This window comes from Beta vulgaris, chromosome 4 (genome assembly GCF_026745355.1).
Source record: "Beta vulgaris subsp. vulgaris cultivar EL10 chromosome 4, EL10.2, whole genome shotgun sequence".
Lineage (NCBI taxonomy): Eukaryota > Viridiplantae > Streptophyta > Magnoliopsida > Caryophyllales > Amaranthaceae > Beta > Beta vulgaris.
The window spans coordinates 57,414,037-57,483,673 of record NC_079205.1 but is presented as its reverse complement, the minus strand read 5'-3'; the positions used below and the strand labels follow the sequence as shown (position 1 = coordinate 57,483,673).

Genomic DNA, 69,637 nt, shown 5'->3' with positions numbered 1-69,637 from the left:
TCTTTATTGCAAATAAAACCCACAAGCTAACTCACTACGACTAATAAAACAATATCAATGTATGATCACACCTCGAAAATTAATGTTGGGCAAATTTCAAATGTCCATCCTAGGACAAATACTTCAATGAGCAATAACCATATCAATTGTCGTTCAATATTGTCAGAATCACAGAGTTTTAGTGTAGCAATAAGATTGACCATAAAAAGTCAAAAATAAAAAAACATCAGCAAAATTAAGCATTAATAATACCAAACAACATAAGATTCTACTATAAGTAACTCAAGTATCAAAGTACCATGAAATAACATTTGATGCTTATTGTTAATTCTTTGGAAAGTTTATATCAAAACTATATGCAGAAATAACAATTTATAAATTTTACTAATAAATTAAAAAAATTAATCATCAAAGTTGTACGTTGAAAAACATAAAAGTTTGACTTTTACACCTATAAAATAAATAAGAAAGTATTATTAAACACCTATACGCTCCTCAAAAACGGAGTACAAGTAAATGATTTCAGTGGTGATCTAGGAAGGTTTTAAACACCAACTTGATAGATAGCTCATAGCAGAAAATGAGGGGTAACAAGTAAAACCTCTATTTTTCATATACTTACAAAGTGTTACATATTCTACTACAAAGTAAACATTATACAATATTAAAAAAAGGTTGCTACAACTTACCAATATAATAGTAAAACCTCCAAAATAGAAGGTATGACACAACATGAATAGGTGAACACAAGAATACAGACAGGCCCTCGAGCTGATTTATGTTCACTTTTCTTCTTAAACCAATCTTATACAAAAGAATTACACGTTTGTTTTTTTGGATCTACCCAAGTACCACAACGAGTGCGCCAATATCTTCATTTTTAAGGGTGAAAGGAGGTTTTAAGATCAATAATTCTATGCATATCAATTATCATTAATGATGTTACAATCTTCTAATTCCTTTTTGCCTATTTTTCTACATAGAAAGGGATTGAGCGGGCATGTACGTAGCGCAAACAAAAAACCGGCTGGCTGATACCAAAGCACTGGCTGATCTGCATGAGTTAAGAAGCCAGGCTACAGGAGTTGCCAAAACCGCCTTAACAACGATCAGCTGAATTCCCTGCGAGTCATACCCTGTTTCTCCAAATGCAGTCAGCCCATTCCAGGGCTAGGGCTGTCATCTCAACTTTGTCTCCAGGCATGCCATGAGTTCACGTTTCACATCATAAGTTACACCTTGAGAGACCGACTCTTTCATTTTGCAGAAAGCCAAACGAAATCTGCTCCACAGATGCAAGACAAGAATCTCAAATTTAAAACCACACCGCTCAAGGTTCTCTTACTACTTCCTCCTTCCATTCGATGTTTCCGTATGGAGTTTGGAAGAAAAAAAGAAAAAGTGGGTAAATGATAATAAAAGTGGGCTGGTGGGTTAATGGAGTAAGTGAGACCCATTAGGTGGGCCGTTTGTGGTTAAAAGGAAAAATTTGTAGGCCACAAAAAGGAACTATTCTGTTTGGAAACAGCAAATTGGTACAAACTAGAAAGAGGAGTGGGAAGTGGTACATCAAAATGAAACGGGGGGAGAACTTATTAGTGAGGTAGAAATACTCAATTTGCCATTGAAAACATTTTAAAGCTATGTTGGGCACAATTGCTCGTGAAATTTTTATCATACCTCTGACACGCCTCAAAATCTTCTGGATTTCTGCTGTGAAGTGTACCCAGGCAACATTCCAGGATCCTTTCTCCTCAGCTGCTCCAAAATGATAAATATATATTAGAACACATGTGATGTGAGCATTATGCAGCACTAACCCAACTGGTTAACGAGACCAGGGGAGAACTGCTTCCAAAAGAGAATGATATCGTTAATACGAAGGGGTATGCAAGACTTTCCTTTCTGTGCTAGTAACATTAGTAGTGCAAAGTAATATAATAACATGATAGTGATAAAAACACCGAAACAATAATACTGCCCGTAGAGCTGTACCTGCTGCTGTGGATGGGCTTGAGCCGACACACCACGTTGCATGGGGATGCCGCCAGGATTCAGTCCACCACCCATTCCAGCCTGAGAAGAGATGTTATAGGGTGGCATGCCTTGGGGCTGCACTCTTTGCATACCAACCATAGGCATTTGTCGAGGTACATTTCTATTTGGCACAATATGAGAACCTTGCATATTACCAGCAACTGCATTTGCAGGAGGACCCTGAAAGAAAAAACCCAACAGCAAATTACTTGCCTTATTAGTAAAACAGCCACCATTAATTTATCAGGACAAGTCGGGCAAAGAGATGGAGTGCATCTAAGCATGCTAAAACGGGGTCCTTAATCAGCAGAAGGCACCCAAAGAGCTCCTTTCTTTGCATATAACAGGATTTTCATCCTAGCAGGAAACATGACAAGGCCTCAAGATTTTAGATAGGTTCAATGGTCCTCCAAAAGTCATGTTCTCAAGTCTTGGGACTGCTTCGAGTCTCACAGGAGAAGGAAAATACAAGCAAACGGATTAGTAGCATTACGCCAAAACCCCTCCCCCCCCCCCCCCCCAGTCACCCCTACGGATAAATAAATAATGGAAACAATATTCTCTCCATCTGGTGTTCTGCACATTCGCCAATGACAAGTGGGTCTAAGTTTAGATTAAATTATACCCTACCATACAGATCGAAACTTCTTCAAAATTTTAAAGAAAGTGATCCTTCATTTAACACAATGAGAAATCAAAGTAATCAAATCTTGCTCTCCAACATATAAACTATAAATCTCATAATTACTAATATTCTCCGTCTATTATCCGCGTCTTTATACGCCATGGGCTCGTATATCCATGTCATTCAAAGTTGTTAGCCATCAATTCCTGCCTTTCCTTCTCTACAAAAAATACTTCCTCATACCTCACCTCCCTTTTCCCAAAAGAAAGTAAAGTCTTAAAGTGACATTCCCTTACAAAGTAGGGCATATAATTTGGCATGAAGAAACTTCAAGGAAGGGGGGAAATGAATAGGAACAGCCGTAGAAACCCATCTTAAACCACTTATGATCCAAAAAGACAAATCTAGAAATGTACATCACTGTGTATGTTCACCAGTCCAGCTTCAAGCACATTAGTATTTGTACCTGTGGAGGAGGTTGAATGCTTGTTGTTCCTTCAAAATGAGTATTACTGTCCACTGGTCGTGCAGGATAATTGACAGCTTTATCTTCAGGTCGAGAAGGTATAAATGCACTGAAAAGGTCTTAAAATGGTTAAAATCATGTAAACTGTTGCAAAATGTCAAAATGTCAAAATGTCAAAATGCCCAGGCCAACATCAGCATACAACTTCAGCTCAGTAAGTAGGATCAAAGTGCAGGGAACTTACTTGCGACCTGGCAAAGGCTCCATCTTGAAGTACCTGATGGGCAAGGTGGAAATAAAAATTAAAACCCAAAAGAAAACCCTGTCCTGAATGATGGGACTTCATTGATTTTCTTAACACATTAAACAACAATTAGTAACTACTAAAAGTAAAATATTGTTACTAGTAAACTGGAACTGGCAGTTAGCAGTTAGCACTGTCAGCTTATGTAAAATCCACGAATAAATAGATTCAACTACAGACCAGAAAAAGTTGAAAGATAGACCAATCATGCTGATTGCTGCGGCAGAAGGAAGCAAATGGTATGACGGATCAAGAAAGAGATAGTCCCAAAAGTGCAAGCCAGTCATGATATTTCTGGAACATGCCAGTAGACTAGCAGCAAAGAATCTGGACACAAGTAGCCATGACACATGCTCCTCAATATTGTGTCAACTACAGATTGTTGTAATCTCATCATTATCCCCACTTCTATCATACTTGTAATGTAGGTCAACATGACATTGTAATCCATCAGATTGTGCATATCTGACCCAACTTGATATCCCTTTTCAAAGATATGAAAAACCTAAACTGGAAAATCATAGTTTCAAGCTTGCCTTTAGGTTAGAAGTTCAGTGAAGTATCCGAAGTTTTTGGAGTTGTTACAGTTAAGTGATGCAAGTAAAAACCGAAATTTCAAAAACTACTCTTCGTGAAATATGAGTCAAACTCCAATTGACATACTATCCGTAATCAAATGACTCTGGCAGGGACCTGATTAGACTCATAGAGCATACACGAGCGAAATTGACCCAAGCCAAGTCTTTGCATACTCCTTCCCCCCCCCCCCCCCTCTTGCTTGCCGTTGTTTTAGATCACAGCCCCCTCGGATATGTTTAATGGATCTAAATTTCCACAGTGTCACTCTCCTCGCTTCCTTGCCCTTTCTCTATATCCCAGCCCCCTAGGTTTTATTTATTCAGTCTTCAGATTCACAGTGCAGCCAACCATTGCTTCCTGAGACTAATCTAAAACTGCCATTACTTCCCTAGAAAACCCAGCAAAACCCAAGATTTCCAATGAAAAGGGCCATCTGCTTGAAGAGTCACTTTAAGAATTTTAAGAAATCCTGAACCGCAATTTCCTTATTAGCAAACCCCCCCCCCCCTCCCCTCTTCCTAAAACAACCAATATTCAGGTTTATTATTGTGGTATGTCTTACAGAGTGTAGAACCAAGCAATTGAGTAATTCACTATTTCAGCATGCACAGACACAGATGAGAAGGGGAAGAGGAACAAATAGAACAGAGAAAGAAGAATGGCAAAGGGGAGAAGAGAAGAAGTGCAGGCAAAGGCAAACATGTCCTGATAACTGGTGGCTGATAAATTGGTACCATTGAGGATGGACCTCCCAGACCCCAGCTATCCTGCCTAGTGGGCCAAAGAAAGGAAGGGAAAAAGAGAAAGGAAAGGCACATGAGCAGCAAAGAAGTCTTTTATTATCAGGTTAGGGGTACAGCACATTCTCTCTCCTCGAAAATGGAGAAGCCTTGAATTTTTGGGTGTTGCCCATCAATTCAGGATGCTGTAGATATGGGAGAGGTGCCCGAATGGAAATTTTTGCAGTGCACAACACATGAACTGTTTGAAGCATTATAAGTCGATAACTAAATACAAACAAGATAGCATGACTACATTCTAGTCTTGATTAAAATAAAAGAGACAAGCAAAAATTTATCTGGAAAGATTTGAAGTCCTACTCATGTTCAAGCGCTTGTGCAGCTGTTAGTCGCTTACGAGGATCATATCTGCACAAATTTCAAGGTTGAAAAGAATTTCAAAATCAATAGCGCAAAAAATTAAGACCATACCATGAAAATGAAAAGAAAAAAAAATCCAGCAACATACTTCCTTCGTTTTTTAAAATACATGCAACATTTCCCCTTTTTGGATGTCCCAAAATACATGCAACATTTCACTTTATGGCAAGCTTCTATCATTTTCTTTCTCCTTAATCACACGGGTCCTGTCCCCCCCCCCCCTTCTCTCCTAGGTAATTTGTGCCAATTGAGAAATTTTACATGTATTTGAAAAAGGAGGAAGCATAATTATTCTCAGAATTATGATGATTCCCTAAAAATCAAGAATATTAAAAATACAATTAAAATAAAATTTGAAACCCCTCCCCCCAGACAAATTTAAAAAAATAGAAACTAAAATACTGAGCTATATGGTATGTAAATACTCTATCTTCTTTCAATTGGGGAACTTGACTTTTGCACTGTTTATATACTAGCCTTGCCAGCACTTTTTTTTAATAGTATACAAAAACAAATTTAGTATTTAAGATGTTGGATGCATCTCAATGTACAATTTCAAAATGGAGTATCAACTTATTATTTCGAACTGTAAATGGTCAAAGGTGAGCACAGAGGTTCAGACACATGAGCAGAGTAAACGACCGCTCAGGGCGCCCAATTTTAAAGGGCCCCACCTATATTTTATTTTCTTACTTTTTTGATTCTTTGAGTTTAGATGGAAAATACATTTGTTAATCCAAAATTTTTGCTTCTAATCTCTGTACTTTTTTTATATATTTTATATCATTGGTATATCTTTACTATATAGTATTTCATTAAATCTAAGTTGTCTCCTTGCTAAAAATGAAAATAACATTGAAGTGTTTAAGAAAGTTATTTCATATTTCAACCATTTTAAATAAAGAAATTTAATTAGTTATTAATATAAGAGATTAGAGATCCGTTTTATATCCATATAGGTCCCATGTTTAATGAATGGCACAGGGCCCCTAAATTGTCTAAGACGTGCCTGAAGGTGAGCATTGAAGAACATGAAAAAAGTGCTATTTTGCTCAGGAAACCCAACAGCCAAAAGAATTTGCAGTAGCAGTGCTTACTCGAGCATTTTAGAGAGTAGATCATATGCAGGAGTTTTGGGAGAAAGATGGACAACACTATAGAGCCCAGGATTATCACTGCAGCAAACATTAGATTAAAAAGGGTTAACATGTAACAATTTAGCAGATAGTAAACAAGTATGTGGGTTAAATCATGTGATCACCAAAAACACAATGACACCTAAAACAGGAAAAGATTAAATGAACTGTTTTCGTCCGGCCTGTTCGCTATTGCCACTTGCTGCTAAAAACAGAAACAAGTTACAAACATCTTAGAAGGCAGAGAAGAAAGTGCAAGTCCACTCACTACTTATGCCCTTGAATATGTTGGGAATCTTGTTGCCAATGCGGGAGGTTTACAAGTATAGGCCACTTTTCCGGTGTAGGATGACCTGAAGTAGAAGGATTTGTTTACTATAGAGATCCCAGGAAGGAAAATAGCAGCTCATTCTAGCTCACTTACCTAAGACTTTAAATATTTTGTCGAGTTGATCCAGCTGTGAAAATTGACATCAATATTTCAAAGCAGCATCAATAGAGTACACCATTATGATAACAGCGCAGAAAAATTATATAAAAACCATTAGGAAAACCACAGTGAAACCCTTCGAGTACCTGAAAGTGATTTGGTGTGCCTTTCACTTCTGCACCTTGAAACAATGGTTTCAAAGTCAGAAGCTCCGCAAATATACATCCAACAGCCCACATATCTAATGCATACAAAAACATTGATCATCAGCTCCTTATCAGTGAAAAGGAGAAGGCAGAATTAAAAAAAGAATTAGCGGAAACTGAAATCTAACGTGATTTGCGATGCCAATTAAACAGTGGGGAAAAATAAGTTAATTCTCTTAATTGAGGTTAAGACAGGATTCAAAGGATACCAACAGCACTAGTGTAGTGTTTCGCCCCAAGCAGCAGCTCAGGAGCTCGATACCAAATTGTCACCACAACCTACAAGCAGGGCTCAAATTGTGAAAACTTATTCACAGCTTAAACCGCTTAAAATGACTATGAAGTAACCAACAGAACACAAAACCATATCAACAAAAAAAAAAAACACTTGAAGGATTCCAAGTGAAATTTCTATAAAATGCCATTTATGATGCACCAAGACAACTTTACCTATCTATTTTAATAAAAGTTGCAAACAGAACGTAGCATCTCTTAAATTCCACTCATCAAATAAACAGACAATTGGACACTTCTTGTCTAACTGGCAATACATCTTCCAAATTTACTACACAAAAATATCATAAAACAAAAAAAATCATTCTCATTTAGTCAGGATCGCACATTTGTTGTTGGCGACCCATAATTCCAACTCACAAGTCCCAGGTTGCCCAGACATCCACTATTCCGGTTTACAAAACCATTACTAAAAGGGATCAGTCATCCACATCGAATGTGGTCTAGTAATTACTTCCTCCATCCTTTATTAGTCACTACATGTGGTTTCAGCACGCATATTAAAGCAATAGAAAGAGTAGATACATCATACATGTGCGAGACATGTGGGGGACATGTGAGACAAATGGTCCACAATACCCAAGTTCAAAAGTAGCTATTGGAGAGAGAAAAGTTACTCAAAATCAGTATGTAGTGAATTAATAATACTCCATAAAAGGGAAATGTAGTGATAAATAAAGAGCGGAAGAAGTAATTATTAACTAGGACTGAAGTGTTGTACCAATGTGTAAAGAGTAAATTGAGTTATTCAAATATTATTATGGAATTATTAACACAATGACACATTTCCTCTTTCTTATATATATGTAGTGACCCTTTTTTTCTGGTAAGAAGCAAGTTAGTTTTGCTCTGAATACCGAGTGACTAAAAGTGAATTGACAATCAGATCAATAACCAATCGGAGGTCGCTCACTGATCAGCTGATTCCACCAGCCCCCAATTCTAAAATTAGATCTTTACTCTTTAGTATGTTGTCAAGCAAACCTTGTAATAAATACCATACAATCACCTGGGACTCTGGGAGTGTCACTAGTTTCATCTAGGATATTCCCTTACCTACAATATTAGAATGAAAATCTGTTACCAATTGTCACCTGCTACACCAACAAATCACCAACATCCTATCACCTAAGAAGTAAATGAATGACGAATCATGTGACTATTACACCTTGTCCCCCTCTCTCTCTCTCTCCCTCTCTCTTTCTCCCCCTCTCCCTCCCTCCCTCCCTCCCTCCCTCCCTCCTACCATACTATCACCTGGGACTCTGGGAGTGTCACTAGTTTCACCTAGGATATTCCCTTATCTAAAATATTAAATGAAAATCAGTTACCAAACATCACCTGCTACACCAACATCCTATCACCTAAGAAGTGCATGAATGACGAATCATGTGACTATTACACCTTGTCCCTCCCCCGCTCTCCCCCCTCTCTCCCCCCTCCCTCCCTCTCTCACTCTCACTCTCTCAATCACACACACAAATAAACATATAAATATATTTTAAGTAGATTCAGTCCAATTGCTTAGGAAATACCATAAATAGGCACTTAGGCTCTGTTCCTTTGGACTCAATAAATAGAAATTCATTTCAGATCAAATCATTTCAGACCATTTCAGTTTAGTTCAGCGAGACTTATTCATTTCAGTTAAATTCAATTCAGACTACAACCTATTTTTATTATTATTATTATTATTATTATTATTATTATTATTATTATTATTTATATTATTATTATTATTATTAAAACTATTATTATTATTCTATTACTATTATTCTATTACTATTATTATTACTACTATTATTATCAATATTATTATTATATTCTTATCATTATATTATTATTATTGTTATTAAGATTTTTGGCAATATCACTTTAAAGCTTTTTGGAGGGTACTTTTCAACCCATTGAATATATAATAAGGGGGACATATAACGAGAGAGAAGGAGGAATTATAAATATACCTGGAGAAAGAAATCGGTAGAAGTCACTGCTTGATTCCCAAACAACTTGTAAATATATATATATATATATATATATATATATATATATATATAGAGAGAGAGAGAGAGAGAGTTGAGTTCATATGAGAATGCATACTTATATGAGAAATGAGAATGAATTTTATACGCTATAACTCTTATGAATAAGTGACGTAACTCTAATGAAAAAGTGATTTAACGCCAAAAACAAAATATTTGAAAAAAAAAATTCAAAAAAAAAATTTTTTAATTTTGAATTCAAAAGTTTTTAGAGGGATATAACTCTAATGAATAAGTGTTGTAACTTTAAACCAATCGTGTGGTTGAGATTCATTCTCTCATTTCTCATGTAAGGAGCATTTGCATGTGATCTTGCCCCTCTCTCTCTCTCTCTCTATATATATATATACACACACATATATACATATATATAGCGTTATTTTTGGGAGACAAACAAAACCTAAAATATCATGGGAAAAAGAAGCAATAGCACTGTGAGATTTTCAAGCAATATTATAGCATATTCTGGTAAAATCCCAAATTCATCAATAAAAAGTGGGATTTTTTTCGAAAATATTATTCAAATTTCAACGTTTCTTGATTGAAGAAGTCTTCCCTGATTGTAGCAATATTTTTAAAGAAAATATATGTCAAATATAGTTTTGTAAATATAGGAGTCGTCAAATATATGTAAATATAGTTTTGTATTTTGTAAATTAGGCAAGTCAATATTTTGTTGCTTTGAATTAGGAGTCATGCATGCTACTGTTACTATTCTACAGTATTAGGCGTGAAACATGCTATTGTTTTGGCAAATAGCAATCTTGGAGGAATATATTATATTAATAATATTATTACTTCATATCATTATTATTCTACTTGTTATTATTAATATTACTCAATTCATAAGAATATTGTTATTACGCATATTATTAGTATTAATATTATTAATATTATCATTATCATTAATATTATTAATTATTATCATTATCAATGATGATAAAAATATTACTCTACTTGTAATTATTAATAATACTCAATTCAGTTCACTTCAGTTCAGACTTATTCATTTCATTTCAGTTCAGACTTATTCATTTCAGTTCAGTTGAGTTCATACTAATTCGGTCCAAAAGAACAGAGCCTTAATCAACTATGAAGAACCTATAGGAGCATGAAGATAAGAAAGGTTAAAAAGGATTATGTGAACAAAGTAAAGCAAGTCGGAAACCACTAGCCCATTACCCCATTGTCAGCCAATGCCTTTAAAGGAGCTTGGTATACTCTTGCTAATCCAAAATCAGCAATTTTCACAACACCCTGCTCCTCACCGTCGCCCATAACCTTCAAAACAATTCCAAAAGATATTGATATAAACGCATGAGAAGTACAGGACCTCATTAATTCAGCGATAGCACCACATGAACAGAATGCATAACTATACCAAGATGTTCGATGGTTTAAGATCTCTATGTATAATCCAATTACTGCAGCCAAGAAAACAACAAAAGTGAGCAGTTGGTAGAAACAGAATATTCATATATAATTTCACCTTTCCAACTGCTGATCATACCTGTGTAGATAATTTAGCCCATTTAGCAGCTGCCATAGCAGTGATTTAACTGTGTACTGATTGATAGGCTGATTCACTTTATCTCTGTGATACCTAATGATCTCCTGTCAAGCCCAACATGAAAGAAAATATAGACAAAGTAATATGGTCAATCCTACTCGTAAACAATAGAACAGATACTCTGATACATATATATCCAATGAAACTGGAAAGTGACGGTACAAGGTGAGTTCACGCTTAAAAATATATATATATAAAAAGAGATCTTTATTTCAAAATTAAGTTGACATACACCAGATCGGATCACCTAAGATTAAGCTCTCATTGCCTTTAAAGTAGGTTTCCTTATCTACTTTTCATAGACGATTGCCCACCAACTCACCTCTTTTTCTATCCTTAAGACTTGTGCTAAAAGTGAATAGGGGGGGGGGGGGTTAATATTGAGACAAAGAGCTAAGAAAACAAAAATCATCAGAGTTTTCAACTGATACAAGGGATGGGATACTCACATATAGATCATGCTCAGCATAATCAAAGGCCAAATATAATGACATGTCTGCAGGATTGATGTGTACATTCACGAGCTTAACCACGTTCTCATGGGAAATCTCTCGTAGCAACTGCATTTAAGAGAATGAGATCAAACTAACAAGAGATGCAGTAATCTTACACACACAAGATTCCCTACAATGTTCCAACACTTTTAACAAAGATCCTGTTAGGATCAAAGTAGTCCACAATAATCTTACGTAATACAAAAGAAAGAAAAAGAAAAGGCAGATTAAGCTAAGCAAGAATTAGTTCAGACTAGGAAGCAGTCCATTTGCTACTCAGCTTACTCAAGAAGACAGCGAAACAAAATCATAAAACACTATAGCTTGATGCTGTAAACCCCAGGATACTACTCATTCAACATATGACAGAAATAAGTTGTAGGACTCAAGTCACCAATGTATTAGAGGCAAAGAAACATATAGTGAAGATATGACCTAGCCCTCCCTACTTCTTGACATAACTCTGGAAAGCCAACTTCCCCATAAGAAAAAGTTCAGCTGCTGAAATTCTTCTACTGATAGATAAGACTACCCAGCACCCACCATGGTAACATCACAAGTGCCAAGAAAAACGTGAAAATACGTAAACGCATGTAAAGCAGCAGCAATAATCTAGTTTTGATAGATTAGCAGGGCCTAAAGGGTTCCAAATGTAATAATTTCCACCACAGCGTACAGAGGTAAAACGACTGTTTCAAAAGGAGAAGACATAAGAGCCAAAAATCATCAATGATCATGAAACTAAAGATGTTAAACCCCACTACCCTTCTCCAAAAGTTGGTGGCAATGAAAGCATATACTAATAGACACTCTTCTCCAACACCAAGAACCTCGAAATGGAGCAAAAAAACTATACCATTTAACCAAACGTTCAGATAAACATCAACTTTCTCCCTATAATTATACAAAACATGTTCCTATTTAAAAACAAATCACCATGTCCCATTGATGATAGACACAGGAAAACCATACACCCGGTACCGATATCAGCCACTAAAACTTCCTAACAATGAATTCTGCTACAATATGAGAAATTTTACACATTCACATTGAACCCTCAAAAACAAATACTCTTCCTTCCAACTTCCAAGTTGCAACTACCCCCCAAAAAAAACTTCCAAACTAAAAAAAGAAAAATCCAATTATCCAATTCAGCATTAGAAACCCTAATCTTAAATTCATTTCTGAAACTACCCTAATTCTGAATTCCTTTGCTGAAAATACCCTAATTCTAAATTTTCTTTTCTGAAACTACCCTAATTCTGAATTATCAACTATCAGAACACCCAAGAAAAACAATCTTTTATTGGGCAACACAAAAAACCCAACTAATCATATAAATCCATCAACAATCCACCAAATTAAACAACGTTGACAACAAACAAAACCCAAAAACAAAAAAGAAAGAGAGAGAAAAAAACTATTCAAACCATGATTTCACGAATTGCAGTAGGGGAAACACCATCACCATCTTTAGATTGCTTAAACTTCTTGATAGCGATAGATTTACCACGATGAATAGAAGGAGGTTTAACGCGAGCTAAGAAAACGAGACCATAAGTTCCTTCACCAATTTTGCCGATTAGATCGTACTGTTGAAGCCATTCTGGTTTGTTGCTGGTGTTGTTGGTGTGTTGATGATGATGTTGTTGTTGTTGATGATGATGGTGTTGTTGTTGTTGTTGTTGTTGGAGATGATGGTTGCCCAACATCCCTCCACCTCTGTTGCTCATTTGTGATGTTGTGGGTGTGCTACCATTCCCCAAATTTCAATCTTTTTCTCTCTATAATTGTTCTATTTGCGTCTATTTTTCCCTCTTCTTTTTTAGTCCACGTTACTCTCCACCTTCCTCTCTACTCTAGTCTATTTTTTCTGGTCACGTCTAGTATGGGGCACGGGCATATCACTTATTTACTCGATGTTTCGTAAAGAGAGATTTTAAATAGTTTTTCGAGATAAAAAAACTATTTTTAAGAAAATTTAAGTGGAAGAGCTCTTTGATATTAGAGGTTTGAGAATGAAAGAGAAAATTGCATTTATAACCTAAAATTTTCTAAAATTACTACCCTTGCCTATGTATCCCTAAACCTAATATATTTAGTCAATGTCCTTATTGGTCATTTTACACAATCAATTAACAATCATTATCAGTTATTTACTAAAGACATTTATACAAACAACTAATACAAACAACTAGCCAACTCAGTTAATAGTTAATACAATTAACTAACAGTTATCCGGTAATTGTCAAACAGGGCCTTATTCTATTTTCTCTATGCGATGTGTATTTTACATTTTTACTTGGGAACTTTTTCAGTGGCTATATTGAAATTGTAGTCACTAATTATTTAGCTCTTAATTTTGAGTGACTCGTGTCGTCCATTGATTTTGTTGACCTCTAAAACATTTAAAAAAATTGTCGAAAACTAGGTGGACTATTAATGGTGAATTTATTAATGTATAATTGTTAGTTTTAGGTTATAAAAGTTAATCAAATGAATGGTGTAGATTTTGGATTAAAAATGAAATGTCTAGATTAGGCAATTTATCATGCTTACAATTTTGTTGTAGCCATTGTAAAATTGTCAATTTTTAATATATGTTTTTTATATTTTTTACTAATATGTTAAGATGTTTTGTAATAAGCATACGGAAATAAGAAAAAACGGTTATATTGGTTGTTCTTAACTCAAGCGAACCTTAAAAAACACTAACATCTCCAATTCTCTCTCGCATCTCCCTTTTCTCCCTTTTTCCCCTCTTCATCTGTGAGGGGCTATCATGGATATTTTCATCCATGGTAAGCTCTTTTCCTATCTTATTTTCAGTTTCTAATTTATTTTCTTATTTTATTGAATAAATTAGTCCATCTTTATGAGAGTTTCCATGCCATGATGTGGGGTCTTCATCATGAAAGTTGTGAGTCTTCTTTGTTTGTCTTTAGGTATGAAAAACTTGTTCTCATTGGTTGAAGTTCAATACTATAGGTATGAAGGTATCAATAACTTGGATTTGTCAACATGGTTAAATCAATAATGTTTTTCACCAAATTATGTCAAAATGACATACCTCATCATTAATAGTTGCTTGATTAAGTAGATACAAAGGAATTGCGTTGTATTACTCGATTTGGTTTATTTTCGAGACGGGTTTTGGTTTTATCTTTTTCTAATACCTATTATAGATGTCATCTGACCTTAAATTAATGAAATATATCTTTCAAAAATAAAACGAAGTATGGGTTTGGGAACTATGTGATGATATGACTAGTCATATGAACGAATGCATCAAAAATCGGAAGCAAAAACAAATAAAATAAATTCCCTCTAGGCTGTTCTTTCATAGGGCCACTCATCTCGAGCCCTAATAAGTCTCAACCCCTCCTCCCCAACAATATTGAAACAAATAAAATGAATTTCCTCTCGGCGGTTTTCACACAGGGTCACTTAGATCTAATAAGTCTCAACCCCTCCTTCCCAACAATATTGAAATTTTGCTCACAGTAAGATTTGAACCTTGATCTCCTACCGACGACCCGACATGTTCATGTTGATAATATGAACAATTTTCCATACACCCAAATGTTAAATTAACTAGTGAAAGTGTATGAGTTGACGTGGAAGCAAAATTAGCCAGCAAGGGGAACACCCGACACTCCAAACTCCACTCTTTTGAACCAGAATAACCATTTCTTCACTTCCTCGTCGAAGAGATAAGCTTGGTAGTAGCTGGGTAACATTGTACGATGTCGCACCTCGCATTGTCTGCTACAGCCACACTCCCTTATCTAAGCAGTGAGTGTTCATCCTATTTTCTCCCTCTTTTTTACTCTTTTTCTTATATATTGTACTCCAATTTCAAGTAATACTTTTTATCCGAATTCAACTAATTATTTGATTTGATATCATTCAGAATTTGATTCTTTTTTAAAGAGCTTTCCTTCTTTTTTTTTTTTTGGGTGGGAGAAATCACTCTCTTATGTGGGTGAATTGTAAAATTGTTTGAGTTGAAAAGGTGGGTAAAAAAAAAAAAATGGAGATTTAGAGTTGCATATTGCTGTAAAAAGGATAATGGGTATCATTTATCACTTTTAGGGCATCTTTAAAATCAAAGTCCAAATTTGTTTTGTTTCTATGTGAGATTTTTGATGAAAGATTGCATATGTAATGACACCATATATATGGAGAGTTATTTTTTGTGGGCATTTGGATGGGGAAATGGGGTTTGATTTCCTTCCATTTGGTCCAATTAGAGTAAGCAATGCTTAATTTGATGAGTAGAATATATGAAGAGTTTCGGAATCGTTGAGAGGTTTGCATTTACCTTGAAGGCATGGTGCCCCCATTGCATTGGCTTCGTTGCTGAAGGATGTGGATCAAGTATGTTTGGCTTGCCGAGTTGGGGTGAAGATAGACTGGTGTGGTGTTAGATAGAGTATAAATAATCGTGATGCTATAACATTGGAAGTGAAAAGGAGGGTAGGTGAGGTGTTTTCTTTGGGGGGGTTTGGGGGGAGAGATCATAAGTTATGCTGGAAACAATTTACAATTTACATAGCTTTCTTCACGAGTTACAACATTGAAGTTTCAGGCTACATGTTTGATTTATTAGAAGCATGACCTGGTGTATATTAGTCAAACTTGGTACCGTCAAAAATCTTTCTTCTTAGTTCTGACTTCTGAATTGTGACGTCTTTCTGTGGTGCCATCTATACTCTATAGCATTTTTCTTGTAGTAGTGCCTCTCAAAGTTGTGCTATTCTCCCTTATTTTGTGGATAAGTTGATCACTGTATTCGATGACATGATTTGATTGTGTGAGACTTGAAAAGGATATTGGTTGTTTGACATTAGTGTGCTTGATCTACCTAGAACCCCATTTCATATTTTGTTCTTTTCAATTTTTGTTCTTTATAAGTGGCTTATTTTCTTGATGTTCCAGGAACTGTAAAGCGACTGAATAATGTTTTTCCTAATTTTATGGGACACTGTGCAATCAAGTCTTCACTACATGGAAATTTCCAAAGGAAAGGGTTCTCTATCGTTGCTTCAGTTAATGCAGGACTGGATGGGGGTGTTGCTGAATTATCTGAGAAGGAGCAAGATTTAAAACATTATATGTGGCCGGACAAAAAGGTTTCAATTGATATGATATGCTCGTTTGTTCTAAACAGTCAAATCTATGTGTTCCTGATATAGTGTCGTCCGTCTTGCTAATTCTTTTTTCACTTTGTCTGTTATTCTGAATGCGGGGATCTGGTTGATGAAATTTATGGTTTGAATAGTATTCTTCGTCAAGAAGCTCCGTCTTTCCTGTAGCTGTTATGACAAAAAACTTGCCAGCTTGACCTTTGTGTCTAGAAAATTGTTTCTGTATGAATCGTGATTAAGTCTTTCCAATTGGGACCTGTACCATTGCATGGTGCGGAATTAATTGGTTGCATAATGCATATATGTATATATATTATATAAAACTCAAAGGATCTTTCTTAAACTGGGTGTGTGTGTGTGTGTGGGGGGGGGGGGGGGGGTTATTTTGCAAGATTGTTTGCTTAGAAATAATGGTATTATTGTTTGATACTTACTAGTTTACCATCATTTAACTAATAGTTGGCACGAATCCAACATTCATTAATATATTAGAATTATCATTCTTTTGTTAGTGCTTGAACTTTGAAGGTAGATAATCTTATAAAGTTATAATCTAGAGTGGCTGGAATTAGCTCTTAGTATCATTATTGGACTGATAAAATAAGCGCTACATGTTAATGTATTAGGATACATGCTTTAACCTGAAGTTTTATATGATTTGCCTGGTCGATATGCTTTGTGAATCTTCAGTTTCTATTTTATCAATTTGTGTTTTTTCATTCTTCAGCTCTTTTGATACTAACTTATATCTTCGTTCATCTATCTGGGCAGTGCTAGCTTTCTTCTAGTTTGTGCATCTCATGTGTCTAGTCTGTGTACTTTGTTTCTAGTTTGTGCATCTCATGTGTCTAGTCTGTGTACTGTGCACGTGTGGACTCTAGAACATCCTGTACTTTTTGTTCGAGTCTTTGAGATGTCTGTCGTACATGCAAGCAGATCCCGAGTGCGGTGAGGCGCAACAATAAGGTACAAGGGAAATGTCTATGAAGTTAGTTAGGGGACCTGGCTAAGTTTGTTACTTCTCATTATGGTGGAAGGGAAGGTGTTTAGTTCTATATATATCAGAGAGTTATGTGTAGACTTTGTAGAGGGGATTCAGAATTACTGTGATATTTTCTTTTGCATTGGGAGCGACCCAATCACTCGAATGCTGTGGGAAGCTGTCATGTTTGCTTTCAGTAATCCCGCTAGTTTCTTCCTCTGTCTCTGTCTCTCTTTCTCTCTCTCTCTCTTACTATCTTCTTCTTCTTCCCTCTTTCATTTCTCTACTTCTCAATTTCATTGATTTACTTGCTTGAGCTGAGGTGATTACAATCTAAATTGAAATTTAAGTTGGAAACTATGTGTAATCCCCTTGTCGCCTTATTTCTTGGTTTGAACAGAGGCCTAGGGTATGCATATTAGGTGGTGGATTTGGAGGCTTATATACAGCTTTAAGACTGGAGTCTCTGATGTGGCCTGATGGCAAGAAACCTCAAGTAAGCTTCTGCAGAGTTTGTTTTACATTGCATTTTATTATTATTCCAATTTCCAGCCTAGTCATTTCTTAGAATACTATGTTAAATCTAATTCTTACCACAATTAAAGGGGATCAATGTGCGTAAGAATATTTACCATACTGCTCTCCTTTTCCCATTTTACTTTCGTATTTTGCTTATGAAATATCAACGGGTTTTTTTTATTAGCTTTCTTACAAATACACCAGAACCCCTCTGACATTATTTTTTTGAAATGTATAGACTTCAATATGTGGTGTATACTTTTTAGAAAGATTAAGAGTTCAATCAGCATTAATTTGGCTTTGGAACCTCTATTATCCTCTTATTGTTGCTCATAACTGGTTTTGGACATGGAGACATAACTTCGTTTGTTTTGCCTTCTATTGGGGATATGTTGTGATCTATGCTCTTGGTCTATCTGTCGCCGCCATTTGAGTGGAGTTGAATGTTATAAGGTAAACTTCCTCCTATGCTCTAATAATTTCAGATGTTTTAATGTGGGACCAGGTTATTCTCATTGATCAGTCTGAGCGTTTTGTTTTCAAGCCATTGCTTTACGAGCTTCTATCTGGAGGTTTGTTTAATTTTTGATAAACAACTTGTGAATGCTTTTCCTAAGTATTTATCCTCACATCTTTACCTTCCGATCAGTTTGGTTTTGTAATACGTATAGGGATTTTGTTGCAGAAATGGATGAATGGGAAATAGCTCCACGATTTTCAGATTTACTGGCGAATACCGATGTTCAATTTGTCCAGGACAGAGTGAAACTTTTGCATCCCTCTTGTGATAAGCCCACAAGTGGTGCTCTGAGATATTCGTGTGCTGGAAGTGTGCAACTTGAAAGTGATCTTCTTATAGAATATGACTGGTATTAGTTTAACTCTTCAGCATGTTCTGAATCTGTTATTTGACTTCACATATTAGCTTTTAGTATCTAGTACTGTCATAAGAGGCTTTTACTGTATAGGATACAATTAAGGTTTACACTATCGATCTTTGCAGTGTAAGCAGGATTCAGATTTATCTTTTAATTATAAGGAAGCATATATTATCAATCTATGTTACCAATTCTTTTTCCACGTGTATTGCTAAATGCTAGCCCAAATTATTACCTTTCTTAGCAATGTTTAAGAAGATGGTAAAATGATGTCGAAGCTGTGAGCCTGTGACTGTCTGGGTGCTTAAATCTAATATTTACTGCTCAGGCTGATTACTTGTTTGTTTGCATGGACAGCCAGGTTGGTTCTTGCTTTGGGGGCTGAACCAAAGCTTGACGTTGTCCCTGGGGCTGTAGAATATGCCCTGCCATTTTCCACTTTTGAGGATGCATGCGTAAGTATTTGAAGTATTAAAATTTGTGCTGTGTCATATGGGAATTCCTGCTGATCATTTGAGTCCGACTAGTATAATAGTGGATTGAGCTAACTGTAAAGGAAGCAATGAATATAATTCCACACATAATGTTGGTTAAATTTTACAGCGGAGAGGAAAATTGTTCAAAGAGGACTGTAAAATACCCTGTGGACCCCTAGTAACAAGTCTTACAACAGAGCTCTAATTGCCATTCACTCGAGTGATGGAATCTAGAGAAGCATGAGGATGGGGGATAAATTTATAGTGTGAAAAAAACAACTATATTTACTAGTAGAGATGTAAATTAAAGCCCACGGACAACAACTATTATAGGGGATGAGATATATGGTGGTTTGTATTCCATTTCACTTTTGGTGAAACTGAGAATTTAGCCCTCTTCTTTTTATGAAGTTGAGTGAAAATTCTTTTCTTTTTTCTTTTTAGTGTTCCTGGATACATGTGTAACGTAGCTTTCTACACTTAGCTATATTTAGTTTTCCTCTAGTCTCTGAGTATTGAAAGAAAAGTTTTTTTTTCCAAATCTATCCATCATAGAGCTCAAAAAGAATAAGAGTTCATCACGAAATCATTGACTTAGATTTAATGTATGGTTTACTTTTTGAAAGTTTGGATCTATGAGTTTGATTTCATTGGATTGGGTTTGGGTATTACGAAATCAGGTTTTCTGCTGAGGCAATGATTATCTTTCGGCATGGGGTAGTATGAATAGTTCGTATATTCTCAGCTAGCCAAACTGTTTACCATTATGCTTCACTAAAATCTATTCGCTTTCTGTACTGGACTATATTTAATCCTGTCACACATGCATCATCCTGTTTGCAGAAAGTTAACGATAAACTACAATCATTGGAGAGGAAGTTCTTTGGCGAAGGAATCCCAGTCAGGGTGGTCGTTGTTGGTTGTGGTTACTCTGGAGTGGAATTAGCTGCAACAGTATCGGAAAGGCTGAAAGATAAGGGAACTGTACAAGCAATCAATGTGGAGAGCACAATATGTCCATCTGCTCCACCTGGTAACAGGGAAGCTGCCCTAAAAGTAAGAATTCTATTGTCAACTCCGTGATGTTTAAGACTTTGATGCTATGTAATATGTTGGAGCTTTGATATACTTCCCCCGTGTCAAATTAAATGCAACAATTCCCTTGACACAGGCTCCTAGGCAAAATTTCTCAAGGTGAGATTAACAAAAAGTAACAACATGTGGGTATGTTAATAAGGAGCGAGAAAGTGGGGCCAACCCTAACACCACCACCGAGGCACTACCAGCAACCACCCAGTGCCCCCCTCCCCCACCCCTGGAAGCCCAGCAACCCCCACCCTCCCCCACCCCCGCGCTCCTAACCCCCGCATCCCAGCAGGACCCCCATCCTCCCCCACCCTCCCCCACCCTCGTACACCCCTCCCTTCGATTTTGAACCTCAAACCCCACCCCCGCGCCCCCTTCGATTTCGGACCTCTAACCCCACCCTTGCGACCCTTCTTGATGTGTCCACCACCACCCATCGTTGGTGGGATGAGGATTTCGTGGTGGGTGGCTGATTCTATGGTGGTTAGGGTATGAGTTCGTGGTTTAATGTTGGTTTTGTGGTGGATGGATGGTTCCATGGTGGTTAGGGTTCGCATCTTGGTGGTTTTGTGGCTTATGGGGTGGTGGTTGGGTTGTGCTGTGGTGATTTCGTGGTGTTTCGTTGTTGGGTTGTGATTTCGTGGTTTGTGCGGTGGTGATTTCTTGGTGGTTGGGTTGTGCAGTGGTGGTTTCGTGGTATTTGGATTGTGGTTTCGTGGTTGTTGCAATGGGTTGGTGGTGGTTGTTGGTTTTCGTGTGAGGTGGTGTTGGTGAAACGAGGCGGTGGTAGGGTGGTGCCGGTGAAAGTAGGTGGTGGTTTGGTGGTCACGGTGGAATAGGGGTGGTCAATGTTGGTCAAGGTGGGTGTTGGAGAGAGAGAGAAGGGGTGAAGTTTTGGTTGATTAATGTTGGTTAGGTTAGGTTAAGGGGGGGTTAATTAGTTTTAGTAAAGGTATATGTGTAATTTCACACTCAAAATCTTTACCAAAAATAGAAAGAACGAAAGTGTTGGATTTAATATGAAATATCCGTTTTTAGAAACTGTTGCATTTAATTTGATACGGAGGAAGTATGATTTTTGTTCACTGCCTTCTACATTTTTTTATTTGGCAACATCTACATTTGATCATTTACTTTCAGAAACGCAAATCTCGAATCCTAACTAGTTTGGTTTTTTTGATAGGTGCTCTTGGACCGAAATGTTGAGCTTCTTTTAGGGTATTTTGTTAAGTCTATAAAAAGAGCCACTGATGCTGAGGCACTGAAACAGTTGACAGACAATGGGAATATTGGCATGCAGCATGATGCTGAAGAACTACTTGTGGAACTTCAGCCTGCTGAAAAGGGTCTGCAAGGTCAAAACCTGGAAGCAGATTTAGTTTTGTGGACTGTTGGTAATAAACCTCGCCTTCCTGAACTGGAGCGCCCTGATATGTCCCAGATGCTTCCTCTTAATGGCAGAGGACAAGCAGAAACTGATGAAACCCTTCAGGTAAAGGGTAACCCACGGATATTTGCATTAGGCGACTCCTCTGCTTTGAGAGACTCAAGTGGAAAGCTTCTTCCTTCTACTGCACAGGTGCGATGGCCTGCGGGGTTTTGGTTTTGTAAAGTAAAGTAATCAACAACATATCTATTTTGGCCACTTATAGTTTATGTTCATATTCTTTCATTGTGGTGTTTCCCTTGCCATTACACTTTGCAGGTAGCTTTCCAACAAGCGGATTTTGCGGGCTGGAATATATGGGCAGCAATCAATGATCGTCCACTTCTACCTTTCAGGTGGATTTGCAATTTATTTTCTTTAGAAATGCTAATATGTTTTGGGTGTTTTGTCAACTTGCCACAGTGTCTTGGTTTTATTTGAGAAGTTCTTTTTGCCAATATGTATCTTTCTGTCCTTCATAACAAGTCAAGAACATAACTAAGGCTTTGTTTGGTTGGGCGTATTACATTTCCAGTGGAGAATGAATGAATGATGTTCTATGGAATCAAATTACCCAAGGAGAAAAACAGTTTTAGATTAGTTCTCCTCTATTTGGTTCCTTACAAGAATAAATAAAGAAAAAGGAAAAATGAACAATGGAGGGAAGAGGATGGATGAGAGGAGAGAAAGAGGAGTGTAAGGAACATGGAGGATATGTGGCGTTCCTTCCTTTCGAAAGGAAAATGTTTTCTGTCCTTAGGTGAACTATTTTCCATGATTTGAGAAAACTGTTATCCACCCATTACAAACTAAACTAAAGAAATTAGGAAAACCATTTTTCCGGAGATGTTTTTCTTCCAACCAAACACTCTCTAACAGTAACTGGTATATAGTGTGGTGCTTTTGTGAACTACTACTTTCTGATACACTGAACATGATGACAGTGAATAGAATTGAATCAGCATAGCCAAAAAGATGTGGAGTAATGTTGACCTTTAGAATTTATTTTCAATTTTCTTGTCTCCAGTTAGTCCAATATTTACTTTTTGCATGATTTTATATTTTACATTCAAACTTTGATGCTGAACTCAGCAGCCACTTGCACCTCATCCTTTCCCAACTTAACTCGACTATGTAGTAGTATCCGTAGCCTCATGTATATTCTGTCTAGCTCTTTCTGGAAATTTCTGTTATGATGTCAAATACTTATCAAGTATTAATCAACTGATTGTCAAATATACTTTTATGAGAAGCAAGTTAGGACTTGCTTTTCCGAATGCCACCTTTATAATATTTTCACCTATTACCCTCTTTTCTTCTGTTTTACTTTTTTTTTTTTTAATGCTTTTTCATAGAACCAGGACCCAGGCGAGTGGGGTTTGGTCTTATGTGGCCAGTTGCTGTTCGTGCTTAGGTGTCTGCTTTGACAGTAATATAGTTTAAGATTATCCATTCATATTGGATGAAGACAAAGAAGTCCTTGATGAACCTAGCACTCTAGCAGATCTCTTCATTTCTATGATGCGTAAAGTACCAACCTTCGGGCTCATTAAAAATTTAAAATGCACAGAAGGCCATCTCTATGCTAATAGTGACAGTATCCCTTATTCGGCAACTTTCTTTTCTCATAAACCCATTATTAGAAAGCTTTCTTCTATGTCTATGAGTTCTTATGAGCTAGTTAGGCATGCTAACTTTTGGCCTTATACTTTACCACTGGTAGCCGGTGATTAATGGTAGTAATGATTTTGGGGATAGGATAACATTGTTATAGACATTGGGATTTAAAATTTTACCTTGTAAATTCATTGTCATTACAACAATTTATTATCGCCTACCAAACAACAAATGCTTCTTTTTCTCGATGTGTATAGACGTTTGATAACAAAAGACCTAAATTGTAAATAATGTTACAAGATTCTCATTGGTGTTACAGGTTTCAAAATTTAGGAGAGATGATGACTCTAGGGAGATTTGATGCTGCTGTAACTCCAAGTTTCATTGATGGGTTAACCTTGGAAGGACCTGTTGGGCATGCTGGTAAATCTCTATTTCATCGGCTCTTTGAAATTATTACCTATTCTTGTCTTTCTAAGTCATATCTATTTATCTTCCGTCACCATTGTTGCAGCGAGGAAACTAGCGTATCTCATCAGGCTGCCAACTGACCAACACAGGATTAAAGTTGGACTCAGCTGGTTCGCGAAAGAGGCTATTGATTCAGTTGCAACTCTGCAAACTACCTTAACCAAAGTCCTCTCAGGCTCATAGTATTTTGCAAGTCTTGCAATATCTAAAATTTTCTAGGTGGGAGGATTAGTGAAACTATTTAATTGTACAGGGAGTGACCTACATGTTTTTTTCTCTCTTTATCTAAACCTCTATATTATATTAGAAAGGTGTAATTATGTACGTAAATTTGTTCCACAAAGGAAAGATAAATTTCACTACTCCCTCTATAACAAATACTAGCAACAATTGAATATTTTACCTCTTACAAATAATACCAAATGTTGCTATTAATTCGTTACGAAGGGAGTACATACATTAGTATCATTAGCCCTCACTTTATTTTTGCATGATATTATACTCTCCTGTAATCAGTAAATCAGATATTCAGATATACCATTCTATTAAAAACACAAATAATATGCTCTTCTTTGTTTTTCTTAATAAGGACCTTTTAAACATGCATTTCCTTTCTAATCTGATTTTGCTGTTTCTCCTTCTTAAGGGTAACTGAAGTAAAGGTTAATCTCCTAATTGACTTTCAAAAATTAACCAAAATGTGTAATCATCATCTAATTGTCCAATCCAAAATTAGTGCTCTTCTAGAAATAAGTTGGTTTGATTCGATTGTTGGGAAATTTGCTTTCCTTAATGTATGGGACTTGGGGAGGTGAACTGTATTTACTTGTAGTTGCTGCAAGGTGCTAGCTGTTATATATGGTTGAATCGATTTATGATGCACTGAAAAAGAAAATGAAAGTTTGGTTTACTTTTTTTTTTTTTTTTTGGGCCTCTTCCTAGAACCCCATGGTGAGAAGAATTTCCTTTGAATGCCCTCGTACAAGATCATTCACTCGGAGGCCAACAAACCCCAATCTCTACTCCCTAACATTGAAATTTTTGCTTTCACAAATATTTGAATCTGCATATTTTTTTATAAGGTAAGAAAAAAAGATTTTAGGGGATCCTCCTCGCAAGGGGAACTCCTAAAAAGCCATTTGCGAGAGTGGAATGAAGAGCTGAATTAGTACGAGGAGTAATATCAAAACTAGAACTAAATGACCTACATTAGCTATCCCTACAACTTTGTTAGATTCCCTATAGACATGATGGATATGATAGCTAGGATTGGAATGTTTGAAGTAGAGTGTGTATATCCTTTATGATAAGTTGTATTTGTCAAGGAGTCTTCCATAATTTTTAACCATGTTGATTACCAAAAGATTATCACCTTCGATGTGGATATTAAGGATGCCATGATTCAAAGCCAAAAGAAGACCCTTCTGAAGAGCAGTAGTCTTGGTCACAAACACGGGAGTGATTCCTAAATTATAAGAGGTAATGAAAGAGATCACTGTTATTATTGCGAATAACAACCCATAACAACTAAGTTATTGAGACCGATACGTCGAAATTGAGTTTGAGGTGGGAGGGAGGTGGAGGAGCCCAAGCAACTTGAATGATAGAATTGTGATGAGAGGTGGGAGGTGTTGATTGTAAGAGGATAATGGAGTACCTTCAAGATAGCAAATATAAAGTTCTTAATCAAATGAGACATAATAAAAATATGTTTTTTAAGACTCGAATTTATAACCTCTCATTTGAGATACAAACTGACTAACAAAATACTCTACAGAATACAATCTTATGTTCGTCTTTGTGGGGAAAATTGTATTTAAAGATAAGATGATATTTTTATTTTTAAAATGATAAGATACAAATGTATATATTAATACTTGCTAATAATAACATGTCTTACCTAACAATACTGTTATATTACAAAAGCTCTTCAAAATTTTAAAACCTCAATAACTAACCAGGGGTGTTAATGAGCTTGGCTTGTTCCCGAAAAGTTTGGGATTGACTCGGTCAAAGCTCGACTCGTGGTGGCTCGGCTCGGACTTGGACTAAGCTCGAGACTTTAATGAGCCAAACTGAGCTAGGGAAAGCTCGGCTCAAAAGCATGTGAACAGCAAAGCGTGGATTATGCACTAGGGTGCACAATGTTCATTGTGCACCCAAAAAGAACACACCATTTATATAAAAGAACACAAACTTTTTTGAACAACTTTTCTACTTTTAAAAAGAATACATGACTTAAAATTAAAGAACGTGTAAATTTATATTTATAAAAGAACAAAGGTTAAAATGAAAAGAATATATAGTAAATAAACATCTACCCTTAAGGTAAAAGAACATATACCTTTTTAATTTAAATTTGAAAAAGAGATATTTAGTTGCAAAATTTATGGAAGCAAATAACAATAATTTTTTGAAATTATAGACTCTAAAAATGATAAAACGGCGTAGTTTAGAAAAGGGTACACCATGCTCTACATGCATTTGGGTGCATGTACTTATTTACGTGTGAACATGCTTGATTGTATTTTTATATTGACTAATAATATAGTTATATATACATAAATATATTAACCTACATATCACACAATAATAAGATAATAGTTTCATTGTCTAAAAGAAAACCTATAGATCTCAAATATTTAAAAAGGAAAAGCGAATAAATTATGTAAACAACTAGGGGTGATGAAGAGTCAAGTATGTTCGTGAACAGTTCGAGTTCAACTCATTTAAATTTGCTCAAAGCTCGGCTCAAACTCGAATAAACTCAGACGAACACAAGCCGAGCAGAGCATAGTTCGGGCTCGGCTCGGCTCGACTAATAAGCAACCATAAGTCTGACTAACACTATTACATCTTTTAATTACATCCGTTATATTCGCACACTTAACCTAAATTTCAAAAACAAATTAATATCATATTATTTGTAAATAAATATATATTTTTATATATACATACTCCATAATTTACTACCTCGTTTCCTAAAGATCTTCCTTGTTACTGTTCCTACAGATACCAAGGAGGACCCATTTGTGTAGAGTATGGGGTGAGTAAAGTAGGAAAGAGAAAGGGGTTAAGATAAATAAACAAATGAGAGGGGTTAAAGTAGGTAAAAAAAAAGGGACTAAAATTGAATTAAGAATGTAATAGTGGACCATATGATAGAGACATGAGAGGGTGAAAAGGAAAAAAAAAAAATCCAAATAAGAAATAAAGTAAAAAAAGGAAGATTTTTTGAAAATGCACTAAAACAAAAAGAGGGAAAATCTTTAGAAAACCGAGGAGTACTGTCTAGAAACTTTAAAGAAAACAAAAGTTTATTTTATGAGCACAATCCAATGTATACATCCATACAACTCTTCTTTTCCATTTCTTTTTAGTGTTTGATTTAAGATTTCAAATTCACATTGGCTAATATCATTGTTGGAACCAACAACTAGTTGAGTTAGAAACAAAGCAAAAATCATTAGCCTAGAAGTATATGCATGTATAAATTATAATGTATTTAAATTTCCAAATTTGAGTTGATAATTGAGTGGTTTGGTGGTGTACGAGACTATATCCTTATGTTGGAAAATTATAAGAATATGTTTTATAGGTTGTGATGACTGATGATGATGGTTCTTCATATAATAGTAGTATTTTGTTGATTAAGCTATTGGTATATGTGAAAACTTTAATTCAAATTGATGGCTTGTTTATATAATGACTATAACTTATTGAAGTTAATAAAGAAAATTTGTGTATGCTTCTCTTTTGCTATATTTGTTGATTATTGTAATACCATTTTGATTGATGGTGCTGCAAGCTAGATATTAAATCATGAACTATGAAGGGTATGAAACATATGTTGTATCTTTATAATGAATTTAAGTTATTGGGGATAAATAATCAAAATTTGATTTTTAAATTCTTTTTTGCTATGTTTGTGAGTTGTGACCGTGTTTTATGTCAAGTATTAGAGGAAGAGGTGGTATTAGCCATAAGGATTAAGGATGAAAATTTAGGAAAAGACAAGAGGCAATTACTTGAAACTGATGCACAATTGGATAAATGTTGTAGTGGTGGACTTGGAAAAGTAAATAACAGAAATAGGAAAGGTGTTAGCAAGATCTAGGGCCATGAAAGCTAGAGAAACCACTAACCATGACACATCATAACTTGTGGCTTTTACTAGTAGAAATGTTCAGGAAAAAAATCATATGGAGGATTTTCTATCCCCAACTATGTTGACAATGATTCGAATGATGTTAATATTTAGAAGAGAAGAAAATATATTATTACATGATACTCCATTTGAGAGAGGACGTGAGCAAATGAAATTCACATTGGCGATGTGACTCCCTTATGTATGACATTCAGAGGGAGTCATGTATCACAAATGACACCCATTTAGGAGGGTCATTTATGCCCTCGTTGGGGAGTCATGTATGACCAGGGGTCATTTATGACCTCGTTGGGGAGTCATGTATGATAGATGACCCATAATCTGCAAAAGGAAATGGTAAGCGAAACCTCACCCCTAAGAGCCCCTAGTATGACCTTGAAGTCATAAGGTCAAACCTTTACCACTAGGCCAAGCCTTGCTTGATGGTTAGGTTTTACTACATGTTATATGCTATATTTAGCCTTTTTTTTTTTTTTTTTTTTTTGCTGTATATAGCACATATGTTGCCAATTTTCACCGGGTATAGGCTAATATCGACTTGTATGCTTAAAGGAGTAAAAGCCCAACAATCGTTGCGTGGAAAGTAAAAACGCCATGAACAAGAAGGACGTAACAGTAGCAGAAGCAACAATAGTAGAAGGAGAAGAAGAAGAAGTAGAGGAGGTGAGAGTAAAATTAGGGTGTTATGGTGAAACTGTGAAGTTGGTAGAAGACCCATCAGAGGAGATTATGCTTTTATGGGGTCTTCAACAACCTATATTTTCCAAGCCTAACGCTTTTGTTCACCAGTCTTCTCTCACTCTTCATCTCGACGCTTTTGGCCATTCTATCTCCATTCTCCAGTCTCCTTCTTCTCTGGTAATCCTCTTCCCTCCTTGTTTTTTTTTTTTATCTCAATATGGCTTGTATTTGTAATTGTGTTTGTCATTGTAAATATTACTATCTTTGTTTATGTGGGTGGGTGGTTATAGTGTTTTTTGATGAAAAACTTTTGGCCTTAAAAACTATGGAATTAATTAGCTTTTTTTCCCCCTATCGAGTTGAATATTTGAATTATCTATCTATTTCCCAAAATTTATTATGATTCACCCTTTTGAGTAAAGAAAAATTCCCATACATTTATGAAATTATGATTGAGTGATTTGAGTCACTTCAAGATGATTTAGGAAACAAGGAAGAATTTAGACTAAACCTCCTAGTTGACACATTTCACACACTTTGAATCATTTGATTAGGTTTGTTTTTTAGACTGGGCTTAGCTTATTTGATTGTATGGCAATCTATAATCATATGTTGACCCCCCTACATCCATGAGTGTCAATGTAATTAAATTAGACTAGAGAATAATATAGTGTTCTGAAGAATTCTGAAACATATATTAATGTCTTTATAGAGTACTATATGCAGTTTAAGATGGCATCGGGACTATATTTGAGATAATGCGCTTCAACTTGTATTGGAGTACCATAGGTTTGAAATCTTAAAGGCCTATCAACCGAAAAGTTTATGGCTTGGCTTGCTTTTTGAATTGGCATCTCATTGATGATTGATTCTTGCATCTTAAAGTTCTGAGGCGGCATTTACATCTTTTTCTTACTAGATTCAAATGCATGCAATATGTGCTTCAAGTTATAAGAACATGTACAATAATCATAGTATATTAGCATTAAATTTTAAAACAGTAAAAAAAAGAAGAGCATTTAAGGTATTTTAGGTGGACGCCAAACTCCTCTTTAGCTCACCATAAGTTGGAATCTAGTACTTGCCAGTAAAAAAGAAGCGCATGTAAGATATTTACAACTTATGGTGAGCTAAAGAAGAAGTTAGACGAGCACTTTACATGTTATAGGGATAATGGTGAATTCATCTAACTTGTTCTTTAGCTCACCATAAGTTGGAACCTTGTACTTGCCAGAAGAGATATTTTATATAGACGTAGTTATGGCCATTTTCTGCTGGTGTTACCCTACATTTCGAACTAAAATGTTGTAGTGGAAGAAATAGAAAGGAGAAAAGGAGTGGTAGACCTTAGGAGTCATTTTTTTTCCTGCTTTTAGATGTTTCTATGGTAGATAAGTAATGGTAAGTCATGTGGAGACATGGGACCCTAGTCGACAACAAAACTGTGCTGCATGCATATATTTATTAGAATAGCCCAAGGCTCTTAATATTATCTCTCCAGCATATTGTAGCCACTAGCAAAGCAAAGCACTGACTAGTTTAAGGAGATTTTCAATGAGGATTATTGGAAAAGGGCTTTTCTTTTTGGGGGAGGGGGTACGGGGGAGGGGGTACGGGGGAGGGTATATCCCTTGCTATTTTCGTCGGCATTTGTATTACATTCCCTCTTTCAGATTTTTGTACTTTGGGAAGAAGAAAAAAAATCATCTTTTGTTCTATGTTTCTCTAGCTTGTATCTGATGGGATATGCCTTCTATTTCATTTGATCTATGGCTGCTTGTTCTTTCATTGATTATTTTTTATTTAAAGGTCTTTGGAGAATTCGAGTTACTAATGATTGGTTATTTTGCTTTCAACTGAGCTTTCATAGATTGTTCTCTCTCCATTCCAGTCTTTCTTTGACCTTTTCTAGGCATTCTTCTGATTATTGATCTTATTGGGCTGGCATAATGCAGATGACTCCTGGAGTGACCGGATCAGTGATGTGGGACAGTGGTATTGTTTTAGGGAAATTTTTGGAACATGCTGTGGATGCAGAGCGTCTTCTTCTCCAGGGGAGAAAAGTTGTTGAGTTGGGCTCTGGCTGTGGATTAGTTGGGTACATACAAAAACCTTATCTATATAGTTTCTTTTGCAATTTAAAATTTATGTCATTATAAGATTTGAGGCTCTTGTTCTTTATCAATTGAGGGAAGGGAATACAGGGTGGCTCTTGATGCACCTCGAGAAAATTTCAATACTAACTAGATTTGGATATTAAACCTGTCATATTAAAGGCTATAAACCTCTTCCTAATGTCAATTTAAGTGTAGAACAGACTGGGAGGTTCACCAATCTTGACAGCCCAAGCTGTATCTATTTCTCAGAGTGGTTATGCTTTTAAGATTCTGAATTACCAAAATGACTGCTTAAGACTGAGAGTCAGTGACATGAAAATACTATTGCTCATTAACTATGTTAAGAGATAATGTAGCAATTTATATAGCTTACGTTCGACTTGCTTGGGACTAATAATTTGTGTGCTTCAAGCTGCATCGCAGCTCTTTCTGGTGCTCAGGTTACTTTAACAGATCTACCTGATAGGCTGAGGCTTCTGAAAAAGAATGTTGATGCCAATCTAGAATCTAGTGATATTCTGGGTTCAGGAACAGTCAGTGAGCTCATCTGGGGAGAAGATCCTGATCCAGATATACTTGATCCATTGCCAGATTTCGGTAACAATTCTTTAGCTTTTGCAGTAATCATGAAAATTTTCAGGCTATAATTTAGTCAGAAATTACTTGTTCACTTTATTAAATATCATGCACTCCCTAATTTATTTTGAATACAAGAAATTGTATTTTATAGAATATATATAATTCAAGACCACATCTAACTTACTCGAGAATTTGACCGATAAGACTCATGAATTAGTTGTCATATGCTGCCCTTTTTTGTCTCTGTTACGACCATCTATCAGCCAATTAAAAATTTGCTTCAGCTTGCTTCTTGCTGAAATTTGGAATTTTATAAGAACAGGATTTCTTCCAAACGAGGAAAAAAGAGAGTAGAAAGAACAGATTTAAAAGAATAAAAAAAGGGCATTCACATATGAAACATCACTATGGTTTTGTTTGAACTTCACTAGATGTATAATTGCTGTATGAGGATTGAGGAAGCATTTCTTATGTTGTCAAGTGATCTGATCTGTTTTCGGCTTATCAGAAGCATTTCTTGTGCTGTCAGGTGATTTGATCTGTTTCCTCTTTATCTTATTAATATCCTCCCACTTGGTTTCTCTTGGGGATGAATGTAGTTGTCAAAATATTTATACTAAGGCGAAGGAATTCAACTCTATCTAAATACTATGGGAAGCGCAAACATGTTCTTGTTCAAACCTCTGAAACAATGTAAACGGATTTGATGATTTCCTTGAGTTTATCTTCAAAATTCATTAAAATCTCAGATTCATTCGTAAGTTAGACATGTCTGATGACAAGAGCCCATCTTGCTTAATCAGCTAAATGAACTCCTTTTCCGGTACCTTTGTTTCCAGCCTTTACTTTTCAAATCTCAAAGCCATATAAGGATAGTGTATAGGTGCATAAAGTTAATGGGTCTCTTAGAAAATACCCCCTGCCGTGAGGTCAACCACCCCATTGTCGGCGATTGTTTTGACTGCAAACCCAAATTTTCAAGATGTTGCCAATGTGGACCGACTCTCTTAATTTATTCACGAATTGCATTTCTCAAGCAAGTTACAATTGCCTTGTTAGGATTGTGATAAATCATTATGTAATAAAATCCAATAGAGATCACTAGCTGCTGAGGTGATCCTCAATGGTGTTTACCTTTCAAAGATCTAATATAAACACTCTATCTGGCATTTGATGGCTACAGACAAAAGCTTGCAGATAGAGGTCCCACTAAAAGGCTTACCACTCTTGAACATGAAGGACTTAGATGGGGTTATTTTATACAATACCAAGTAAGCTAATGGGTGGTAGTGGTCTTCACTCTTCATTATATTCTAGAAGGGAAACCTAACATAAAAATCAGGAAACACCGAAACAGTATGTATTCTCCTATAAAATTCTTTTAAGGAGAATGCAATACTAAAATCATCTGGATAAGCTTTATTCTTCTCCTGAAGTCATTATTTGTATTTTTAACTTCCTTTTCTGAAAAGATTTTTTTTCTATGACGTGTGCCGGAGCTATTCAGACGAGCCTTGAATGTGTGTTCCAAATATTGACACAATAGATACAAGAAACCCTAATTTGACCTCCATATTCATTAATGTCACTGTTATGCTGAATATAGTTACAAAGTTGGTGCTTGCTTTACTACTATTCTAACTCAGAATTCAAGTGTTGTTTGTCTGTTCTTGCTTTCAAAGAGATGACATGTGAGCTAAGGGTGTGGAATATGGAATATGGTTAAGTTATAAGGAGCAACCAGCTTCTACCTCCTTTTGTCACTGAATAGTTTGTAATTGTCCCATGTCCCATCACCCATGCACATCTAGGCCATCGCTGTCCATAGCATTGAAAAGTTACCTTATTTTTCAGGACCTTGTTTTCAGTGAATTTTAACAATTATACACCTCTGTCCCCAGTTGTGTTAATTAATTGGTGCTATGCTTTTGAGTTTTTTATAGTAATTAACCCAAGGGAAAAGACTAAAATTTCAACCAATCTTCTAGTAAGAATATTTCTGCAACTCTCCAACGACATGATAATGTTCTAACCCTTGTTAAAATTCGATGATCCAACATCTTTACTTATGAAGATCCTTTGAATTGCTATAGAATTTTGGAATTTGACTTTGTTATTCTTCAACCATGCAGTGATGCAATCCTGAAAATTCGCACATGAGGCGAGACTAAAGCTCCTATCGAACTTCAAAACAAACTCACACAAATAGGGGAGACTAATTTTTTTTCAGATCTACTGAAACTAAAGAAAAATAACAAAACAACATCAAAAAAATTCTAGGCCAGAATTGGTCAGCCAATGACCACTTCCGGCTTTGATAAACCTTGAAGTTAGAGGCTACGATTTTGACTTTTGAGCAAGAAATAGAGGAGAATGTAGATAAAGAAAGTATTGTGCATTGTTATGGATGCAGATCAAGAAAGTATTGTGCACTGCTATTGATTCATTCCATGATTTAGCTCTGTTCATCGTTTGCTCTTCTCAGTTATTATCAATATCCTATCTGATTTTGTCAAACTTTCCTTGTTATACAACTTAAACATCTATGTCATTTTTCTTAAAATTGTAATATTGATATTTCGATCCTTTGATGTGATTAATGATCTTAGTGCTAGGTTCAGATGTCATCTACAGTGAAGAAGCTGTTGCAGATTTGGTATTTACACTAGAACAGCTTTGTGGGGAACATACAACTGTTATTCTATCCGGGGAACTTCGTAATGGTCAGAATTTTCTTCACTAGGATGATTATCTGGATTTCTGCAGCAGCTTAAAAATTGATTCTTTCTGCAGATGCTGTTCTTGAATATTTCCTGGAGGCTGCCATGAAAGAATTTACAATTGGTCAAGTGGATCAAACAGAGTTGCATCCAGAATATCGCAGTTTTCGAGTTGTGATCTACATTTTGGTGAAGAAAGATATCCAAGAATGAACTAATGGCAATTGATATATTGTGCTGGTATCCCAGTTGCATACCAGGTCTTGAAGAGTCTACTATTGTAATGTAACATTGTCCAGGATAATATCCTCCCAGATTTCATACATTCACTCTTTTAGTTCATACATGCGACTAAAATGCATGGTGTTCAGTGTGCACTCCAATCAAAATGATAGACAATACAACTCAAAACGTGCGTATCATTTGATTGTTCGTCAAAAGACTAACGTTTTAGTAAAAGAACAAGTGAAGTGCCAGCAATTTAAAAAATAATTTGCTAGAACGATGGCTCGAATCCAATATAATATCTTTTACAGTGTGTTTGGTTCATTATTAGTAAAGGAACGGAAGAGAAGAGAAAGGAAGAGAAGAGAGGAGAAAAGAATGGAAGAGAAAAGAAAAAAACTTAACTTCTTATGTTTGGTGTAAATTTTCTCTTTCCTCCCAAATTCCCCCACTTTTGGGAGGAAAGAAAAGTGAAATTTTATTAAAGAGTCTTTCCTTCCAGTTCCTTTCACTTAATTTTTTTTTAATGAATAAAACATTGGAAAGTAACAAATTTCCTTTCACTTCCTTTCTTTTCCTTCAAAATTCTTTCTACCAAATAAGCTGTTAGGAAAATTGGTTAATAGTAACGCAGACTATTTGGTATATCATCATGAGGGAGAACGTCATGTGGCCATGACGTAGAACATTATGGACCTATTGAATGAGTAACTAACTTATAACACATTCATTATAATCATAGAGAAGTAGTGTAGTACTAGATAACCCAAGATTCCATTTGTTGCTGAGACCTTCCAAAACTTTAAGAGCACTGAAATATGGTTTGATCGAACAGTTTCAGGTCTCATCAGAAAGCCCTTTCATGTAGACGTAAAAAGTAGGTAAACAATTTATGGAACAACAAACTATTCCGCCCACAAGTAAATGAAGACGACATTAATATCATATTAATCCATGTTCCTAATCTTAATCCTATATTCCTATTTGTATACTCCTGTCATACATTACTCTATTATCAACCAGACAAGTATTTTAAGGTGGTACTTTGGGAATCATGTCTAGTTAGTTGTACTTGTTATAACGGCGCACTTCAATTATACGATGAACTTTATGTGAGCTAAGTACTAAAATATTGATGAAGGATCTTTAGGTTCAATGATATGGCTTTCTATCGCAGTATCGCTCATATGAGAGATCAATGTTCAAATCTTGGTGGAAGCAAAATTTTAATATTGTTGCGGGTTGGGAGAGGGGGGATTTGGGTCTTGTTGGGCCTTTGGGAGTGGCCCTATGCGAGAGCAGCCCAGATGAAATTCATCTTACCACGAGTTTTTGAAAGGAGGTAAAAATCTTGGTTATTATTACTTTCTAAGTGCTTACATCTTGCATAAATGCATAATTGATTTGTATCCCATTGTTTAGCAAAAACAGTTGATTTACGGTAAATTACATCTAATATTTCTCCTTTTGAATTTTTTTTATTAGTTTACTAATTTTTTTGGACACAGAGATTTAGGAAAAATAGGTACGTGAGTCCCTAAAGGAAAGAAAAAAGTATTGATTTATTGGCATATTATATTGAAATTAATGTTGTGGGTCAAGAAGAGTAGAGTGAGAAGATATAAATAATAATAAACAATTGGTGGGACCATTCCAAAAACATAAAAAAAGCTGAAAACTAAGGGCCCGTTCAATATCACGGTAAGTTTAGTTTTATGAATATAAAAGTAATATGATATAAGGGGGATAATAAACTTAAAATTAGTCATATTTGTACTAAACATGTTAATTTTGAGAACTGACAACTGAAAACTGGAAACTACGGACCCGTTTGTTATCGTTTTTTGTTTTCAGTTTTCAGTTTTTTTAAAAACTATTTATTTAGAAATAACTGAAAATAAGTGAATAAATAAATTTATAGTAGTAATCTGCAAAAGAATTACAATTGTACATACTGCTATAAGGGCAAAGCATAAGTTCGAGTGTTCCACTATATATCATTAAAACTTTAAAGCATGCATTTTCTTTACATGAGTAATTTGGTCAGATGGTAATCAATCGATCAATTCAATTTAATTAGTTCGATGTAATAAAATTTAAGTGGTAAGAGCTCCCATCTCCAATCTCATCCTTATCATTTTTAGCTTTATCGAATTAACTAAATCTATACTAATATTAAAAAGCGTTTTTAAGCAAGTCTAGGCGTCATATGACACTCTCTTTTAGTAACATCAAGTTAATAACCTAAAGTTTTAACCAATAAGCTATACAACACTAGTTGATGTTAATTAAGATGAAAATGTTAATAACTCGTGGTATCGTCCGGATCTAAAAACTAGTTAGATATAATAAATTCAGTTCAGATTAGTTCCGATGAAAACTAGAGAAACGGTTAAAACCTAAATCAACTACCTCCACCCCCAACTTTGAAAAGCCCGCGAATCACACGATCAAAGTACTCTCTCTCTCTCTCTCACCAAAAACTCTCCTACTATTAGACTATACACTACTCTCTCCTGCAATTTCACCATGAATTTCCATTTCAAGTATGTTTCCATCATAATCACTTATTATGAAGTACTTTTCCCATGTCTCCTTTTTCCCATTTTCTCTTTCTGCTTCCAGTATATATGTGAAGTAATTTGTGGGTTTCGGAGAGCTCAATCACAAACTTTGCTTCCTCTAATTGTTGGGTAAAAGAAAAAAAAAAAAGATGGGTTTTTTCGGGAGTGAGGGTGTGATTTACAAGCCTGTTGATGAGGTTGATGTTGGCCCTAATAGTGATGAGGTTTACATTAGCCCTAATGTCAAAGGTTTGTTTTTGTTTTTGTTTTTGTTTTTGTTTTATGAATGCCCACCAGGTGTTTGATGAAATTCCTGTTCCGTTTTCGAATTTCGACAATGTCACTTTGTTTAGTGGGGTTCTAAGTGTTGGGTTTGTCAAATTTGGGATTTTATTTGTTGTATTTAAGGAAAATTTGTCATACTATTTATGACTGTATTGGTTTGTGTAGTACATAGTATTTATGTTCTGTTTTTCCAACACACATTACATTGTTTATTGGTGTTTTAGGAACTGGGTTCATGGGTTGTTGTCAAATTTGCTCAAAGTGGAAATTATGTTGGTTATGTTAAAGGAAAGTTTGTCATGGCTATTCATGATTGTATTGGTTTGTCTATGTCTTTGCGCTTAATCGGTCATCCCATGATCATTTTCTACTTTTTATTATCCCCTTTTCTCTGTACCTCTCCTGTCGTATAGGATGACAAATCTATTGATTAGTACTGATGCTGTCATAGACATTTGTTTAATGAAATATCAAATATGAGAAGTGTTTGACTAGGTAACTGCAAACTTGAATGTCAAAGAGATTATGAGGAAGAAAGGATTAAAATTTGTTTATCATGATAAGACTACAGATAACAACAAACTTAGATGAGATACAATAGATGATGACTTAAATGATATTCAGCATCGAGCTGTTAAACCATTCTCTTTAGGTCGTCTGTTTTGTATCTTGAAGAGTGGAAAAAAGAAGATGGGATTTTTCTGGAGTGAGGGTGTGGTTTACAAGCCTGTTGATGAACTTGATCTTACTCCTGATAGTGATGAGGTTTATATTAGCCCCAATGTCAAAGGTTTGTTGTTCTTTTATGTGCCTTCTGGGCATTTTGGTAATGCGCCTGTTCGTTTTTTTGGTATTTTGACTTTGATTAAGCAAGTTTCTGAAAAATGGTTCGCTATCAAATATACATGTCAAAATAAGGATTTAGTTGATGATACTAAGAAGTTTCTTTACAATGCAAGCGTTGGTTTATGTTTGTCTTAATCCATCTGGGTTGTTTTATAACTTTTTGTAATGATGTCTTGGATTGAGAATGTCTTGGGACACCTCGATTGAGCAAACCGGCTTTCTTAATATGCTTCTTTCTTTTGGGGTCTTAGTGGATGAGATTATGGTAGTAAGTTGCTTATGTACAATTGTGTACGCTGGTAACATTAGAGATTCAGAGAGCATGGTTGAAATTGTTACTGATGGCTTTTTTTTGTGCTCAGCTCCGCGTATGGCTGGATTTTTGGTCAAACTCTTTGTTTGGATTCTAGAGTCCAGGATATTTGGAATGATTTTCTTGTACGTCCTCAAGAAAGACAATTTGATTCATAAGGTACCTAAACTTCAGTCACTTCTTATAACCAGACAAAATCACCCTTTTTCTTGCCGGGTTAAAAATGCTAGTCAAAACTATATGGACATTTCTTAAAGAGACTGTCTGGTTGGGATGTGAACATTATCCTGGAAAAGTATTCCCATTTTCCTTTGTTATGTGAAGGGTGGAAAATAGTTTTCCAAAATGGTGAAAAATACTTCTCCAAGGATGATAATATATTTCTGTTGAAAGGAAGGAATGCCACATTTTCCTCCCCAGTCCTTAAGTTTCTCTTTCTTTTCTCTCATCTTATTTCTCCTCTCCATTATAATGTTTCCTTTTGGTTTTGTGTGAGGAACCAGACAAAGGAAACTAAATTACGATTGTGCTTACCCTCATAACATGTTTTCCATAAAAGATCATCATATATTGAAAAGGTTTCACATAATCAAACATAGCTAAAATACATTTGCAAGTGGATAAAAACATTCGTTAGCATGTATCTCACTAAATTTAGTCCTGCAGCTTGTTTCATACGCAGAGTTGGAAGACTCACCTGTATATGTTCCATTACATCCTTCTGAAGGTATTACATCTCTCGAGACCATTCCAATTATGGTGGTATTTCAGTAATTCATCTCAGTGGAAAATTACATTTGAAAATTGTAACCCATATCTTATGGTGCCATAAAAGATAAAACCTTTTGGTATGAAATGCTCTTATACCTTTTCTTAACCTAGTCCCGGGGTCAAGCATTGCAAATGCCTTTAGGTTCATTCTTTTAAAACATTCTGCAGATCCCCTTGAGCAAGAAGTAAGATGCATCAATTCTAAGAGAAATCCATGTGAACGAGCACAAGAGGCTCTAGAATGCCTACCTTCTTCTTCAGAAAGTATATCAAGTGAGACGAATCCTTGGTTTCGGCGCTGGACAATATTGGATTACTCAAAAGCATATAGATCTAGAGTGCTGACTCCAAGCATGGTATAGTGTTGTTATTTTGAATATACTGTGTCATATCTTTGGCTGCAACCAAGAAATAATGAATTTCCTACTGCATATTTCATTTTTCTGTATAGTGGGGTACCGAGTTCATGTCCCATTTTCATTGGTATAATACCAAGCACAGCTTTTACTCTTTTCTTCTTTCTTTCTGGCTAGTTTTGCTTCACGCTTTTGAAAAGGTAGCCTGTTTCATGTTTTCCCAACAAATAAAAAGTACGCGACTCTTAATTAATGACATTTTTAAGGGAACAAATGTTTAAAGTGCTTGTTTTAGTTTGCCTGTAGGTGGCAGAGCGTTTCATTAGAGCTGTTGAACAATCATCAAGTGCTAAATGCAACATGTCATTCTTTATTAGTTGTGACGCCAAGAATATTCTGGAGCAAGCTGCTGAGTCTACTCTACGTCATGAAAGAGGTATGACGTACAAGTACTCCTTTTCATTCATACATCCCCACAACTACAAAGTTTATTGCATTTTTCCTTTTGTAAAAGCTTAATATACAAAAAAAAAAAACATGTTTTTCATTGATTATATGACTGCACTGATGACGGATTGATAGTCACTGTACTGCAGGCTTATATAAGTGATATAGTTAGTCCCTGCAGTAGCCAGTAGTGCAGATTAATTGACTGATTGTTTTAAAAATGGTCCTCACTTATTCTTTTCATGATTATCACCCCTTAAAGGAGAACCACTTTCTGTTCTGGATGGAGTGCCAATTGCCATTAAAGATGAAATGGACTGCATCCCATATCCAACAACAGGTAGGCATTTTTCTATAGAATTTAAGTTCCTTTCTAAACTCAAGAATCCTTTTGTTACTTTACCTGGTGAGATAATTCCCTCTCTTTTCTTGTAATTTCTACTAGGAGGTACAAAATGGTTGCACAACTTTAGATCCTCCAAAAATGATGCTTGCTGTGTTGAGCGTCTGAGATCATGTGGTGCATTACTCGTTGGGAAAACCAACATGCATGAGCTTGGTGCTGGGACAAGTGGCATAAATCCTCACTATGGGTAAAATGTCTTTCCTCAGCCCTAATATCATACACTCATTCCCTTTGTAGTTTTTTTGTTGCTCTTGTGAACTATCCATGTGGTCAAAGCAATAAAAAATTACCATCCTTGATGATTTATATATTTTAAAAAAATGTAGTTATAAGGGATCTTGTTTGATAGCCATGATAGGTCTCAATGTGAATTTTAAAAATTCAGTTCTTTTTTCTAGAATTAACTAATACATAAGTGAAGATTTTATTGGTCAAAGATGTGCATTAGAAACTATAAAAAAGGGACAAAAACAACAAAAAAAAACTACAGGAGTGCCAATATACTTTGTACATGTATTTAAATCAAACTAAACATTGTTAAATGCTGTTAAGTTTACATCATTCTGAACATATAACTTATGCTTTTTCATTGGAACTTGAGTATCTCTAATTTTCCTACATTTTATCTTGTCTTCTATGATTATTATAGGGTTTCGCGAAATCCTTATGATACCCGCCGGATATCTGGTGGTTCTTCTAGTGGATCTGCTGCAGTTGTTTGTGCAGGATTGTGTCCTGTTGCTCTTGGTGTGGATGGGGGTGGTAAATATTACTTTATTATAGATGCATCTCGATTTGCTTAAATTGTTGTGTATTCAAATTTATTTTAACATTTAATGCAGGGTCAGTCCGTATGCCTGCATCTCTCTGTGGCGTTGTTGGTTTAAAGCCAACTTTTGGACGTGTGCCTCATACAGGGTGAGCACTTATATCTTGAAATCATCTCCATATGGGTTATGGGGGATAGAGGAAGCGACATTGTCTTGTTTCTAATGCTATAAACTTTAACAATTTGAGGGCCAAACTGAGTTATAATTATCTGTAGTGTACTTCCTCTCAACTGGACAGTTGGGATGGTTGGAATTTTAGCTGGTACAGTTGAAGATGCTTTAATAACGTAAGCATCCCCTTGCTAATTCCACGTGTAATTTTTCTTAACATTTGGGTTATTTTGTTACTAATCATGGGCGCTCATTTCAGTTATTCAGCTATAAGTGGTCAGCTCCTCTCAGACCAACCTACAGTTTTGACGGTAATCTTGCTGTATCTCATATGATAGGTGTAGGTAACTAGAATATGCATGACACTTCACAAGACACAGTTCATATTCATGCATAATGTTTTGATTATTACACTCTTCTAAGAGCAGGCTTGACGTCAATTGAATTTGAAATATCTTTCATTCCATTGAACTGCAGTGGGCTAGTTTTCTTTTATCTAGGTGTACTGTACTGTTTATAAGTATTATCAGAAACATTTGTTTCAGAAGGATTATAGTTGCTCGGTATTATTCTCGTTACACTGAAAGTTGCACCTTAATTTTAGCTGATTGATCTTGCTGCAATTAGTAAATGTTAAAAGTTGTATTAATCCTCATTTTCTTTCTAAAGTACGAATGATAGATTTTGTATTTTTCTTTGCTCGGATAACAAAATTTATGCACTGACTGTAGACATGGTTTTGACATCTTACCAGCCTAATGTTAATTTGCCTCTGCTGAGATCACAGACATCAGTTGGTGATATCAAAATTGCGAAATATGGAAAGGTGAACGTCTGGCCTTATATGTACATAACCCAGATATATATTGTTATTGTCACTCTGACCTTTGTATTCTTCTTTCCTCGCATGTATAGTGGTTTGATGACTGTCAGGCTGATATCAAACTCTGCTGCTCCCATGCTCTTGATAAGCTTCGAAAATGTTATGGATGGGAGGTAATGGCTCGTTACCTGTATAAATTTTTTGCTAAGTTTTGTTGAAGTTTTGAGTTTGATATGCTGGAGTCCTTAGAAAGACCCACCATTAGTTCAATTTTGACATTACCTGTATAATGTTTTGCTAAATACTCCTTACTCCCTCAGTCCGAAGATAGTTTGAACACTTCCTATTTATGTGTTCCAAAATAGTTTACATACTTCATTTTTTGACATGATCCCACGAATATTTCAAATTTTGACATGACTCCACCAGTACTTCAACTTTTGACATGATCCCATCAAATTCTATAATTTATGTTTCTTATTTCTCCTTCTGGATCCACTATGTCATTCACACTTAATTTTCAATTATGATAACAGTACAAATACTTCATTATTTCATATCACATCTATTTTCGTACTTAGAATAACAATATGTAAGTATATAATCCAATTGCAACTTATCTCCCAAAACTTTGTTACCAATTAGGGATCAAACTAATTTGAAATGGAGAGAGTAGAAAAGTAAAATGGAAATTCTTAATGGATGATCATGATACTTTCCAAAGATCAAAATTTTTAATCAATGGAGGAACAATATCACCATTTTTGTTCTATCAGATACCAAAGTGGATGGTTGACTCATTCCATGCAAGAAATAATTGCGGGGAAATATTTGATAACATGGATTCCTATTTCTCATAGTTATCCCACGATCAAAACAATTGGCTGAATCCTGTAAAACCATTTCATAGAAGTAGATATGCAAGATTGATAATTTCCAGTGTCCTACTAAAAAGAAAGTTGTCTTATCTTTCCAAGACTATAGAGGTCACGATACCAGAGATAGAAACAATGCGACTGGCACACTATATAACAATCGGATCTGAGTGCACTGCTGCTCTTGATAATCTTCGGCAGAAACTGTAAGTCATGTATGCATGTTTTCTCAATCAATTGCTCGTCAGTTTGAGATGCTTGCCTGACAAGCTCATGTTATAACATAATAGGAACTCTGCGGTACTTGGATGGGATGCACGAGTGGGGCTTTCTGTATATGGTTCCTTTAGTGGCATGGAGTATATAAAAGCCCAGAAAATCAGGTGATACAAAGTCTTGTGTCTTTGGCTAATTGGCTTATATGAATATTAAATGGCTGAACAAATATAGTGTGGTTAATTATTCCTAGAAGAATAAGAAATGTATCTTGCACACATAACCGCATGTCCTTCTGCAGTCCTGCCCGTTTATTGAAGTATTTTTCATTTTCTTGCTTTGTTTTGTAAAGGCTAGAAAATAGTTTTCCTAAGGGCGACTTTTTTTTTTTTGGGGGGGGGGGGGGGGGGGGGGGGGGGGGGGGGGGGGGGGGGGGGGGGGGGGTTATTCTTGTAAGAGTAGGATATATTTTCCTTACCTTCCTCTCTCTCCTCTGATCCATCCATCCTCTCCCCCTCTGTTTCCATTTTTCCTTCTCTCTAATTTTTCTTGCAGAGAACCAAATGAAGGAAAACCAAACTACATCTGTGTTTCTCCACGTAAAATCTTTTACAAGGAAAATTCATTTTTCATTGAAAATATAATCCGTCCAAGCAAATGGAGCCTAGGGATTGGTTGTATGCCATCTAATGGCATTTGTCAAATTCTTTTACAGAACTCTAAGAAACTCACTTGTGGCAATCAAACTTTTTCTCACCTGTGGTTCCATGTATCAAATGTTTGTAAGTGTAAGTAGTAACCATAGTAATAACTAATACGTATGATTGCTCTCTTCTTCTTTGTATTCTTGGATATGATTGATGACTTGGTGTTACGTTTCTTCTCCCATTTTGCCTGCAGGGGCCGTCAGATGTATATACATAACAAGGTCTTTTCCCAGGCAAATGTCATTGTTACTCCGACAACTGGGTATGTTTTGCTGCTACCTGTTTCTAGCTGTTGAATATTATGCTGCTACCTCATATGCTAAAATTATTCTTCCTTTTTAGTCAAACAGAAGTTAGTTTATATATTACTGTCAGTTACAGTAAATTGTCCTCATGTTTACCAGTGTAACTGCATACATGATCAAGGATGATGCTTCAAAAACTGGTGAACTCGATTACATTAATGGAGGTACACATTAATCATCTAACTCCTTCTCTTACAAGAATTTAAATACTTAAATCCTTTGTATAACTCCTGTTGAAACAAGTTTCATCTTTGAATCTGTCTTCAGCTGCACTGGTACGCTATCAAATTGCAGGAAATTTCCTTGGTCTTCCTGCAGTTACTGTACCGGTGAGAATACAAACTTATTCATTTGCATTGACTTGTTCTAAGTCAAATTACTCTCATTCCAATCACTCTTAGCTGACCAATTTCTACGCCGGTCTAGATTGGATATGATGAAGCTGGGTTGCCTATCGGCCTGCAGTTTATTGGAAGACCATGGACTGAAGCAACACTAATGCACATTGCTTTTGCTGTCCAGGTAATCCTTCATGCTTCTAAGACAGTTGGGCTGAACCGCAATGTCATTTAAACTAATAGTTCCTCCTCTATCTTCTTAAAAGATACCCCCCATTCCCTCTTAGCAAGTTTGTCCTCTCTATCTTTTCTCCAAAAGTTGGGTTGCACCTATTGTAACACCCCATAATTTTGCTCCTAGTTTTTCGCAAAAATTTTCCCTAAAACTATTAATTTCTTTAAAATAATGATTTCGATTTTTTATAAATAATTGAGATGTTTCATTATTTGATGTGCTTATTATGTGAATTATATTTATAATTATAGCATAATTTGTTAATATTATTTTTAAGTTTAGGCGAGATTTAGGAATTTATTGATTTATCACGTAACAGACCTTTTGTCACTTGGATCATTGATGGATGGGCAAGTTTACCCCTAGATCGCAACATAGGTGGTTGGCATGTTCTTCATCGGGGACTACAACTATCCCACTTGATGTTCTTTTCTCAAATAAAATCATAAATATCATAAAAGTATCACTCTTCCTATGTGATGCTAGGACTCAAGACATTTAGACTTGTATAGTTTGGACAATGTGGTTTGACTTGATATTTTTTTACTTGTTAGAACATATAATACTTTTGAGTTGTTTTTGGAAGTTATTGAAACTTAAGTATGAGTTTTACCTTCATTTATTGATCTGGAGTAACATATCTGGCGTTATTTCTGCTAACGTCTTTTAGTTAAATTTAAATAGTTGTTACTAAGTATCTTAATTGGAGAAGACGGAGTGTTACACCTACCCACTACATTTTTCTCTCCACTTCTTTACTCCCCTTAATTTGTGTGCAAATGAGAGATGCTAACTTCTATTCCCTCCGACTATTTTTGTTCTTTAGAGTTAATGTCTCGATGGCAAAACCAAATTTTGACCATAAACTGTCACCAATATTTAAAATTTAACTTTGACGTCTACTAATACATAAGTAAACATACATGGTGAAAATATGCATTTAAAATGTGAAAATACAACCATGAAGAACAAAATGATACAGATGAAGTATCACATAGCAAGGGTGAAACAGTCGCTTTGGTAACCCTAAACCCTACAAATATTACCCATGAGAAACTTGTTGATGTTCCTGTTACATGCTTGAAATGCCTTCACTTACTATTGTTTCAGACTTTTACTAAATCTACTTGCTACAGGCTCTGTGCATTTCTGACTGCAGGAAACCAGCAGTTTTCTATGATCTGTTCAACTCAACTTGATCAGTACTGACCATCACCATGGGGAGTAATGTAAGATATACTGCCATACTGGGAAACGTTCCAATAAAAAAAAAGGCCGGAGAAATTATATATGGAGAATTTTCAAGGGGTGTCTTAATCTTTGGTTCTAGTGTTCTACTACTACTGCATATGAGTGATGGATGGGGAAATCTGTACTTAGTGGCTTTACTTACTGTTAAGAAAATTGATTGAGCTTAGTTATTGAGTGATTGTAGTTGGAACTATCTTATATTCGTCTTTTTGGATTTACTTGATTTTCTTTGGTGTATGCTTCACTCATCTCCAAAACCTCTTGTGTGCGCTATCGCATTTACGTTTACCATGTTAGATATATAATAGAGATAAGTATATTAATAACTCAACTACAAGCACATCCAAGCCCAAAGCTCCACTCGACTCAAGTAGTTCGGCCGTTATCCAATTTAATATAACTAGCACAAGAGTTAAAATAAAGACTTCAACAACAATCTATTCCTTCCATCAGGGTCGAAGCAATAGAGGGGCCTAAGAGGGTCATGACCTCTCCTAAAAAGCCCAACCATACCAATAATATAAAAGGGGCCAAAAAGAATATATTCAAAATGCTAGCAAAGTGACCCAATGTCCTCTCACAAGTCAAAATGTTTACTACCTTATGTAAAGTTCCAAAAATGAAAGACTTTAGACTTCCAACCACTCCATTAATAGCGTGCTAAAATATTACTCCCTCTGTTTCACAATATAAGGCACGCACGATGTTCGAGGTCGAATTTTGACCGTTAATTACTCTCAATTTATGTTGATAATAAATTTTAAAAAATAATAGTATTATAGTATTTTTCAAGACGAATCCAACAGTATAATTTTTACTTATCGTATTTGAGAGATATTTGTGGTCAAAACAACTTTTCGTAAAGCGTGAATGCCTTATATTTTGAAACAGAGGGAGTATAATATTAAATTTATTACTCTACCCTGTAGCTGTACTAATTTACTATTCATCAATCATCATTTCATCTTCTCACCTCTCTGTCAATGGGTAGCCCATTAGATTTCTTCTCTCTCTAATCTTTTTATCATATCGCTATTTTTCTCGGTGATCTTCAATCCTCAATCTCATTGCTGAATTATTAGAGGTACATTTCTCTTCAATTTATTTTATTTTTTTTCTTATTTAATTTCCTCATATGTTTAGATTTTTTTATTGCAAAGTTCTTATTTTATGGAGGCATTTTTCTCTAATTTCCCATTTAGGGTTTTTGTTTTGGTGTTAATATTTTGATGGCATAAAACCCCATTTGTTGATTTATTGTATTTTTTCTGGGAAGTATTGGGGTCATAAATTTCCTTTAAAAATGGTTGATTTAGCTTTTTTTTGGCAGTTTGTTTCTGAAAATTTTCGACAAAGTAGAACGAGTTTGACTCGTACTCGGATTTAAAATCCGACTTCTTGTAGGGTTGGAGTCGGATTATGCATAATCTGGTCCAAGTCCGACCCGTTGTCATTCCTAGCCCTGAGTAAAGAAAATTCACATTTATTAATATTGTACCTTAAAATGATAATATCATTTGGTCTAGTAGTTAAGACTTTAGAATATGAACTTGAAGTCACATGATCAAAGCCCATACGATGCAATTTCTAATTTTTTTTTTAATTGTACATAAATTACATGAAGTAAAACTCACTTAGCATTTCCCTAAAATAATGTGTATATAGGTCAAATAGGTTGAATCTGTACACTTTGATCAAAAACCCTAGCATCCTCCTCTCCCCTCTCTCCTAAAAAACCTTAATCATTTTCTTCTAGTTTGGGGCTGCATCATCCTTTCGATGGTGGTAAGCCCCCAATTCTTCTTTTTCTTGTAGTTTTCATTGTTTTTGTTATTAATAATTTTCCATTTTCTCTCTTTTTGAGAGTTTTCTACCCAATTTTAGGGTTCTTTCTCTCCTTTAATGGGAGTTTGGAGTTTGGTTCTATTCTCTTCCCACGTGGAAGTTTAAAAATTGGTATGAGGAATTGTTCCTATTGGTTGAAGTTCAAGACCATCAAACATCGAAGTATTGGAAATTCGGATACGGTCAACATGGTTAATCAAGAATTTTCTTCCCCAAACTATGTCAGAATGATAGACTTCCCCATCAATAGTTGCGTGATCCAGCAAATATAAAGGGGTTGTGTTGTATTGCTCGATCTGGTTCATTGTAGTTTATTCGAATACGAATTTGATTTTGTCTTGTCTGATTATGTCTTGTTTTTCTTTAATACTTATTGTAGATGTCGTTTGGCCATTAATTAATGAAATTTCTCTTTCACAAAAAAAAAAAAAAAGTAAAACTCACTTAAGAAGAACATCATGTGACACCGTTCCTCGTTTAGAAACGCCTTTTAATAATTTTATATAGATAAGAATCACAAATAAGAATTTTGATAATAAGAATATTTTTTTTCAGCAACCATCTCATCATAGCATTGCAAATTACTCATAACATTTACTTCTGTGGTTGAGTAGCCGAGTAGGCTGGACCTTTTTTGGTTGAAGGGTGTAGAAATATGCCTTGAATCATTGTGCATCGAAGGTGTTCGAAGAAATGCGTCAAAAGCGAGTTTCTGGATACCGCCCGATCGGGTCGGGCGAGGCCGCCCGATCGGGCCCGCAACGAGAGAAGAAACTGAAGTGAAAGAAACTTTCGCCCGATGGCATCGGGCCTCTTCGCCCGATCGGGCGAAGTACCGAATTACGACTTGCGCAACTTCGCCCGACCGGGCGCGCAACGAAACTGGGGAGGAAGTAAAATACCGCCCGATCGGGCGGCTGCCCGGTTAACGCGATTTCGCGTTTTTCTGACGGGATATAAATACTCTGTTTATATTCTAGGGTTTCTTACTACGAAATTCATTCTTTTCTCTCTGTAATCTGTTCTTCTCATATAATAAAATATTCTCCCTCTCTCTGCCGTGGATGTAGCCAAATTGGTGAAGCACGTAAATCTGTTGTCTATTTTATTGCTTTTTGCATTCATAATTTGTTTCTCTCTCACGTCCGTTATAACAAATTGGTATCAAAGCTTTGGTGATCGATCTGTGTGAGAAAGATGTCTGGGATGAATGTCAAAATTGATAAATTTACTGGGAGGAATAGTTTTAGTCTGTGGCAAATCAAAATGCTGGCTTTATTGAAGCAACAGGGGGTTGTGGGCACCGTTGGCCAAGAAGGCAACGGATTCGGTTACCGCTGAGATGGAAATTCTTGAGGAGAAAGCACATTCAACAATTATGTTGTGTCTGTCTGACGACATAATTACTGAAGTTGCGAGCAGGACACTGCTGTCTGGTCTGTGGTTGCAGTTAGAGAGCTTGTACATGACGAAATCTCTAACCAACAAGTTGCTTTTGAAGCAACGTCTGTTCAGCCTGCGTATGCAGGTTGGTACGTCTTTAAGAGATCATTTAGATAAATTAAATACCATCTTACTAGATCTGCGAAATATTGATGTTAAAGTAGATGATGAGGATGCTGCTTTAATTCTGTTGGTATCTTTGCCTATGTCATATGAGAATTTTGTGGATTCATTTTGTTGGTAAAGATAGTCTGTCGTTAGAAGAAGTAAGATCTGCTTTGCATACTAGAGAAGTCCGTCACCAGGCTTCTGGGTCTAGTACAGAAAATCAGGCATCTGGATTAGTAGTTACTGGAGGGAAGGGACAAAAGAAATCTGGTAAAAAGAAAACGAACTTTAAAAATTCGAATTCTAAGGGTCCTAAAACTACTGATATCTGTAATTACTGTAAGGAGAAGGGGCATGGAAGAATGAGTGTCCTAAGAAAAAGAAACAGCAGGATAAAAGTGAAGGTTCTGCTGCTTTGGCAGAAACTGGAGGTGATTCTGAGGAAGATCTGGCCCTAGTAGTTAATAGCCAGTCACATTGTAGGGATGTGTGGGTTCTTGATTCTGGGGCATCGTATCATATTAGTCCATGCAGGGAGTGGTTTTCAACTTACAAGCAGATAGATGGAGGCAATGTTTCTATGGCTAACAGTGCTGCCTGCAAAGTAGTTGGGATAGGCTCTATAAGGGTGAGGACTCATGATGGTACACTCTGTACCTTGAACGAAGTTAGGCATGTTCCATTAATGACAAAGAATCTGATATCTCTGAGTCTTCTAGATAGTAAGGGGTTCAGTTTTCAAGGTGAAGGTGGAGCTATGAGTGTCTACAAGGGTTCTAAAGGTGTTCTGAAAGGTATTAAAGTTGGTACCTTATATATTCTTCAGGGGTCTACTATGACAGTTCTGTGTGTTGCATCATCTGAGATTCACAAGGAGGAGTTGACCAAGTTGTGGCATATGAGACTTGGGCACATGGGTGAAAGGGGGATGCAAATTCTGTCAAAAAGGGATCTTCTATGTGGGCACAAGGTGCAGAGCCTAGAGTTTTGTGAACACTGTGTGTTTGGGAAGCTTCATCGCAGCAAGTTTCCAAAGGCGGTTCATACAACTAAAGGTACATTGATTATATTCACTCTGATTGTTGGGGACCTTCCCGAGTTGCATCTATTGGAGGTCACAGGTATTTTGTGTCTATGATTGATGATTATTCAAGAATGACTTGGGTGATTATGATGAAGCATAAAAGTGATGCTTTCAAGAATTTCAAACAGTGGAAGGTTTTAGTGGAAAATCAAGTTGAAAGGAAGATCAAAAGGCTCGAACTGATAATGGTCTGGAGTTCTGTTGGTCTGAGTTCGATGAGTTCTGCAAAAATGAAGGGATTGCTCGCCATCATACTGTTAGAAACACGCCACAACAGAATGGAGTTGCAGAACGCATGAATCAGACACTTCGAGAGGCAAGGTGCATGCTCTCAAATGCTGGGATGGCTAGGAGGTTTTGGGCAGAAGCTGTAAGCACAGCTTGCTATCTGATCAATCGGGGACCCACATCAGGTATTGACTGCAAGACACCTTATGAGGTGTGGTCTGGTAAGCCTGCAGATTACTCTTTGTTGAGAATTTTTGGTTCTACTGTCTATTATCATGTAAATGAGGGAAAATTAGAACCTAGAGCTAAGAAGGGAGATTTGTTGGTTTTAGGGTTAAGGGCTATAGAGTATGGTCACCTTCTGAAAATCGTGTCATACTGAGTAGGAATGTAATATTTGATGAAATTTCATGCTTAACCCTTCTGTGAAGTCTACTGTGGTGTCCGTTAGTGGAGATGTTGATAAACAGAGTAAGTCACTCAGGCTGAGAGTGAATCCAGACAAGGTGGAGAAGATCAACATGAAGAAGAGCCATCTGAAATTCATCAACCAAGCATAGCACTTGATAGAGCTAGAAGATTGGTGTGGGGCCTCCAAAGAGGTATGGTTTTGAAGATATGGTGGCCTATGCACTTCAGGTTCTGGTGGAGGTTGAAAATCATGACCATCACCTATAAGGAAGCTGTTTCTGGAAGTGAGTCTACTTTATGGCTTGCTGCAATGGGAGATGAGATGGAGTCTCTCGATAAAAATCAGACTTGGGAGTTAGTCAAACGTCCTAAGGAAAGGAAGATTGTGACATGCAAATGGGTCTTCAAGAAGAAAGAGGGGTCTTCACCTACTGAGGGGTTAAGTATAAAGCTCGGGTTGTTGCAAGAGGGTTCACACAAAGGGAAGGGGTAGATTATAATGAGATTTTCTCACCAGTAGTCAGACATACTTCCATCAGGGTGCTACTAGCAATGGTTGCACATCAGGATCTTGAACTTGAGCAACTAGATGTGAAAACAGCTTTCCTACATGGGAGTTGGAAGAAGAATTTATATGACACAACCAGATGGGTTCCAAGTTCCGGGAAAAGAAGACTATGTTTGCAGATTGAAGAAGTCCTTGTATGGGCTAAAGAGTCTCCTAGGCAGTGGTATAAGCGGTTTGACAGCTACATGATTGAGTTGGGCTACAACAGGAGTGAGTATGATTGTGTGTGTACCATAACAAGTTGAGTGATGGTTCTTTCATATATCTGGTTCTGTATGTAGATGATATGCTTATAGCTGCTAAGGCTAAGTCTGATATTCAGAGGTTAAGGGTCTTCTCAGTGCTGAGTTTGAGATGAAAGATTTGGGTGCTGCAAAGAAGATTTTGGGGATGGAGATCTATAGGGAAAGAAGTCAGAAGAAACTTTTCTTGTCTCAGAAAGGTTATATTCAGAAGATTCTATCAAGGTTTGGCATGACAACTGCAAAGCCTATAGACACTCCAAGTGCTTCAAATAATCATTTGTCTGTGGCTTTTGCACCCAAAACTGCTGAGGAGAAGGAGTACATGAGTCGGGTTCCTTATGCTAGTGCAGTAGGGAGTTTGATGTACGCTATGGTTTGCACTAGGCCGGATCTTGCACATGCAGTCAGTGTAGTTAGTAGGTTCATGGGTGATCCTGGTAAGGAGCATTGGCAGGCAGTCAAGAGGATTTTTAGGTACCTAAGAGGTACTTCTGATATTGGTCTCATTTATGGGAATGATACCCAGTGTTTAGTCACTGGTTATTCGGATTCTGATTATGCTGGAGATGTTGACAGTAGGAGGTCAATGACTGGTTATGTATTTACTCTTGGTGGTTATTGTCGTTAGTTGGAAGGCAACTTTGCAGGCTACAGTTACTTTGTCTACTACTGAAGCAGAGTACATGGCGTTGACAGCAGCTGCTAAAGAGGGAATATGGCTAAAGGGACTAGTTAGTGATCTTGGGTTGCATCATGATCAGGCTACTGTGTACTGTGACAGTCTGAGTGCAATATGTTTAGCTAAGGATCAAGTCCATCATGAGAGGACTAAACATATTGATGTGAGATACCATTTCCTAAGGAGTGAGACTAGGATTAAGGTGAAAAAGGTAGGAACTGCTGATAATCCTGCTGACATGTTCACCAAGCCGGTTCCGCAGAGTAAGTTTCAACATTGTTTGGACTTACTCAATGTTCGTGATTGTTAATTGCCCTCTTGGGCAATTCTGGGGTCCTTAGGGACTAATCTGGTCTGGTTGTCTTTTGGGACAAATCTGGTGTTTGGGAGATTCTGGGCGTTGTGATCAATGCATCTGTTTTTGGGTTATTATGAGAGGATTCAAGTCAAGGTGGAGATTTGTAGAAATATGCCTTGAATCATTGTGCATCGAAGGTGTTCGAAGAAATGCGTCAAAAGCGAGTTTCTGGATACCGCCCGATCGGGTCGGGCTAGGCCGCCCGATCGGGCCCGCAACGAGAGAAGAAACTGAAGTGAAAGAAGCTTTCGCCCGATCGGGCGAAGTACCGAATTACGACTCGGGCGACTTCGCCCGACCGGGCGCACAACGAAACTGGGGAGGAAGTAAAATACCGCCCGATCGGGCGGCTGCCCGGTTAACGCGTTTTCGCGTTTTTCTGACGGGATATAAATACTCTGTTTATATTCTAGGGTTTCTTACTACGAAATTCATTCTTTTCTCTCTGTAATCTGTTCTTCTCATATAATAAAATATTCTCCCCTCTCTGCCGTGGATGTAGCCAAATTGGTGAACCACGTAAATTTGTTGTCTATTTTATTGCTTTTTGCATTCATAATTTGTTTCTCTCTCACGTCCGTTATAACAAAGGGCAGAAGGGAGGGAAATGGAATAATACTTCTAATTCATTGGTGAAAAAATCACAACGCAAAAGACACTAGTGTGTGATATTATTGATGATTGAAAAAAAATCATCCAATCTCTCTCTAACTCTCTTTTTTTTTAAGTATTATCTTATAATTTTTTCATAATCATGATACAATCAAACATCTCCAGCTTATTTTTAGTTCAGTTCAGCTTTGGACAATACTTTTACTCTCACATATCACTATTCATTTCAGTTCAATTCAGTTCAGTTCAATTCAATTCAGTTCAGTTCAATTCAGTTCAGTTCAGTTCAACTCTTTTATACCGAAGAGAACAGACCCTTAACCACTCGTATACATAATATAATATCCCACTTATCAATATTAAGGAACTAAAAAACTTAGGTTGTGACTTGTTACGCCCAAATTGCATTGCGTTATATTTTGTTTCATGCTCCTATGATCAAATGTAATCTTTAACACCTATATCCAGAATTATATCTTCAAAATTAGTTCACAATCTTAAAGAAAGGGTCAAGAGTCAAGGTTAAAGAAATTATTTCTATTATGACTATTGACTCTACAAAACTTGGTTGATGAAGTTTTGGGATCAATATATCGTCTAAATCATTCTCAAATTTTTTTCTTAAACTAGTTTATCAATTTCCACGTATGTTCACGTGTACCCACCTTACCTTCTTTTTATTTCTATAACAATCTGTTTGTTTGGTAAAAGACTGCTTACTTTTAAATTAAATTAAAATAAAATTAATGATAAGCCTAATATTAAAAAGAAAATTAGCCCAATAGTGACTAAGTTACTTTCATTTGGTGTCTCGTCAAAAAAAAAAAAAACCTTTCATTTGGTGACAAATTTAATATATTTAGTGACTAAGTCTACTTCTATATTAAAATTAGACCGTCTCTTTTTTAATAATTTTCGTTTACCCATTTCTAGAGGTGATCATGTGCCAGGCGCCTGGGCCGAGCCACGCCTAGAAAAAATTACCCATTGGTCGGGCTAGATCGGGACAAAATTTTGTGCCCAAAGCCCGTTATTTCGGGCCATAATGAGCGGGCTTTTCGGGCCAAAATCAGACTGGTCTAAAAATAAATTAAAAAGTCATTTTTGGCTTGCCTAAAGCAAAAAAAATCCGGTCCGACCACGGGCCAAAAAAATTCTGCCCAAAACCCGCCCAAAATTCGTGTCGAAGCGGGCTCAGTTGATCAGCTCTACCCTTTTTCTTAAAGGTGATTATGGACTGGTTCGGGCCTAAAAATGCCCGTTGGTCTGGTCGAGCCAAAATGAGCGGGCTTTTCGGACCGAAAAATAGACTAAAAAGTCATTTTTGGATTGCACAAAGCCCGACACAAAGCAAAGAAATGGGTCGTGCTTGAACGCGGGCCAAAATATTCTGCCCAAACCCGCCCAAAAATCGGGCCAGACCGGACTGATTTGATCAGCTCTATTTTTCCTTCAAATTTTACCATTTTTGCCCTAAAAAAAAAATTACCATTTTTACTAAAATCTTTTGTTAAGAAAATTCAAATTCAGAAAAATCTTGTTATTAATAGCAGTTTAATGTCTCTTTGTGCTATCAAAAAAGAAGTTTATTGTCTCTTTAAGCAGGATAACTAAGATACAGGAACTTTCTTCTGCTTCACTCGCAAGATCTCTAAGCAAAGTCAAGAATGGTTCGTTTTCCCCTTTCTTTCCCCTTTTTATTTTTTGTTTAACTTCTTATCAATTTTTTAGATTAATTCTCAAGAATTTTCTTTTTTTTTTTGTTATGATCGTGTATTTTCGTTCCCATTTTGTGTAATTAATCGTATTATTTGTGGGTATGATTGATTCGATGAGGAAACTCAAACCCACCTGTTCAATTTTGTGATTTTTGTAGGGTTTAGAGGATGGGATTGGAAATTAGGTTAGAGTTTGATTGCGATTAGGGGAAAATTCTTGGATATGTAGGAACATAATTTTAAGCCGTATTTTGATGATATTTGGGTTCTATTTTAGTTTAATTTCGTGGTGAAATTTTTTGTTTGGCTCAAATTGATAATGAATTGAGGAAAGTTTGAAGCTTTTTACTGGTTGGCAGTATGACCTAATCAAATGCAGGAAATATAAGTTGCAATCGTGTTTTTGCAGTTTGAATGAGCATTATAGGATACTCGGATTCGATCGTGTTACGGACATATGTTATCAAAATTCATGCTTATTGATAGCAACTTGAACATTAACTTTACTTCTAAAGAGACTTCTATGGAGACTTAGGGTAGGGTTAGGGAGGGTGGGGCTCAAGATAGCCTTACCCTGCAACAATAGAACAATTGACAAGCCTTTTCTATTAGACTTTTGATTTACTCAATTGTTGTGCAATGCCGAAGATAGTGAGCACCTTTCAGGTCTTTGGTACCATTTAGAAGAAATGTGTTATTCGGAATAATGAAGGTCTTTTTACTTAGATTGAGCTCATTGAGTCATTGTGATGTTAAGTTTGAGCATCACGTGTTTGATCATCTATGAGGTATACCATTTTATGCTACTAGAGTTCTCTGTTGATTTCAGCTAGGTATATGCATTTCATGATTTTGCTACTTTTGCATTTTGTAACACTCCAGATAACATGTATCGTCATCTATCCTCATCGTTGATACTTGCACACCACCGATTTAGCAAATTATCTGCTATTGTGTTAGAACCGATTGATTTACATGCTTGTTATGAGCTAGGAGAAACGGAATAGGGTAGGAACTGGGAAGTGACTAACTAATCTATGTATAGAGTGGTCCAATTTGTGGAATCATTTGTCAGATGATGACCTAGGATTGTGGGTGCCTTTTTTCTAAAAAAAGTTATTAACTTGGGTTTGCTGATGGAGTTTGTTAATCTTGGTTTTCTTACTTTTGGTAAAACTATCAGCAGTCCAGTGCTAGGACAGTGAGGAAAGACAAGCCTCGGGGCCGTCATCATGGTCTCACTCAACAGAAGAGGCAAGAGATCAAAGAAGCTTTTGAACTGTTTGACACTGATGGCTCAGGTTTTGAATCTATATAGTGATTCAAGTTTTCTATGTCAATGCACATAGTTGCTCTTTGATAATACTTGATTTGATTTTTTTTCCAGGGACTATTGATGCTAAGGAGTTGAATGTTGCTATGAGGTATTATTTTTTTCAAATCTAAAGGTTTTTTATGTTCTACTTCACAAGTACCTAAACTACATTGCCTCGTTGCAGGGCTCTGGGTTTTGAGATGACAGAAGAGGTATTTGTTTGTTTCCCATTAATGGTTATGCAAAGATTATGGTTAAATTATTTCTTTTCTAAATTCTTGTATAAAGATAATAAAATTGATATAATGGTAAATTGTATATGATATTCATCTTTCACTCATGATCTGAATGCATCATGAAAATTCTAAGCAACTTTTGAAGCTGATTTTGGGCAACTACAAGTCCCAGGACCCAGCCCTTTCTCTGAGCTAATTTTAAACAGCAACAAATGAACAAACTATAGTGCATGTGGTCTCTCAAATGGTTTCCATATGTGGACTACCAACAATTACTTTCCAGTGTCCTTTTGTAGCTTTTCACTTATTACATTTCATGTCTGGTTTGTGTTTCATCTATCTACAGTTATTGCAACTTCTCCTTTTTGGTGTCATTGCGTGCAATTGTGTTTTGGGACGGCTCTTATTTCTTTCACCACCCCCCCCCCCCCAACCCCCAAAAGAAGAAAAAAGAATGGGAAATCGAATTGATGAGGATGGCTTTCGGGGGTTGGGGATGTTTCATCTTTCTTCTAACAGCTACTAAGCTTGACTTTTTTGTGTTATTCAGCAAATCAATCAAATGATTGCAGATGTGGACAAGGATGGAAGTGGGGCCATTGATTTTGATGAGTTTTGTCACATGATGACTGCTAAAATTGGAGAAAGAGACACTAAAGAGGAGCTAATGAAAGCATTTCGTATAATCGATCAAGATAATAATGTAAAGCTCTGTAATTGTTGTTTTAGTGTTTAATTTTTGCAATCATCCATTACTCAAATATCTGAGTTGTGGAACAGGGGAAGATCTCCCCTGCAGATATACAACGTATTGCAAAGGACTTGGGCGAAAACTTCACTGATAGAGATATCCAAGAGATGATTGAAGAAGCTGACCGCGATCGTAAGTTTGATATTCTCTTCCCATACCTCTTTGAATTCGGATACATGCATGTTAGAGATAACTTAAATAATTAACCGAAGTATGTCAGCTTAGAACACGTGAAGCCGAGTTTGAGGGGTAGCTCAGCTGGTACTTGGTAAATAAAAGTCGCTGCTAAATTCACCGTGATTATTTATGTCCTTAATCTTTTATTTGAAAAAGTAAAAAGATGGGCAGCTTTCTATGTTGATGTCCCCTTGAAGGGTGCGTTTATGCCTGAGCTTCTCCCTAACAACAGTTAAATCATACAGGAGACGGAGAAGTGAACGTCGAGGAGTTTTTGAGAATGATGAAGAGGACTTCATATGCATACTGAAATTGAAATATGGTTGGAGCTGTACTGTCTTACTGGAGAAGCTGCACCTCCTGCTGTATTTGATGTGTACATGTTGGATGCTAAAACTCAGCACTGCTTATCTATGTTGTCTCATCTGACAGTGTTTATGAGTGTACTAATGTATGTTTATAAGTTAACATTCTTGTTTTTCTATTTTATTTTATAAATTTTTGTAATTTTTTAGCAGTTGCAGACCTAAATATGAACTTTACCTTAGTCAAGTTATGTTTGATGCTAAAGCTTGTGGCTTCTCTAACCAACTTTTCTCATTCCTGCTAGACTGTTTAGAGTGCAACTCTTGTAGCTCACCTAGCACCAGTAGCAGGCAGAGATGACATAATAATTTCTTTTAGCCGGATTTTCACAATATATATACTATGACTGGTCCCTTATAATTAATGAGATGACATGATTTTACAAAAAGACTTTTTATATTATTCGAGTTATTTCTTTCTTCTTCTCTCCATCACTTATCAAGTATTGGAGATATTAGAGAATGCTAAATATAGATCCTGTTTTGTGGAATTATTTTCAGTTCAGTTTCAGTTTAGTTTAATTCAGTTCAGTTACTTTTTGCATTTTAGTCTCTCCCAGTTCAGTTTCAATTCATGTTTGTTTAGTTCAGTTTCAATTTATGTTTGTTCAATTCAGTTTCAATTTATGTTTGTTTAATTCAGTTTCAATTTATGTTTGTTCAATTCATGTTTGTTCAATTCAATTTCAATCCTAAAAATGCATATATACCACAAATTTCGGACTAATAAAGTAAGAGTAATTTAAGTCCATATAATGACAACTTGTGACAACATTTTTAATACCAAACTAGTAGAATGTATGTAGATCTTTAGTTCTAACTTTCACCTTTTAGAAGTCACTAAGTGTATGTCCCAAAAGATCTAAATTATCAAGAGGTTTAATCAAGATAAATCAAGCATATGTAACTTGAATTTTTTTTAAAAAAATAAGATTATCAAAAACCTATTGACTACAAAATTTAAACATACAAATTATCTATAATTTTAAAATAGGTCACCAAATCTAGCCGCCTCCCTTTTTCCCTAAACCTAGTTTTTCTCTCTAGTCGCCTCCCTTTTTCCCCTTTCCTTTCATCAGTTAGGGGCTACCATGGATGATCTCATCCATGGTAAGCCCCTTTTCCTTTCTTGTTTTCACTTTCTAGTTTGTCCTTTTGTTTTGTTGAATAAGTTAGTCTCTTTTTATGAGAGTTTCTTGTGCCCTGATATGGGAAGACTAGTCTTCTCTGTTGTGGAGGTCTCCTTCTCCCTTATGGGAGTTGTGAGTCTAGTTTTTTCATTTGTAGGTATGAGAAATTGTTCTCATTGGTTGAAGTTCAAAATTATCAACATGAAGGTAATGGAGGCTCGGATGCGGTCAATATGAATAGATCAAGAATGTTTTTCTCCAAACTATGTCAAAATGATAGACGGTTCCATTAATAGTTGTTTGGGACAACAAATACAAGGGACTTGCGCCACAATATTCGATCTGGTTCATTGTAGTTTCATCGAAGACCAAATTGATCTGATCTTGTTTAATTGTATCTTGTTTTTCTTTATTTCTTATTGTAGATGTCATTTGGCCTTCAATTAATGAAATTTCTCTATTAAAAAAAATAATAATAAGTCACCAAATGATACAAGTTATATTGGCTTATATATAGCTTAAAGTTACATTTATTAATTAAATGACAATTTGATCAACAAAGGTGAGCAAAATATTCAAATTGCCTACTAATGTGATCAAATTATCATTTAATTTATAAACATAAATCAAAGCTAACTTATCAAATGGGGTGGTGGCGCAGTTGGCTAGCGCGTAGGTCTCATAGCTTCTGAGTAATCCTGAGGTCGAGAGTTCGAGCCTCTCTCACCCCATATTATTTTTTTCCCTCAATAGCTACCTTCAAGTCTGGCACTCTTCATTTATTTTAATTTTAGACTAGCTTCTGCGGTTTTCCCAATAACAGTTCTTGTCACAGTGTTGGAAATTTGTAACAAAATTATTTCATCCAATATGGTCACTTTTATAATAACAAATTAACAATGTAAGATTATATTAGATTTTGTCAAAAAGCTTTTACATAAAAGAAAAGTGTTTCATTTATTTCATAACAAAGGGAGAAGTATATGTCGTTTTTCAAACTAACAAACTTGATCATTTTTTAGTTTAAGTGGGAGCATGAGTTTCCAGTGTTGGAAAGTTTTAGCAAAATTATTTTATCCAATATATTAAACGGTCACTTTTATAATTGTCTTTATTCGATACTACTATTGTCTCTATTCGATACTACTATTGATCTAATATACTTCATTCCATAATAAATAAAAAGCTTTTGTCAAAAAACTCTCACGTAAAAGAGAAGTATTTCATTTATTTGATAACAAAGGAAGAAGTATATTAGTATGTCATTTTGCAAACTTAAAAACTTGATTCATTTTTTAGTTTAAGTGGGAGCATGAGTTACCAGATTGATGAACAAGAGATGTACAAAACTTTCTTTATACCTTGCCAATCAAAAATGTGGATCAAAAGAGTTGCATAAATTGCCTGTACACAAAAGTAATGTACAAATCCAGGGCACTAGTTAAGACTTAAGAGAACACTAAAGTATAAAATAAGCTCAAACTTATTTCACCTCTAATAATTCATTTTTGCAAATTCTAGCTTCTAACTGTGTTCTTGGATCGCGAAAACAATTTTACAAACCCAAGTTTATCCCGCTTGTCTACACTTAATGACATAACAGCCTCTTTAGCATCACCTTTTGCAAACTTCCCGTCATCCTCCTTGCTCAATGTTGATGCATCCTGAGCAGTTTCTGAAGATACTGATGTATCAGGTTTTATATCATTATGTAGAATCTCTGATTCTTTTTCAGGAACCTCCAACAGCTTCTCTGACTCTAAGAAGATATCTTCGAGGTTTGCAAGGGATTTCAGTTGGTTTCCGAGTGATGCAATCGTCTTCTGACATTCTGCTAGTTTATTCGCAGCCACAGCTAACTCCATTTCCTGCCAAACATATCAACATCATACAAAACATTCTAAGAGGTATTGTTGTTCATAAAGAGTCGAACAAATTCCTCCCCTCTGTTCGGTGGAGAACAAGTTATCCTTCTAGCCTAACTCTTTATAAATGCCTTGAGTTTGCATATTCTCCAATTTGTCCGCATTTACCAGCGACTTAACATAATCAAAGACTTTCAAGGAGTTCATATTACATACTCCCTCCCTGTCGTAGCTCAGAGTGAACATTTACCCCCAAAAAAAAAGATTGTCCCATCTCATTTCAATTCTTAGAAAAAATCATGTCACAAATCACAGACTTTTGATTAGTCCAAGATATAGCGGTAGGGTCTTTGTTGGAATTTGAAGTGATCACATATATGATTCACCAAATCACCACCAGCATATCTTTGTCATCAGAAAAAATCTAAAATCATTTCTTGTTGGTTTTGACTTCTACACATGTTTTCACAGGTTATTAACCTCAAACAAGTTATAACTTAATGCTTGCATCAAATTGTAGCTGAATTTGATTTTACCAACTTATTTCCAGAAGCCTGTTTTTAAGTCTATTTATATGAACAACAAGGATAAGAAACTGCATACAAAGTAAACTGACCTGCTGTTTATCCAATTCTTCCTTAGAGATTGGTGAAAGCTGAAAGTCAGCTTTAGATTTCATTTGTGAGAGCTCATGTTCTAATTTTCTACACTTTGCAGCAAATTCTGCAGACAATGTCTTCTCCTTTTCCACCTCACGCTCCAATGAACCAACTTTGGCAAGTACGGCTTTGAGTTGCGACTCTGCTTCTACTTTCTTTGCATTTGTCATCTGAAGCTCTTGTTTAACTGCATCCTTCGAGTCATCCACCGAAGCTAATCGACTTTGCCAGGTGTCAGCATCATGTTTCATTCTTGAAAGCTCGTTCTCTAACTTCTTACACTTAGCACTAAACTCTGTAGACAACTGTTTCTCCTTTTCGGCCTCATTCTCCAATAAACCAATTTTAGCAAGTAGGGATTTGACCTCAGCATTTACATCTTCTAGATGTGATTCGGCTGCTTCTTTCTTTGCTGTTGTGCTCAAAAGCTCTTGTTCAACTGCTTCCTTTGATTCATTTATGGATGCTAACTGACTATGTCGTGTATCAAGCTCGCGTTTCATTCTAGAAAGTTTATCTTCCAAAACCTGACACTTTGCTGAAGCCTCTGCATGTAGTGCTCTCTCCTTTTCAGCCTCACCCTCCATAAAATATACTTTAGACAGCAGTGTACCTCTCTCATCCTCCATTGCTTTACTCTGGGACTCTGCCTCTTCTCTTCTTACATTGGCATCATCGAGCTCTAGATCAATTGCCTGCCTCAATTCATTTGCCAAATCCAACTCAGCCTGCAACATTCCTAGCTTTTTATTCGCATCTCTTAACTGTGCTTGTGATATCTTTAGTTGATTCTGACACGTATTTAGCTGAGCCTCTGAAATCTTCAACTTACCCTGGAACTGGTTTAATGCCGAAGTTAGTTCCTGTTTTTCTGATTCAACCATCTCAATCTTCTCCTCCAGTTCAGCTGTTCTAAGTGAGGAGCTGTCATTGCTACTATGCTTGTCAGTCAAGGTAACAGGTGAACGAGAGCAGTTTCTATTTTCAGTCTCTGGCAATGCTGCTAACTTCTCCATCTCTAGGAAATCATCCATGAGATCAATTTCAGGTGAAGGGGGCATGTGCATTTTAGATGAAGCTTTCTCAACTTTAAGGGCAGATGTCCATGAATCTGAATGACTTGGCTCATAATCAGTTAGCCTATCTCCGCTATCTGATTGGCTGTCATTGACTGATTTGGAGTCATTAAATGAAGTTGCTTTACGAGCCAGGGCTTTTAACCTACGGCATTCAGCCTCGAGTTTAGCAACCCTCTTTATGCTGTCTAAGTGTTGTTTGCTGGCTGTTTCTGCTGTTTTTGTGCTTAAATCCCTCTCAAGAGTCCTTATTTCTAACTCTTCGGATCGAGTACGGAGTTCAAGTTGCAAAGAAGCATTTTCCTTCTCTATAGAACCCAGCTTGACACGGAGATTAGACTCCAAAGAAGCAGCAGCTTCCACCTTAGCATTCACAGTTTCAAGTTGGGTAAGGAGATCAGAAATCTGGACATCCATGTCAGACTTTTTGGACTCTGTATCCTGTGACTTCTTAGACATGGCTTCTTGAATTTTCTCATCTTGCTCTTCTCTCACTTGCCGCAACTGCCTCAAGCACTCCTTAAGGGCCCCATCAAGATGGATTACCCTGTCCTCGAGTGATGAGTTCTTTTTCATTGCAGCATCGAGTTGCTGCTTTAAAATCACTGCTTCATTTTCAGCCTTTTCCCAACCTAAAGATCAAATAAGTTAAATCAGAAGGTTAATGGTTACAGCATAGTAGCATAAAAATTAAATTATTACCTCCTATATGAGAATAAAACAAAACCTCAATATTCACAAAAGATGAATATCATTCAAAGCGAAAAGAAGTTTCACAGCTATAGCACAAAGTCTTGGCACAAATATGAGCTACAAGACGCCAAGACAGTGTTAGTTGGGAGGCAATTACTTTCTTTACCTTCCTCTTTCTCTTCTTCCTTTCATCCTCTCCCCTCCTCATTCATTATTCCTTTCATTCTAACTTTTCGTGTACAGAACCAAACAAAGGAAGCTATTTTAAAATGTTTTGTTTTTGTCCCTTAGAAACGGCTATTTCATGGAAAATGTTTTCCGTCCAATCAAACAGAGCCTGAATGCGACTGCACAAATATTATTAGGGAAAAGACATAAAAAAAAACCTGTAACAGCCTCCTCAGCAACTTTAGCATGTTGCTTTACCAATTCTTCTTTTGCACTGATAGTTGCAGCTGCAGCAGATAGTTTCTCAGTCAGAATCTTCACACCATCATTGGGATCATCATCAGGAGGTGCAGCTTTCGAGGTGACTTCCGGTGATTGCATATTATGATTTGGAGATGCCTTAAATAACATACAAAGCTTCATCAGAAATACATATACATATATATATGACACATTCATTTGAATCAAACTTGTTCCTCTTATTGTATACTACTATATTACTATGGTTATGCCTTAAGTAAGAAAACATTCACTTTCTCCTTTGCATAATACTTGCAAAATTTTCCTTAAATGGAAATGTCATACTACTTGCAACAAGCCATATATAGTAACTTCTTGTGTTCAATTCAATTATTTTTGCGGAGCAAAACTTGAGATCTACGCGAAAATCTAATCAAGTTTTTGACATTGGCTATCTCCATAATGATAATTCTAATCACTAGATTACTAGATTCATTCAATGAACAACATTTCCATAAACAAGTACAGTACAAAGCATATCATGTCTAATTGTCTAGCAAGTATATTCTACAATGCAGCAATATTTAAGGAAAAAATCCTTAGTAACACACATTTAGCTAAAGAAGATGAGTAAACAGTCAATATGTAAACTGGCATTAATTGCCACACATACTATAAGTGAAATGGTACTAAAACATGATCAAAACAAGCTGACATAAAAATACAAAAGTGAATAAACTACCCAATAGATTATATTCTAACACAGTTTCTAAGATTTGATATGAAATTGAACACAATGTGATCAATCACAAACCTGATGCTCATCTGAAAATCTCTCAGAAGGGGATGACAATGATCCCGATCCCGATACCGAGCTATCGGTCTCGCCGGGACTCTTATCCGATGACTTCCTCCTCCATAACCAACTCCGACGGTCCATTACTTCACCTTGATCAAATTCACTTCATTACCCTTCAAAATTTATGGTTCAATTTCATCCCAAAATTCACCTACTCTGTGAAAAATATTTGATGGGAAGATTTCAAAATCTTCTGTTGGTTAGTCAATTGCTTCAAGAACAGATATATCAATCACAATGTACACATTTAAGGATCACAATCATTGATATAATGATTTTTTTAAATATTCAAAAAAATAAAAAGGTTGGTGTTACCCAACAAACTATTGATGTTTGACAATGAAATGTGCAAATCTTTCCTCTCTAACAGCTCAAAAAATAAGTTTCAAAAAAACAACAAGATTAAATCTTTGCTTGGAATTCACTTCTCAAACTTCCTAAAATTTTGCAAAAATCTCAAAATCCCAAAAAAAAGGGTTATATTAAGATTGAAGATACACAAAATTTTGAATTAATGTCTCTCTCTTCATACAGTGACGTACTGTGTAAAGCTTGTAAACATCGCCAAACAGACGAGAAGAAAAGGATGGGAAGAGAGAGAAAGTTGATGAAGATGACCCACAAAAACTCCAAATTATGGAAAAAAAATCTGACTGAAATTTGGAGAAAAAGCTGAATGCCCACTATTTAAAATATCTCAAAGATTGAATCTTTGCTTAAAAATAAAAATACCCAGAAGTTGAAATCAGTAAACAAATGAGTGAACAGAAAAGGGTAAATCACAAATCCCAAAAACAATGAAATTTAAACTATACAGAACAGCATAGGATCTGGGGAATGTCAGAGTGTGTGAAAACAGGAAGTTGGGATTGTTGATTTTTTTTTTTTTGTTATTTTTCTAAATAATGTGAGTAAAATTTTGAAAACCCATTTTTTATTTAAGTTTAATTTTTGTGGGGTTTCAATGATGAAGAAGGAAAGATATTAAAGAACATGTGAGGTGATGAGAGAGAAAGAGAGAGAAGATTATGTTCATGCTTTTCTTTAAGAAGGGAAGACTTTTGTTTCAATTATTTTTGCCACTCTAGGTTTCATTTGAGGAAAAAATTGTAGTGGGGGTATCAAAATAAATTTATGTTCTGAACAAATTTTTTCAAATATGTAACTTGTAAGGTGTAATTCCCGCCCTTAGAACATGCAAATTTACTCTCCTAGTTCATTTTGTTGAGGTTTGCCAAAAATTGTTTAGAAATGGAGTATCAAATAGCCTGCCTAGGTATCTATCAATTTAAAGCCTAATAATGTGGGTTGTTGAATTTTCTTTTGTTGGTTGGAGTGTGTTTTTCTTAGTGATAGAGAAGGATGAATGGACATTTGCATCAATCTTTTGTTTTTTTTGGCAATTTTCATGGCTTTTGGAGGGTTGTATCTTTAAGTTTTTCTATTTTATTTTTCAAAATTGTATTTCTATTCTTGTTACTTTTTTTTACATTTGCATCTATTTTTTAGTGTAAAAGAGGGGCTAAATCGGAAAACAAGATACAAAATTAAGCTAACAATAAGTGTGGCAACGACACTCCTACAATAACATCATAAAAGAACTTTCATAATTTTAATATTCTTTTTCTATTTTCTTTTAAGATTTTTACTATTCTACTCTTGTTGCTTTCTTAACATATGCATTTATTTTCTAGTGCAAAAGAGGGGTTAAATCGAGAAACAAGCAACAAAAATCAAGACAGCGATAAATGCCTAAATGAGCTCCCATAATAGCTAACTAGTTTACCTCTTTGTTTTCTTCCTAGTAGACTAATAGTAATGTAATGAAGTAACTGCCCATACTTTATGTTTGAACGTGCATAGCGATGTTTAATAATACAATTTAGAGTTGAGCACGAATGATCAGTCTCGGTATCTTTCATCCAAGATTTAATTAAAAGTGGTTTGAGTAGCTTCAAAATTGTATTTTTAGGCCAAAATCCGAGCCTCGCCAGATTTTGAGAGTTTGCAAATGTTTTGTCAGTTTTTTCACCAAATACACAGACAAATTAAAAATTTCACAATATACCCTCAATGTTCCAAATATTCACCATATACCCCTGACTATTCGAAAACGTTCACTAGATACCCTTTTTCTAACTGTCGTTAACTCACTGTTAGCTTTATTTACCATTTTGCCATTATTAACCCTAAACCCTAACCCTAACCCTAATCTACCCTAATCTAACTCTAACCTTAATCATAATCTAATCCTAAAATTAAACTCTAACCCACCCTTCCCCCACCCTCCACCAGCCCCCCACCCCCTCCCCCTCCCCTCCCCTCCCCCTCCCCCTCCCCTCCCCTCCACTTTCACAACACCCGCCTTCGAATTCGAGTTTTCGTGGCTGAATTCGAGTCCCCCATTCGAATTCGAAAACCGCTACCGAAAATTGAGTCCGCAACCGCCGGAAAGCACACACGAAGCACGAGTTTTCGCGGCGGAATTTGAGCCCCAACCGCCGGAAATTGACAAATCTTCGCAACCTCCCCTTCCAATTACCCCCTCCTCGAATTTCCGCAACTCAGGCAAGATCTGGAGAAAATCGCAAGATAAGGACGAGATATAGAGATGCGCATATCGAAAGATGAGGTCGAGATAGGGGAGAAGATTAACGATGGAAATCAAAAGGGAAGGGATGGGGAGGGGGTGGGGGCTGCGGTGGCAGGGGGAGGGGATGGGGGTTGCGCTGGGTTAGAGGGGATGGTGATGGGGATGGGGTGGGGGCTGCAGTGGCAGAGGAGTGGTGGGGGCTGCGCTGGGTTAGAGGGGAGGGATGGGGGTTGGGGTGGAGGTGGCAAAGGAGTGGTGGGGGCTGCGCTGGGTTAGAGGGGAGGGATGGGGGTTGGGGTGGAGGGTAGGAGGTGGGTTAGGGATTAAAGATTAGGGTTACAGATTGGGGCTAGATTTTAGGAGTAGGGTTTAATTGTGGTAAAGTCGTAAATAATGCAAACGGTGAGTTAATGGCAGTTACAAAAAATGGCATTTGGTGAACGTTTTCGAATAGTCACGGGTATATGGTGAATATTTGGAACATTGAGGGTATATTGTGAATTTTTTAATTTGTCAAGGGTATTTGATGAAAAAACTGTATGTTTTTTGCTCATTTTATGTTGTAGTTTTCAGTTTTCAGCATAAGGAGTGGTTTTCACGTGATCCTATTCCAATATATATATATATATATATATATATATATATATATATATATATATATATATATATATTATATATATATATATATATATATATATATATATATATATATATAGAGAGAGAAGTGAGTTGATATGAGAATGCATACTTACATGAGAATGAATTTTACGCGTTATAACTCTTATGATTAAGTGATGTAACTAAAAACAGAATATTAGAAGAAAAAAAAATCGATTTTTTTTTTTTGGGGGGCTCAAAATTTTGTAGGGGGCAATATCACAAAATTTTATAGGGAGGCAAGATCATTCTCATTTCTCATGTAAGTATGCATTCTCATATGAATTCACTTCTATATATATATATATAATATATATATATATATATATATATATATATATAATATATATATATATATATAATACAATACAATAAAGCAATAAACTTTTTGCCACATGTTAAGCATCTACAAACTTGTACACATCCTTTTTCTTTTGAGTTGCTAAGATTAATATGCTACTTTAATATGCTGAATTATAAATAATACGGTTGTTTCACCATCATCCATGACAAATTTTTGTATTCACCAGGTATCCTTATTTTTTTCAGAAGTCACCATATACCCCTGAGTTTCTAAGTCTTTTTTACAAAAAGTAACCTTTTGCGAACGTTATAATTAGATCTCCATTAGTGTATAACCTAATTAAACCCTCTAACCCTAATAAACTCATCTAAACCTAACCCCCTCTAACCCTAACCCTATCCCTAATTAATAACTTAACCATCCAACCACCCCCTTTCCCTTATCCCACCCATGCAGCACTACCCCTTCCCCCACCCCCGCAGCCCTCCTCCCCCACGTCATAAATTAGGTAGTTGGAGGGTTTGGGGGGTTTGATTTCTGATTTTGGGATGTTGGGGGTGGATATGAGTATTTTGGTGGGAATCATTAAATTTAATGTTTTTTGGGGTTAACAATCTAATATGCGTTAGGAAGTTTTTTTTTTTTTTGAATAGTAAAATTAATTCATTAATAAAAAGTCATACGACATCTACATAAGCAATCGAATCAAACAAATACATAAGTTGAATCAAACAAAAATTTCCTTCATAAAAACTACGATCGTCAAACAAATCTTGCAATGTGGAACATCTCCCGCTTATATCGCTGGAAAATACAGCCTTGTTGGAGAGACAATCTAACGATCCCTTGTAGTCGTGAGGATGTTTCCGTCGGATTCATCTGACCGTATTCGAAAAATTGATAACCTTTGTGATCCCGCATAATTCTTCACCAACAAAAATAATTTCACGGCAATCCATTGGATCTAGTATCCCGGATTGTAACCTGTAGAAATTCCCCCTCTAAAAGAGGAGAAAAACCCTGTCTTTCGAAGGAGGTCGAAAAACCTTGTCTTTCGAAGGAGATCGAAAAACCTTTTCTTACGAAGGAGATCGAAAACCCTGTCTTTCGAGGGAGAAATCGTTATTGGAAAC

The 69,637-nt window shown here is 36.1% G+C and overlaps 7 protein-coding genes and 1 non-coding gene across 17 annotated transcripts in view; 6 read left to right on the top strand and 2 right to left on the bottom strand.

Annotated features, from left to right (window-relative positions):
• The window catches only part of LOC104890538 (protein DOG1-like 3), a 3,968-nt gene extending 2,589 nt beyond the window's left edge, over positions 1-1,379 (top strand). The window contains 1 exon segment of the mRNA XM_057394425.1: positions 984-1,379. Coding sequence (XP_057250408.1) covers positions 984-1,035 — 52 coding nt within the window. The 3' untranslated portion in view covers positions 1,036-1,379.
• On the bottom strand, positions 589-13,198 carry LOC104890539 (cyclin-dependent kinase E-1). The gene is made up of 16 exons (XM_010676064.4): positions 12,774-13,198; positions 11,299-11,409; positions 10,790-10,893; positions 10,661-10,703; positions 10,462-10,560; positions 7,153-7,222; positions 6,884-6,978; positions 6,732-6,765; positions 6,576-6,660; positions 6,269-6,346; positions 5,112-5,159; positions 3,373-3,405; positions 3,129-3,237; positions 1,996-2,217; positions 1,681-1,758; positions 589-1,282 (listed from the first exon to the last, which is right to left on the bottom strand). Exons 1-15 carry the CDS (start codon positions 13,074-13,076, stop codon positions 1,693-1,695), a joined length of 1,500 nt encoding a protein of 499 aa, XP_010674366.2. The 5' UTR covers positions 13,077-13,198; the 3' UTR covers positions 589-1,282; positions 1,681-1,692.
• A 1,733-nt stretch (positions 13,199-14,931) lies between these two features.
• LOC104890540 (alternative NAD(P)H-ubiquinone oxidoreductase C1, chloroplastic/mitochondrial) lies at positions 14,932-24,416 on the top strand. Of its 2 annotated transcripts, XM_010676065.4 has the most exons (11): positions 14,932-15,138; positions 16,285-16,478; positions 17,876-17,971; positions 18,500-18,566; positions 18,680-18,863; positions 19,234-19,327; positions 20,192-20,404; positions 21,618-22,013; positions 22,140-22,216; positions 23,797-23,900; positions 23,992-24,416. In XM_010676065.4, the coding sequence occupies exons 1-11, from the start codon at positions 15,090-15,092 to the stop codon at positions 24,129-24,131; spliced, it is 1,614 nt and encodes a 537-aa protein (XP_010674367.1). In that variant the 5' UTR covers positions 14,932-15,089; the 3' UTR covers positions 24,132-24,416. The 2 variants fall into 2 exon arrangements, with proteins under 2 accessions (XP_010674367.1, XP_048499384.1); XM_048643427.2 differs by lacking the exon at positions 16,285-16,478 and having other exon boundaries at positions 14,937-15,138.
• A 4,180-nt stretch (positions 24,417-28,596) lies between these two features.
• On the top strand, positions 28,597-34,555 carry LOC104890541 (uncharacterized). 2 transcript variants are annotated; one of them, XM_057394424.1, is made up of 5 exons: positions 28,597-28,974; positions 30,753-30,895; positions 31,327-31,511; positions 34,109-34,216; positions 34,287-34,555. In XM_057394424.1, the coding sequence occupies exons 1-5, from the start codon at positions 28,711-28,713 to the stop codon at positions 34,424-34,426; spliced, it is 840 nt and encodes a 279-aa protein (XP_057250407.1). In that variant the 5' UTR covers positions 28,597-28,710; the 3' UTR covers positions 34,427-34,555. The 2 variants fall into 2 exon arrangements, with proteins under 2 accessions (XP_057250407.1, XP_048499383.1); XM_048643426.2 differs by having other exon boundaries at positions 28,619-28,974; positions 34,103-34,216.
• Positions 34,556-36,811: 2,256 nt separating this feature from the next.
• On the top strand, positions 36,812-46,340 carry LOC104890542 (fatty acid amide hydrolase). Of its 7 annotated transcripts, none has more exons than XM_019248944.3 (20): positions 36,822-36,893; positions 38,496-38,605; positions 39,113-39,173; positions 39,386-39,573; positions 39,880-40,009; positions 40,283-40,360; positions 40,466-40,613; positions 41,076-41,188; positions 41,269-41,344; positions 41,472-41,543; positions 41,627-41,678; positions 42,122-42,193; positions 42,283-42,363; positions 43,168-43,271; positions 43,356-43,448; positions 44,182-44,250; positions 44,393-44,457; positions 44,561-44,622; positions 44,720-44,815; positions 46,003-46,340. In XM_019248944.3, the coding sequence occupies exons 2-20, from the start codon at positions 38,504-38,506 to the stop codon at positions 46,063-46,065; spliced, it is 1,725 nt and encodes a 574-aa protein (XP_019104489.2). In that variant the 5' UTR covers positions 36,822-36,893; positions 38,496-38,503; the 3' UTR covers positions 46,066-46,340. The 7 variants fall into 7 exon arrangements, 6 of the variants coding, with proteins under 6 accessions (XP_019104489.2, XP_057250405.1, XP_057250404.1 ...); XM_048643424.2 differs by having other exon boundaries at positions 36,828-37,251; positions 41,076-41,173; XM_010676068.4 differs by having other exon boundaries at positions 36,828-37,251.
• An 8,869-nt stretch (positions 46,341-55,209) lies between these two features.
• LOC104890543 (caltractin) lies at positions 55,210-58,447 on the top strand. 2 transcript variants are annotated; one of them, XM_010676071.4, is made up of 7 exons: positions 55,210-55,368; positions 56,600-56,717; positions 56,804-56,840; positions 56,916-56,943; positions 57,518-57,670; positions 57,748-57,850; positions 58,141-58,447. In XM_010676071.4, exons 1-7 carry the CDS (start codon positions 55,366-55,368, stop codon positions 58,203-58,205), a joined length of 507 nt encoding a protein of 168 aa, XP_010674373.1. In that variant the 5' UTR covers positions 55,210-55,365; the 3' UTR covers positions 58,206-58,447. The 2 variants fall into 2 exon arrangements, with proteins under 2 accessions (XP_010674373.1, XP_010674374.1); XM_010676072.4 differs by having other exon boundaries at positions 55,215-55,368; positions 56,603-56,717.
• A 1,589-nt stretch (positions 58,448-60,036) lies between these two features.
• Positions 60,037-60,121, top strand: TRNAM-CAU (transfer RNA methionine (anticodon CAU)). The gene is given in 2 exon segments: positions 60,037-60,074; positions 60,086-60,121. It is a non-coding gene; the product is annotated as a tRNA-Met (tRNA).
• Positions 60,122-60,730: 609 nt separating this feature from the next.
• LOC104890544 (filament-like plant protein 3) lies at positions 60,731-66,190 on the bottom strand. Its single transcript, XM_010676073.4, has 4 exons — positions 64,906-66,190; positions 64,070-64,250; positions 61,872-63,622; positions 60,731-61,258 (listed from the first exon to the last, which is right to left on the bottom strand). The coding sequence occupies exons 1-4, from the start codon at positions 65,029-65,031 to the stop codon at positions 60,908-60,910; spliced, it is 2,409 nt and encodes an 802-aa protein (XP_010674375.2). The 5' UTR covers positions 65,032-66,190; the 3' UTR covers positions 60,731-60,907.
• Positions 66,191-69,637: the final 3,447 nt, after the last annotated feature.

Bases quoted from the DNA above. Each gene is read 5' to 3' on its own strand.
- LOC104890544 (XM_010676073.4), bottom strand. From the start codon at position 65,031: ATGGACCGTCGGAGTTGGTTATGGAGGAGGAAGTCATCGGATAAGAGT. The intron at 63,623-64,069 runs GTTTTTTTTTAT...TTTGATCTTTAG, and splicing joins TGCTGAGGAGGCTGTTACAG to GTTGGGAAAAGGCTGAAAAT. The intron at 61,259-61,871 runs GTCAGTTTACTT...TATGTTTGGCAG, and splicing joins AAGAATTGGATAAACAGCAG to GAAATGGAGTTAGCTGTGGC.
- LOC104890543 (XM_010676071.4), top strand. The intron at 56,718-56,803 runs GTTTTGAATCTA...TTTTTTTTCCAG, and splicing joins GTTTGACACTGATGGCTCAG to GGACTATTGATGCTAAGGAG. The intron at 57,851-58,140 runs GTAAGTTTGATA...TAAATCATACAG, and splicing joins TGAAGAAGCTGACCGCGATC to GAGACGGAGAAGTGAACGTC.
- LOC104890541 (XM_048643426.2), top strand. From the start codon at position 28,711: ATGAACAAGAAGGACGTAACAGTAGCAGAAGCAACAATAGTAGAAGGA. The intron at 31,512-34,102 runs GTAACAATTCTT...TAATGATCTTAG, and splicing joins TGATCCATTGCCAGATTTCG to TGCTAGGTTCAGATGTCATC. The intron at 34,217-34,286 runs GTCAGAATTTTC...TTCTTTCTGCAG, and splicing joins ATCCGGGGAACTTCGTAATG to ATGCTGTTCTTGAATATTTC.
- LOC104890540 (XM_010676065.4), top strand. From the start codon at position 15,090: ATGTCGCACCTCGCATTGTCTGCTACAGCCACACTCCCTTATCTAAGC. The intron at 22,217-23,796 runs GTGGATTTGCAA...TTGGTGTTACAG, and splicing joins CGTCCACTTCTACCTTTCAG to GTTTCAAAATTTAGGAGAGA. The intron at 23,901-23,991 runs GTAAATCTCTAT...CCATTGTTGCAG, and splicing joins AGGACCTGTTGGGCATGCTG to CGAGGAAACTAGCGTATCTC.
- LOC104890539 (XM_010676064.4), bottom strand. From the start codon at position 13,076: ATGAGCAACAGAGGTGGAGGGATGTTGGGCAACCATCATCTCCAACAA. The intron at 10,704-10,789 runs GTATGATCAGCA...TCTTGGCTGCAG, and splicing joins GGGCTAAATTATCTACACAG to TAATTGGATTATACATAGAG. The intron at 3,238-3,372 runs GTAAGTTCCCTG...AGACCTTTTCAG, and splicing joins GAGCCTTTGCCAGGTCGCAA to TGCATTTATACCTTCTCGAC.
- LOC104890542 (XM_010676068.4), top strand. From the start codon at position 37,152: ATGGGTTTTTTCGGGAGTGAGGGTGTGATTTACAAGCCTGTTGATGAG. The intron at 41,189-41,268 runs GTAAATATTACT...CATTTAATGCAG, and splicing joins TCTTGGTGTGGATGGGGGTG to GGTCAGTCCGTATGCCTGCA. The intron at 42,364-43,167 runs GTAATGGCTCGT...TATCTTTCCAAG, and splicing joins GAAAATGTTATGGATGGGAG to ACTATAGAGGTCACGATACC.